The following is a 72,089-nucleotide window of genomic DNA, read 5'->3' as shown; positions in this document are numbered from 1 at the left end:
AGATCATGTTTTACTCCTGTTAAACCTTATGAGAATGTCTAATAATTCCAAATATTGGTGAATGGCCACTAATAAAAGAACTTTGGTTCAGTTGGATTTAGTGATAGGTCTTATTAAGATGAGCTCGTTATGTGAATTCTTTTCTCTAGTTATTATATAGTAGACACTTACTTTAAAGAAAGATGATCTTTGATTATGCACATAGAATGAGGAACTTGTTGATAAAAGCCACTTGTGAAAACTTCATCCAGTGGTCACTAATAACAAGGCTCTATACTCATTTCTCATGAAAATCAAATTTTTAAAGGAGTATAAAATTAACAGAAGGAACATATTTCTGACCAAATTAGATAAGACAAGGATAAGGGAACAGTTTCTTGAGTTTTACTTAGAGGGAAAAAAGGCAGCTTTTTAGTGACTCTAAACTTATCCTTTAGCATTCAATTTCTGCACAGCTGAAAGTGAAGCATGATGGGGTTTGGCCTTAAGAAAAGCTGAGCACTTGATCATGTAGACACTGAGCCCATGACAAGGCCTCACAATGCAATTGTTTAAACCTGGCTCCTCAGAACAATAATGGAGTATGTTTAGCAGCTCTTTTATTTCGTTTTAGAGTTGTTAAAAGAATATTAAAGTACAATCATGAAAATGAAGCTCATCTGTATAAGCATGTTTAAGTAGGGATTACACAGAGATGAATTATCTAGAAGTATCTCCACTTCTAAGAATTTGAATGTGGTTCTTAGTTATTGATCCCAAGACAAATTGGATTGCATTGGGATCTGGCTTTTATCCTTTATTTTCAATAACAAAAAGCATACCCAGGAGTGTGACAGCTAAGGCAGCACTTGAAATTAAACATTTTACTGAGCAGAATGGAAAGGCTCATAAGTGGCTCAGTTAAGGGTTTTTTAAGGAAATACAGAGCTTATTTTCATTTAGCATTTGGTGGTTTTAGGACTACTGGGCTATGCAGCCGAATGTACTGCAGTGGCTAATTTAAAGTTCTAAGGGAGTTTAAACCAGCATGAATTTTTCATCACAGACAGGTTAAAAGGTTTTTTAAAGTATTCTAGTTATTCATAGGCAGCTGGAATACAGTAGGATTCGTATCTGCCACGACTTCAGCAAATATCATTCCCAATTTGGCCCTGGAAAGGACAATACTAGAAAGTCTTTACACTTCTGCTACCTTGGAACCGACTGCAAATTTTATGGCAACTTTAGCTGTGAACTCTTCATTTCAGGGCTCTATATCTTTATTTTAATATGCATTGCTCTTCTGTATTTGTGTGCCCAAGGAATACTAAATTCACGGGAGGCTGTGAATGATGTAGGTCATTGTAGCTTCCTTTTAACTGGGGCTACTTATATAGTATAAGAACTCCTGACTACAAATAGCATAAGTGTAATTTTCATTACTTCCAGGTTTACATATAGGCCCTAGTATATTGATTTTATATTAAAAATACATACTTTTGGTGGTCTTGCTGCCCTGTATGATTATACATCCTATAAATGTATTGTCTAGTCAGTGCATTGCATTGATATGCATACTACCTTTTTATTCAAAATGAGCATGGTTTTACAAATTGAGGTATGTGAAGGAGAAGAAAGGGTGTCAAAAGAGAGGGATCCTCAATATATTCATTAGACACTGCTACCACCTGTTGTCTGCAGTCTCAGACCTACTGTGGATTAAATAATGGCATATTATCAAAACCACACCGTTGAGTTAAAATGGTTGATGTCAAACTAATTCTGCCTCACCAGGTATTTCTTCCCATTTATAATACTCCTTTTAAAACAAAAAAGGGTCCTCAAATTCAGATGTGTATATAATAGGGATGATATACAATTATATGTCAAACTGAATGCAAGCAATCTGTCAAAAAACAAAGCTAAATTTTGAGTAATAAAATCCACCACATGATTGATATTGTGCATTAAAGTGTGAGTTGAAAAAAGCAATTTTGTTTATGGGAAAGTCTTGGCTTGGTACATTTTTCATGTCACATAAAGATGGAAATCTTACCTTATGGTTGTAGATTACATTTGTATTTCAGCTTCGGTAATTGTAAAAGGACATGCATCCGTTTTAAAACAAGCCCCATTTTCTTCAGATAAAAATGAGCTCATTTTAATATAGTTTTCTTTTCTTTCCCAATACACATCATACTATCCTTTGTTTTCATTCCATGTTGTGATCTTTTATTTTACTAAGATTTGTTAAACATGAATCTTCTTAGAATTTTCAAATTGTTTTGTGTTTGTGGTCACTCCACAGTATAAACAATGAGTTTATGAGAATTTATTTGAGAATATAAGGAATTTACTTAACATTTCAGAATATTGCAAATTGAGTAAAACTGGGTCAGCATGTTCTCATTTTTCTGTATAGGAAAGAAATGAATGGTGATATTCAAAATCTTTTGTAATTTCTGAAGCATATTACTTACCAATATCTTTGTATTAAATACTTTTTAAATAAAGCTTTCTAAATAATGATCAGTATTTTACAGTTTACAAACTACTAACATATATCTCATTAATCTTCATCTATTCTTTTAAGTAGAAAATCATATTACTATTCTTATCCTCCTATTTCATATACCAGGAAACTGAGGTGCAAAGAGTTTAAATGAGATGTCCAAAGCTTAGAATTTAGTGGACTAAAGTCTTTTGATGTCATCAAATTCTAAATGATTTCAGTTCCATTTACCTTCTGACTAATACATGGGTAGAACTACTCTAGCCTTTAAATAAAGCTGCTTTGGCTAAATAGAGCTAAATTTAATATAATCAAACAAGTTATTTCTTTTTGCAGGATAGAACATGGATTGTATGAGAGCATGGAAATTGATACTTTCAATGGGTAAAAAAGAGTGTTTTATGTGTTACTTCTGAAATACTAAATATGTTTTTAATATATAGGTAATTAATATTTCATTAATATTGAGCAAAAGTGGAAGTACCAATGTTTTTATATTTCTGGGTAAACTTTGTAAAAGTTGAATAGTATTTTCCTCTTTGGACTGCCTTTGTGCAGCCTATAAAAGTTTCCTTCTTAGGAGGAGGAGATTCCCTAAATCTGGCTTCACACCAGCATTATTCAGGTTCACATTTCTCTTTCTAGTATCAAAACATCATGTCCTTTTCTTCCTTACTGAATCCCTATGCTGTAGGCTGCTTGTAAACCGGCCCCCAATGATTCGTGCCTCCTAGTATTCACACCCATGTGTAATTCCTTCTCTTGTGTGTGGCAGGATGGAGTGACTTGCTACTAGTGAATAGATTCTAGCAAATATGATGGGATGTCACTTCTGCGATAAGGTTATACAAGACGGTGACTTCTGTATCTTCCTCTCTCTCCCTTACTTTCCTCTCCCTCTTTGGCTCCCTTTGATGAAGCCAGTTGCCATGTTGTGAGCTGTCCTCTGAAGAGGTCATGTTGTAAAGAACTGAGGTCTCAGCTCAACAGCCCACAGGGAACTGAATCCTGCCAACAACTACCAAGTGTGCTTGGATGCAGATCTTTCACCAGATGAACCATGAAATGTTTGCTGCCACTCTGGCACCTTAATGTCAGCCTTGTGTGATGCCTTGAGCTGGTGGGCCCAGCAATTCCTGACCCAAAGAAATTGTGAGACACTAACTAATATTGTTTTAAGCTGTTAAATTTAATTATAATTTGTTATACAACAATAGATTATCAGTTCACTCTTGTATTACTATTCTTGCCATAGGTATTTGCCATTTTTGTTGCTTTCCTTGACTGCTGACCTCAATTATTCTCATGGGTTATTCTTTCTTGTCATTCAAGTTTTAGTAACAAAATACTCAGGCTGGACTTTGCTTGACCACCCTACTCTACTAGCATTCTCCTAGATATTCTTTGTCACATCATCCTATATTATTTTTGTGAAAGCTCATATAATTATCTAAAATTATCTTGCTTACTGTTTGTTTTCTTCCCAGAGTTAAAATGTAACCCCCATACAAGTTGAGGCCTTGTCTGTCTTGTTCACTTCTAGTTCCCTGGGACCTAGAAAACCACTTGGTATAGAGTTACTGGTGCTCAGTTTTATTGGTCGAATACATGGATGAATGAATGGATATGGATTTTTTTCTTTCCAGCTCTTGTTATTGTCAATCCCTAAAGTAAAGAAATGGCTTAAGGCAAGAACATTTGCTTTTTCTCTTTATATATACCTACAGAAGGAATAGTTCTCAAATATTTTTAACCTGCCACTAATCTTTCTTCAAAAAGCTGTTTCCCTATTAACTTAATATTTTCCATGTCCAAAGGTCTTCATAAACAATTTTCTCACCATTTTCCTTCTGCATAAAAAGCCAATTCTTTGACATTTATTCCTTTTTCATATTTGCTTTCCTCTGGGTACTGGACTTGTGTTCACCAGTATTTTGACAGAGCAACATATTATCTGTAGTATTAAATTTTTTTTTCTATACTGATTACCTGTGAATGGGCTTGGCTTCCTGAGTAAAGTTTTTAAAGTGAAATAATACATTAAAGATAAGATGTATGCAACACAGTAGTTGAAAAGTTATAAATATTAGACTCAAGATTCAAAAAGTAGTGGTGATTGCAGTTTAAACTTGGAACAAAAACAAATACTGGTATATGTTGATACCAACCTTGTGCCCGTTATGCCTAGAGCTTGATAAGGGACATGTAACCAATCTAACACTTTCATCTTTACTAATGACTTTTATTAGTTGTGATTATCCCACCAAAAACAAGGGTTTTCAGTTTCTAGTGAGGTTAAAAGCAATTAAAGTTTATAGTCTTAACAACATTTTTAATATAGGTACATTGCCTAATACCATATTTAACTAGTTTTGAAATTTAGAGTAAGTAACTTAAAATTGTAGCCAGTAAATTTCTCTCCTTCTCTCTTCTGAAGCTGCTGGTATCAAAGTCACCCACACTATTAAATCCAGTAGTCACTTCTCAGTTGTCACAGTTCTTAAAATTTCAGCAATATTTGCTATAATTCATCAATCTCTTCCTTGAGCCAGTTTCTTCAGGTGCCTTCCAAAATACGATACTGTCTGGTTTTCCAGCTTCCTTGTCGGCGTCTCTTTCTCACTTTTCCATTGCAGAAATTCTTTCTCTTTTCCCTGACCTCTAAATTGAGACTGTGCAGAGCTTAGTATTATGACTTCTCTTCTCTGTCTAACTCACTTCCTTGGAATTCTAAATAAGACTCTAATCTTTAACTATATGCTGATAACTACCCTGATCACCAGACTATAATAGCCACCTGCCTACTTGACCCTATCACTTAGATAACTAATATGCACCATGAATCTAATATATCCAAATGAACTCCTCATGTGTCTCATCACTCAAACCTGCGCCTCCTAGGGTGTTTTTACTCTGTACATGACAGCTCTATTCTTCAGTTTCTCAGAACAAAATCTTGGAGTCATCTTTAATTCTTTTTTTCTCCTCCCTCCCCATATCTTATACTTTGGCCCTACCTTCAAAATATATCCAGGATCCAAATTATTTTCATACTTCCAGTGCCATTCCAACCTGATGAAAGACAATTATGTCTCACCTGAAATATCTTAACTGATCTCCCTGCATCTACCTTTAACATATTGCCAGAATAAATATAGTAAAACCCAAGGCAGGCCGTGTTCAAAATTTTTCAAGTTTCCCATTCCATTCTGAGTAAAAGTGCCAGTTCTCACAATGACCTACAGGAGTCCACATTCTTTTCTCTGATTACAAATGACCTCTCTGACTTCATGATCCCTAATTTCTGCTCTCACTCTATTGAGCACATTAGTTCTTTTTCAAACATACCACTATGCTCTTCCTTCAGTATTTTTTTTTTTTTCCAAAAATGCATAAAGTCATTTATTTGGTGTCTTAGAATTGCAATTCAGGGAACACAGATTCAGGTAGCAAACCAAATCCTGTCCAGTCTTGGCATTTCTAGGCAATGGTTTTTAAAGAAAAAGAAGAAGATTAGATAAACTGTCTGTGGTTGGTGGATATTTGGGGTACTCTAATTGTCCTTCAGGTGGAATAGTTAAGGCAAGACTGAGTTCTTTATCTTGTGGTTTGTTTATAGTGTCCAGATGTCCTTAGGGTTTTTTTTTTTTAATTTATTTTTATTGAGATTGTTCACATACCATACAATCATCCAAAGATCCAAAGTGCACAATCAGTTGCCCATGGTACCATCACACAGCTATACATCCATCACCACAATTAATATTTTTTTTCAATTTTTAGAACATTTTCATTACTTCAGAAAAGAAATAAAGACAAAAAAAAAAAATCAAATCCTCTCATATTTCTACCCCTCCTCCATATTGGCTCACAGTATTAACATAGTATATATGTTACTGTTGATGAAAGAATGTTAAAATACTACTAACTGTAGTACATAGTTTGCAATAGGTATATTTTTCCCTATTTACCCCTCTATTATTAACTTCTAGTTATAGTGTCATACATTTGTTCTAGTTCATGAAAGAGATTTCTAATATTTGTACAGTTAATCATGGACATTGTCCACCACAAGATTCACTGTTTTATACATTCCCATCTTTTAACCTCCAACTATCCTTCTGGTACATATGTGACTCGAAGCTTCCCCTTTCCTTCACATTCACACACTGTTCAGCACTGTTAGTTATTCTCACTATAAAGTGCTACTGTCACCTCTGTCCATTTCCAAACACTAAAGTTATACCTAGTTAAACATTCTGCTCATAATAAGAAACCACTCTCCATTCTTTATCCTCATTCTATATCCTGGTAACTTATATTCCATGTCTATGAGTTTACAAATTCTCATTAGTTCCTGTCAGTGATACCATACATTATTTGTCCTTATGTGTTGACTTATTTCACTCAATATAGTGCCCTAAGGTTTCTTCACCAACCCCGCCCCCCTTTTTTTTAAGACAGTTTTTTTTCACATGCTATACATTCCGGCCTAAGTAAACAATTGATGGTTCCCTGTATAATCATGTATTTATGCATTTACCACCATCACCACTATCTATATAAGGACATCTCCATTTCTTCCACAAAGGAGGAGGAAGAGTCAAAGAAGGTAGAGAGACAAAAGAAAAAGAAAAAGAAAAACAAATGACAGCTAAAGAGCAACAAAAGGAAAGACAGAATTAAACTAAAGTACAATAAAAGAGACAACATCACCAATGCCAAGAGTCCCATATCCTTCTCTTATTGTCCCCCTCTTATAGGCATTTAGCTTTGGTATATTACCTTTGTTACATTAAAGGAAGCATAAAACAATGTTTCTGTTAACTACAGTTCCTAGTTTGCATTGATTATACTTTTTTCCCCAATACCACCCTATTTTTAACACCTTGCAAGGTTGACATTCATCTGTTCTCCCTCATGTAAAAACTTATTTGTACATTTTATCACAATTGTTGAGCACTCTAGGTTTCACTGAGTTATACAGTCCTAGTCTTTGTCTTTCCTCTTTCCTTCTGGTGTCTCACTTGCTCCTAAACTTCCTCTTCCAACCATACTCACAGTTATCTTTGTTCAGTGTACTTACATTTCTGTGCTACCATCACCCAAAATTGTGTTCCAAACCTCTCACTCCTGTCTTTTCCTATCTATTTGTAGTGCTCCCTTTAGTATTTCCTTGTAGAGCAGGTATCTTGATCACAAACTCTGTCATTGTCTGTCAGAGAATATTTAAACTCTCCCTCATATTTGAAGGACAATCTTGCCAGATGTAGGATTCTTGGTTGGCGTTTTTTTCTCTTTCAGTATCTTAAATGTATCACACCACTTCCTTCTTGCCTCCATGGTTTCTACTGGGAAGTCCACAAATAGTCTTATCAAGCTTTCTTTGCATGTGATGGATTGCTTTTCTCTTGCTGCTTTCAGGATTCTCTCTTTGTTTTTGATGTTTGATAATCTGATTATTAAGTGTCTTGACATAGGCCTATTCAGATCTATTCTGTTTGGGGTACGCTGCACTTCTTGGATCCATAATTTTGTCTTTCATAAGAGACAGGAAATTTTTATTGATTATTTTCTCTTATATTGCTTTGCCCCTTTTCCATTCTCTTCTCCTTCTAGGACACCGATGACATGTATATTCATGTGCTTCATGTTGTCATTCAGTTCCCTGAGATATCGCTCATATTTTTCCATTCTTTTCCCTATCTGTTCCTTTTTGTGTGGGATTTCAGGTGTTTTGTTCTCCAGTTCCTGAGTGTTTTCTTCTGCGTCTTGATATCTCCAGTTGTATGTCTCCATTATGTTTTTCATCTCTTGTGTCATACCTTTCATTTCCAAAGATTCTGCCAGTTGTTTTTTCAAACTTTCAATTTCTACCTTATTTTCACCCAGTGTTTTCTTCATATCCTTCATCTCTTTTCCCATATCTCCCCTGAACTTGTTGATTTGGTTTTTGATTTGATATAGCATATTTCTTTGAAAATCTTTAATTGATTATTTCATTAAAGTGAAGCAATATCTCAACTGTATCTTGATTGAGGTGTAAGTTTGTTCCTTTGACTGGGCCATATCTCCATGCTTCCCAGTATAGTTTGTAGTCCTCTGTTGTCTAGGCATCTGGCTTCCCTGGTTACCCCAATCAGATTTTCCCAGACCAGAATGGGTTCAGATCTCAGACTGGGGTAATATTCAGTTTCAAGTCTTCCTGAGGGTGTGTCTTAGAGATTGACAGACTTTCCTGTGAGGTCTCTAGCTGTTGTGCTTTTCCTAACCTGCCCAGCACGTGGTACCTGTCAGCCTGTTGCTCCCAACTGGTGTAAGGAGCTGAGCTATATTTGCTTACTCCGGGACTGCTGGTCTCCCCCACAGCAAGGTTTTGCAGCTCAGCCTGCCATGGGGGGATGGGGCCCCTGGCATGATTTCACAGTTTCTACTTACAGGTTTTATGCTGTGATCTCAGCCATTCCACCCAATCCAGGCTGGTGCATGATACGTGGACAGTCACAGTTGTCCCCCAGTAGTTATTCCAGATCATTTACTGGTTGTTCCTGGTTGTTTATTAGCTGTTCCAGGGGACTAAGTAACCTCTATTCCTCTCCATGCCACCATCTTGCCCCTCCTCTTCCTTCAGTTTTCTGCTTGGCTACCTCATTTGCTCTGTTCATAACAAAAGATATATGTCACCCACTAGAATATAGTGTATTATTATTACATTACATGTATTAGAATTGGAGTAATTAGATTAGAGTGTAATGTTACAACACTATTATAACAAAATAAACCCCCAAATTCAGTAGACTAGAATAATATAACTTAATTTTGGCTCATATAGAAGTTCAGTTATTTTATGACCAGTGGTTTGGGAGTGCATTCTCTTCCATATAGTCATTCAGTGACCCAGGCTGACAAAATCCTGTCATAGAACCTTGGCTTCTAAGGTCATCATGAGAGTCATTCCTATTTCTTAAAGGCCACAGTGCAGAAATTATCACTACTTCCATTCCAATTCCAATGATAAGAACCAGTAATATGGCCATACTTGGATGAAAGTGGGTTGGGAAAATGTTCCCTCATTGTGTTGTCAATCCCCAATGGCAACAAAAAGCTTGAATATTTCATGAATGCCTACCTGTCTATGCTACACTCGATAAGCGCAGTAACTTTTGATTGTTTTATTCACTGTTGTATGCCCAGCACCTAGAGCAGTTAAAAGAATAATTGAAGCAAATAAACAAACTTTAAATAAATAAACAAGCAATTTATGGACCATAACCCTGTCTAGCTACTGCCTTATCCCTTCTCAGGCTAATCGAAAGGGTTGTCCAAACTTGCTGTCTCACTTTTACTTTCTAGTCATTTCCCCATCCCATTTTCATCTGAGTTTTGCTGAATCTGAACTTCCTACTTGTTACTGAATTCAGTAGAAAATGTGGCAGGATAATATTTTCGACAGCTTATTTTTATTCCTGTGATCCTTTTTTAAGCTTGTGGTACTGTATCCATTGAGATGGAAGGAACTGTTGCTTCAGGGAGAGTGAAGAACACAGCTGAAAATAAAGTCAAGACTCAGCTTTAATGTTCAACATAAAATTTTTAAGTCTCACAGGAATGCCAAAGGTTATGAAACTTGATTTTCAGTTGCAAGAGCTAGGCACTTCTGAGTGAGAAACTTTTTCTTTTTCTTTGAATTTTTAAGAATGTTTTTACATGGCATAAAGCAAACTTGGAGATGTGGTTATGAAATTTTATTCTAAGCTATCGAGAACAGACAGTTTAACACGGGAATGGTTTCATTTCACTCTGGAAGGAGATGAAAAACCTCCCTATGCTGCAGTGGAGAGTAGTCTGGGGTAGGAAGTATGTCTTAACTTGGGTTTTCCAGGAGCAGAGGCTGTGACAAAGACTTGTTTGCAGCTTGTTTATTTGGGAGGTGATCCTCAGGGGCTGGAGAAAGAAGTGGGGGAGTGAGACAAGGAAAACCATAAAAAATGAATATGAGGATGTATTATTGAGGTTGTTACTGTTGGCAATGAGAATCTTATTTTGGAAGAACCTCCTGAGAAATACAGAGAATATCTTCTACAACTGTTCTTCCAAGGATGGATGGCAAACACATTTTTAACCATTGGCTCCCATCCTTCACTGGGCAAAAGTTACTCCTGGGAGTGTTAACTACTTTGTACTTCTGAGCTACACATGCATTCAGACTGATGAGACTACCACAGAAAGTATAAAATGGGGCAGTGTTGCCTGGTGGTGGGATGCTGATGGCATGAAGTGACTTAAAGCTCATGAAGAACTGAAATCCTGACTAAAATTAGAGGAGATGAGGTAGATCAGTGATCTGAGCTGGACACCAGAGGCATCTGATACAGGTGATGAGACAGATGTTTAGAATGAGTAAGAGATGTTTTCTCTACCACTCCCCAGATTTCGGTCTAGAAGAAATTGAGGTTTGAAGTAAGGTTGCCATATTGTGCAAATATGAGAAGTTAGGGCATAGTAAGGCCTCTGGATACGTATCAGTAAGTGAATGCCACCACGAGCAACTAAAAACCAGTCAGGACAAGCTAAATCGTAATTGGAAGCCATCAAAGTTCTGAGGACAAGACAAGGGCTAGACACTCTACTCTGATGTTAAAATTCCCCAAAACATGGAGAAAGGATGGGAAGAACAGAGAGAGCCCTCATAATCCAAAAGATCATTTTAAATTGGAAATTACACAGTACCTCTGAAATTTATCCATCACCTCTAAAAAACAAAAAAATACCAGGAGAAATAGGAGCTGATGATTAAATTAAATTCTATTATGGAGAAACAAAGGAATTTTCTATTTCTGATCACCTGAGTCATACTTTCAAAGCTACAAACCTACTAGAACCTTTTGATCCCATCAACATTCAACTAACCTGGCCACTGCTGTTTGCAATGAAGGAAACTTAACTAATACAAAAATTGCTTCCAGACAATGAATTAACTGGCTAAATATTCTCTGGGAAATGGGAATTGGTTATGAATCTGAGACAATGAGATTGTGATTCATATTCTGGGAAGGGGCACTAACAGTCCATGAGACAAAATGAAAGCTGGAACTATGTGTCACTGAGGGTGAAGCTCTGGGATCCAAGCAGCTGCTACCGGAGAATAATTTAAAAGAGAGGATGAATTTCCAGTGCTGCTGTGTATGCTGAGTGCTTCTGATAACAGTAGATAACTTAAAGCAAGAAGATGATAATCTCAGATACCTAAATTGTCACCTTGTGTCATGAAATGAAACCTAGGGGCCTTTTGACTTTGCTGAAAGATGATTCTTCTTATAGCAGAAGTGCTGAGGTTACTAACTGGTTATTGATTCTGCAAATTGCAAAATTGTAATATCAATTGAATTCATAACCCTATCAGTTCTCTTATGGGAAAAGAGTGAGCTCTTTTGGGCAAAGTTAGTGAACTGATCAAAAACTGATGGGGATGTATTAGAAAAAAAATGTCTAGAAAGGTGCAGAGGACCTGGACATGGAATGTGCCAAATTAAAAGTTGTCTAAAACTCCTGCTTGGCATGTTGTTTCCTAGAGATAATCTTCCCAGCCTAACAGGAGAAAGCTAACCATTCCCTTCCTGCCCACACTGTTGCTTGCTAGTAACCAGAATCCGCACTCTGCATTGCTAAGGCCTTGAGGTGCAGAGTCAAGAGTAGAGAATCCAAGGTTACACCCAGACAAATTGCAAGAATTTGCCTATTTGATTAATCAAAAATCTGAAAAATAAATCGAGAGGATCAATTTAGGAGGTCTAATAAATCAGGTGGGTGTAACAAAATTGTAATTATGATTTATTTATTGATATGGTTACACTTTATTGAGATTCTGAATTTAAAGGATTAGCCAGAGTTAGGGCTGTGATTCTAATGGTTTCCTGTGCTGAATAATAAAAAACCCAAATCCCAGGTTGGTCCATGCTAAAAGACGCGAAGAAGCCAGAACTCCCTGGCATCATGCAGAACAGAAGTTTCAATCTGGCATCCTGGATCAGGCCTGTCGACACGCTCTGTTTGGCCCTCTTAGTGTCGGCCTGCACAGTATTTTCAAAACAGTTGATTTATGTGCCAAGAAACCTCACATAAAAATTTTATTTCTACCCTCTTTTGAAAAGATCTGACAACTCTGGCAGTATGTGAATTCTGGAAACATATTCCTATGTGGTGATAATTTGCTGCTGTCCACTTAAAATGGGCCAGGGTGTGCTTCAAATTGCTATAGGCGCATCACTCTATAGCAACCTTATTCCAGTCCACTGCACTTATTTAAATTATTGTCCCATTCTCTGCAGGAATTTGATTGTGTGATCAAGGTTAATAAGGAAGGACTAAAAAGACTGAATAAAAGGACTCTGGATAAAATGTACCATGTATCCTACCTACCCACTCAGAGAAGTCTTGAGCAATGGAATTGATAAAGAAAACTGAAGAATCTATGAAAATACTTTTAGTTACTTACTAGGCCTGAGAAATGGTGAAAATGCCTACAATTGAAATGGCATGTTAGCGAGAATGGGAGAATGGGAGAATCCCCTGATGGGATGAAGAAGATGGTAGAAGAAAGCTTAGATGTGATTACCATAAAAGGCAGCAGGGATGTATTAGTATTTTAATCACTGAGAATAGCACCTTCAGAGATCTCTGGCTGTGTCTCTGTGAAGTGAAACAATTGGCAAACCAATAATGAATTGATGTATGCATTTTACAATTTAAAAAATTCTAGGCCTGGTAATTAGAAGCCTGTTTTAAACCAGGACATTATAGTGACACAGCCACTTACCTAGTTTCAGACTTGATTCAGTTCACAGACCAGAGCCTTTTGAACAAAGCGATGGTCACATTTCTCTAAAGAAGAAACGTTTTATCATAATACAAGAACCAAAATATCTTCTGCAAAAATATCTGTAGCTATTTTCCCAGGAAACTTTGTAGAGAAAAATAAGAAACAGCAATGCTTTTCGTGTTATACTGGATTCAGCATCTGAGCTATGACAACTTTGGGCATAGTGGTTTCCTAGTCAGATTGGAGGGAGCTATAAGGCTTAAGTAATTAATGGAATTTTAGCCTGAGTCTTTACCTTCTGCCCATCAGGATAAGTAACAAGAACCATAGACCAGAATAAAGGAGGAAAATAACAAACACCAGGAATAAATATCAGTAATAGCCTTGGGACCAATTCCAGAACTGTCAGCTGTAAACTCACACTTTTTTTCCTTAATGTGATTATACACACACACACATGCACATACATGCATTGAGCATTTTAAATAATTACTCTTCTTTTCTCCACAATTGCATATAAAGTATGTTCATCATGGTAAAGTTTACCAATTATTGTATAATACCAAGGCAGGATCCCAACAGATTTAGAGAAGGAATGGATATCCTTGAGGGATCCTATTTGGAGTCGGATATAGTAATTAAGATTTTCAGTTGCTTCCTTTAGGGACCATTTACAGTTCTATGTAGAATGCTGAAATTGCATTGGATTGGGGAAATTACATAAATGGGAAGAATTGTATAAATGTTGATGTTTGGTGGATAAGGGGTAGACTGCATAGAGGAGGTACTTTTCCCCATTGGTAGAAGTCTTTGGGGGTGAATATGAGACCATCTGGGAAGTTCCCATGCTCTCTCTTTGAAAGGGCTGTAATGTGACCCAAACAAAGCCAATTAGACTCTCCCTAGGGAATCTGAATCTTGAGTGGAGTTACCTAAGCAATGAAAATGAGTGGGAAAGATTAACTCTTAAGATAACATTGTGAAAAGATTACCAGTTATTGCTACCTAGAGTTCATTTGGCTCCTATTGTTTCTGAGGACCAGATTTTCAGCTTTTCCTTCCATTCTACTATCCAATATTCTTTGAATTCCTTCTTTCTCTTTCTTCTTTCTTCTTTCTTTCTTTCTTTCTTTCTTTCTTGCTTAAGATAGAATCTATTTCTGATTTCTTTTTCCTTTTTCAAAAAAAGGAACAGAAACAGATACATAGATTCCACAAGTCCATGTACAATTCAATCACTGTGAACCTATTCAGCATCATTCTACCTCCTACTTTTCCTTAAAATCCCAGCTAAAGGCAAATGAAAGGGAAGAGAAATAATTTCTGACCCCTCTCTTCCACCCTTCTCTCTCTCTCTCTCTCTCTCACACACACACACACACACACACACACACACACACACACACACACTAACCCCAAGACTAGATTAGCAGTCTGCATTTTATCCCCACAGAAAGATTTTAATTAAAATGAAAAATAATTATTTAGAAGGTTATTTGTCAATGTATATCACCCCACTTGACTGAAATTTATTACAGTAGGCAATATTCATGTGACAGAGGAGCCAAGGATTCGGGAGGAAAGCATCAGCTGGATGACGCCGTGATTTAGACTTTCTTTTAGCCTCAAAACCGTCAGCTATAAATTTCCATTGTTTAAGCCAATCATTTCATGGCATTTACTTGAGCAGCCTAGGAAACTAAAACAGTGGACATGGCTAGGCCTTTACCATAGTCTTGCTCAGTTGCTGGCAAAGCCACTCTGAGAAAAGCATGGCCCCTCAGCTCAAAACCTAAATTTACCTGAAGGCACTGAGGCTGGAAGTCATCAGTTAACTACACTCTTCACAACTGAGTAATGAGTCCTTCCTTCAGGAGGGGTTTGAGCAGGGCATCTCTGTGCCAGCCCAGTCTTCAAGGTGCTGTGTGATAAGGTCTTTACCCAAATGTCCAAATGCATCTCATAACACCTACCCCTCAGTCACTGCTCTCTAAGTTTCTTGTACAATTTTCTTTGTTCCTTATACACATGAAATCATTTCTCGCAGAGTCCTTGTACTTTCTATTTCCTCTGGACCATTTTTTATATGAATTACTTAATTCTAACAACTGGCCTATCTGGTGGGTACTATGATTATTCCCGTTTTGCGGACTAGAAAACCGAGGCACAACCATATTAATAGCTTTCCTAAGGCCCCGCATCTAGTAAATTGTAGAGCTGGACTTCTAATCAAACAGTCTGAAACCAAAAGCCGAGCTTTTAATGATTAAACTTTGCTCTTTATTGATATTCTCATGGCTTAGGTTTTCAGCTCAATGATTACTTTCTCAAGAAAGCATTCACTGACCCTCCTAACTTTAGTCGTACCAAACCCACACAATTTGCTATTTGTAACCCATATTATTTTTTCAGTCTTCATCACAATATAAAATTACCTGTTTGTTGTCTTTGTTGACTTGTTTTGTCTCATCATACAAGAAGGTAGGCTCCTTGTGGGAAGAAACCATAACCATCTCTGTTCACTGTGCCTGCCTTAGTGTCCATAATAGAGCTGGACTTCAGTAGAAGCTTATTGGGTTTTTTTTTTTTTTTAAATGAATTTCCAAGGCTTTAATTTTCTAGAAAAAGGGACACTATTAGACTGTATTCATCTTGAAAATGAATGTAGCTATGATATTGAATAAGTAAATATTGAAAATATAGTCCCTTTTGTTCCCTCATCCAAGAAGGTGTGGTAGTTTGGAGACTATATGTACCACAGAAGGATCATGTTCTTTAATCCATTCCTGCGGGTGTAGACCTATTGTAGGTGAGACCTTTTGATTAGTTTATTTCAATTGAAATGTGACCCATCTCATTCAAGATGGGTTTTAATCCTCTTACTGGAGTCCTTCATAAGATGATAAAACACAGAAGCTAAGAAATGAAACTAAGAGAAGCTCACAGAGAAAAGCCCTGGAGAAGCTAAGAGAGGAGCGACAGGAAACAGAGGACGCTACTGAAGCCAGATGCTGAAGGCAATGAAACCTGGGAGAGAAGGACCAGCAGATGCCGACCATGTGCTTTCCCGTGAGACAGAGCTGTCCCGGATGCCAGAAGCCTGTCTTCAGAGTCCAAGTATCATCCTGTTGATGCCTTGAGTTGGACATTTTCATAGCCTAAGGACTGTAAATTGTAAGTTAATAAATCCTCATTGTAAAAGCCAACCCATTTCTGGTATATTGCATTCTGGCAGCTTTAGCAAACCAAAAGAGAAGTGTTTCATGTTAATTCATTTCTGAAAAGCACTACCTCAAAAGGGAAACTTAGAAAATATTTGAGCTTCTAAACATGTGTGTGTACATACACACACACACACACACACTGAGAGCCTAGCAGCCAAGGGGCTGTTTCACTTAAGTAGACAGGGAAAAGTCTAGGTCTATTGTGTAGTAAGATAACTTGAAATTTATTAATGGGGATTCACAGCCTATTACTCATTCTTACTAAGCCAGTTCACTTTGTAGGGGCTCTTGATTGAGTATAGTGCCATATCCATGAGGAAGGACAATGCAATGTGACCAGAGATATATATATATACTACTGATATTCCCCCAAGCCTTAACCAAAGGAGCCTTTGGCAATTAGCCACGTTGGAGAAAGGGAAAAACCAGACCTCCCAGGGAAAACCCAAACCTTCCAGGGGGTATTACATTATGGCTCTGAGTCAATGCTGATCCTTAGAGACCACAAACTCCACGTGATTCACCAGTCATAACGGGGAGTCTTGAAGGTCTGGTGATAAGTGGAATCTTGGACAAAATCCATCCCATAGTGGGTTTAATGTTCCCACTGAACCATCCTCAGAATGTAGAGTGGGAACTGAGATTCAAAATAGTTGGTAGAATTCCAAAATTAGTTCTATGCTGCAAGTAGTCAAGTCCATTAGGTTTGGAAAATGCCAAGTAGAAATCTCTGGAATTGCCTTCTACTCTTGCCCCCTCCTCCCCACCCCCCTAGATAATGAACCACCTCTGGGAGAACTGAAGAGTTTAGATCCAACAAAAACAGACTTGAAAGATGTAAGAGGTTTAACTCATGTTTTGTGAAAAAACCAGAGAGGTCTTGTAGAATGACTATAGATTATTACAAACTTAATCAGTTGGAGATACCAATCACAGCTGGGGTTCCAGATTTGGATTTTTTTATCGAGGAAATCAAAACATTCCCCCTGGCACCTAATATGCTGCTATTGCAAATGATTCCCCCAACTTTCTCAGCAAAGATAATCAGAAACAATTTGCCTTCTCAATTCAGAGACAGTTGATTGGTTTCCCCTAGGGCTATGCCAATTCTGCTCACAATATAGTCTAGAGAAACATTGATCAACATGGTATTTTAAGGGAATGCAGAAGCTATGTTTTTATATTAAGTAATTGCTTCTGTTTGCCCTCTGTAACTCCCCCATGGTCTTATATAAAGAGCACTGGTTGTGACTTACACTTTAAGTTTCACGTGGTAGTGTGGTTGAATTGACATCACCCCATGTTGGTCAATGGCTGAAGGACTTTCTAGGTCTCCTTCATTCAGATGAAGGACAAGAACCTTGGCTATAAAGGGAAGCAGAGAAATGGGCTGGTAAGTTGGAAGGGTAAGTGGAATCATGAAGGGTATTTTTATAAGGATGAGGAAAATAACTTTGAATGTTTATGGGAATGATACAGTAAAGAAGAAAATTAAAAATGTAAACTTCATAATTACAACTGGCCCCATCCTGTATTCTCTGTCCCCTTACTCTGTTTTACTCTTTTTCTCCCCTGCCCTGCTGCCCATAGCACTGATAGCCTTCTAAGATTGTTTTATGTAATTTTTATGTTTATTATTTATTTTCTCCCTTCTAGAATATAATCTTTATGAGAACAGACACTATTAGATTCCAATCACCTTACACAGTTCCTGGCAGATGATAGGTACTCAAACTATTTGTTGAAAGATTAGTGAAAGAATCAGTGGGTGAAAGAATAAAAATGATTATATGAGAGGTGGTGACTCAAGTTAGGAGCACTTGAGTTTGTCTATGATGATATCTGGAGGGATATTGGAGTATATGGTACAGATGCTGGCAGGTAGATTGATGTGGTGGTAGGAATTTGTAAAAGTTCTCTTTAAATGAGCTAGTTCTTATTTAGAGCTCTAATGATGTATTAATATTCTGCTTCATGTAATTTTTACATAGCCCGTTATCATATCCTATTATTTTATGTAAGCCTTTTAAGTTCAGGAGAATGTTTTTATTTACATTTGTGCTATATTTTATTTATTTAATAAACACATACTATGTGTTAGGTACTTGTATTAAATATCTATATTGCTGTAAAGCAAATTACCCTACACTTAGCAGCTTAAAACAGCAAGCACTTATTACCTCATTGTTTCTGTGGGTTAAAACCCATGAGCAGCGTAGCTAGGTGGTTGTGGTTCAGGGTCTCTCATGAGGTTGCAATTGAGGTATTAGTTGGAGCTGTGGTGGTTTGAGGCTTGACCAAGTCTGGAGCATTCACTTCCAAGCTCACTCATGTGGCTGTTGTCAGGAGACTTTAGTTCTCACCACAGAAGCCTCTCCATTGGATTGCTAACAACCTGGCTTTCTCCAGAATGAGTGAGCCAAAAGAGAGCGTCCAAGACAGAAACCACAGTATTTTCTAACTGGGTCTAAGAAGCGATATGCTATCACCTCTGCCATATTCTATTGGTCCCATAGATCAACTCTGGTATAATCTTCAGAGAAAATACTGGGTTTGACTACCATGAGTTTGGGATCATTTGGGGCCATCTTGGAGGATGACTACCACAGTCCTATTTTTGATAACTTTCAACTGGTCAATTCACTAATCCTTAAAATGACCCTATGAAATATATTATAATTTTCTACTGTACAGAAGGGAAAACTGAGATGAAGATAAATGAAAGATAAATGAATTGTTTAAAGACCCATTGCTAATAAGTGATGAAATTGGGTTTCTGTACTGGATATTTTTGTTTGTCTTCCCCCCATCTATTTTCCCCATTTTGCCACCCTGTTCTACGACCCAGGAGGCTGACTGCAATGATCTTGCCACCTGACTAATATGTTGGAGCAAAGTCAATGGAGAGTGCAGAGAATGGATATTTATTTCCCCCACTCTCTCCCTGCAGGCTCACGTTAGATTGGTTCTTCCCTTGACTGAAGGCCACAGGTCCTTTCAAGCAGGTCTCTCCACACTGGTCTTTCTCAATCTCCCTTTCTCCCTCTCTCCCTCTCTCTCTCTGTCTCTTTGAATTCCAGAAACTATTCTTTTAGACCTAGGGATGTTAATGCCCCCACCCTTTGCAGCTACTAGCCTTGGGGGATGGTACTATCCATACCTCTGAAAACATCTTTGAAAAGTTGTTCCTTTTTTCAATTCTCCTCAAATTACCTGATGTAAGTATGCCATCTGCTTCCTGCCAGGACCTTGTCTGATACAGATTCCAACCTAAGCAACCTGGCTTCAGATACTGTGTTCTCAGCTCCTTTACTACACTTCCTCTTATAGCCCTTAGCATAAGGTCCTCCATGAGGAATGCACTCACCAGATAATTGTTGAATATTCATGTTTTTTGGAGACTTGGTGTTGTTTTTACTAACAATGGCATTTCTAGGCTATGTTTTGCTACCTTGCCTCTTTGTTGTTCAAGTCAATAATAGATTGGGCACTTAAGACCCAGGGCCAGGGTTTTGGGTGCTGGGGTTAACAGAAAAGACAGCCCTTGCCTTTAAAGAGTTCACAAACTTATATTTGAAGATGAGAGAGAACCAATTTATTATCTTGAAAATTGATTAAATAAAAAAGGAATTTAGCATTTATCTTGCTCTTACTATAAGAACAACACCCCCTTGCACCACATGGTAGGAGAGGGAAAGCATCTCAATATAAAATTATTACAGCTAATATAGGAAAAATGATGGAATTAGAGTATCACCATTCTGCCACCCCAATGAATTAATGAATTAAAACACTGAGCATCAACCTCCACTGACATCAAAAAAAGAAAGCAACCATATATTATATGCTTCCTGATAAAAGAACCCAAAACAAACCCTTTGTTCTTTCAAAGGGATTGAACCTGGTGGTTGGGCAAGATGGTGGCATAGAGAGGAGTAGAAGCTAAGTAGTCCCCCTGGAACAACTACAAAAAACCAGAAACAACTAGTAAATAATCAAGAATAACTGCGGGGAGACAAACGAGACTGTCCACTCATCATATACCAACCTGAATTGGGAGGAATGCACGAGAACACAGCATAAAATCTGTAAGTAAAACCTGCGGATCCAAGTTGCAAGACCCCCTCCCCCATAGCCCGAGCTGCAAAGCCTCGTGGTGCCAGAGAGAAGCTCTCTCCCAGCAAGCAAATATAGCTCAGCTGAGCTGCAGCTGGGGTTTTAAGTAGCAAGTGTGAACTGCTCACTACAGGTACGAATCCCAAAAAACAGACAGAGGCTTTAGGTGACGACTGACCTTGGAGAGCCGGAGGGTTGCCTTGGACTGGGTCTGAAGGGGACTATCTGTTTCTTTTTCAGCTCAGTGGAGAAAGCCCCAGTCATTTTCAGTTTCCAGGGCTGTGACTCGGGAAAGGGTGGAGACAGCACAAGCAGAGAGAGAGACCATTGAAATGCTAATGACCTCCACCTGGGGGGTCTGTCTTCTCTAGGAGGAAAGGGGTGGGGCCCTTTCCATTCAGAACCAGACCCCAGAGCCTGGGGGAACACGGCCATACCTCCTCACACCAGTCAAGAATTATAGGCTAACAGGCACCACCTGCTGGGCAGAAAAGCACAGTGACCTGAGGCATCACAGGGTAGAGCAATTTTCTAAGACACACCCTCAGGGAAACCAGATACTGAATATTTCTTCCCTCTGGGACCTGAGCCTGTTCTGGTCTGGGAAAACCTGATTTGGATAACCAAGGAAACCATGCCTAGACAACAGAAAATTACAACCTACACTAAGAAAAACAAAGTTATGGCCCAGTCAAAGGAACAAATGTACACTTCAACTGAGATACAGGAATTTAAACAACTAATGCTAAATCAATTCAAAAAGTTTAGAGAAGATATTGCAAAAGAGATAGAGGCTGTAAAGGAAACACTGGGCATATATAAGCAGAAATCGAAAGTTCAAAAAAACAACTAGCAGAATGTATGGAAATGAAAGGCACAACACAAGAGATGAAAGACACAATGGAAACATACAACAGCAGATCTCAAGAGGCAGAAGAAAACACTCAGGAACTGGAGGAAAAAACACCTGAAAGCCTACATGCAAAGGAGCAGATGGAGAAAAGAATGAAAAAATATGAGCAACGTCCCAGGAACTCAAGGATGAAACAAAGTACAATAATATATGTATCATTGGTGTCCCAGAACGAGAGGAGAAGGGAAAAGGGGAAGAAGCAATAATAGAGGAAATAATTAACGAAAATTTCCCATCTCTTATGAAAGACATAAAATTACAGATCCAAGAAGCGCAGCGTACTCCAAACAGAAGAGATCTGAATAGGCCTATGCCAAGACACTTAATAATCAAATTATCAAATGTCAAAGACAAAGAGAGAATCCCGAAAGCAGCAAGAGAAAAGCGATCCATTACATACAAAGGAAGCTTAATAAGACTATGTGCGGATCTCTCATCAGAAACCATGGAGGCAAGAAGGAAGTGGTGTGATATATTTAAGATACTGAAAGAGAAAAACCGCCAACCAAGAATCCTACATCCAGCAAAGCTGTCCTTCGAATATGAGGGAGAGCTCAAAATATTTTCTGACAAACAGACAATGAGAGACTTTGTGAACAAGACACCCGCCCTACAGGAAATACTAGAGGGAGCACTGCAGAGTGATAGAAGACAGGCGTGCGTGGTTTGGAACACAATTTTGGGAGATGGTAACACAGCAATGTAAGTACACTGAACAAAGATAACTATGAATACGGTTGAGAGAAGAAAGTGGGGAGCATGTGAGACACCAGAAGAAAGGAGGAAAGATAAAGACTGGGACTGTGTAACTTGGTGAAATCTAGAGTGTTCAACATTGTGATAAAATGTACAAATATGTTCTTTTACAAGGGAGAGCAAGCAAATATCAACCTTGCAAGGTGTTAAAAATGGGGAGTCATTGGGGGAGGGATGCAATCAGCATAAACTAGAGACTGTAACTAATAGAATCATTGTATTCTGCTTCCTTTAATGTAACAAAGGTGATATACCAAGGTAAATGCAGATAAGAGTTGGGGATAGGAGAGGCATGTTAGATACTTGACACTGGTGGTATTGTCTGATTGTTTATTTTACTTTGATTTAAGGTTATTTTTCCTTTTGGTGCTTCCTAGCTGTCATGTTTTTTTCTCTTTCTTTTGCCTCTCTACCTTCTTTGACTCTCCCTCCTGCCTTGTGGAAGAAATGTAGATGCCCTTATATGGATAGTGGTGAAGGTGGTGAACACATAAATGTATGACCATGCAGAGAACCATCGATTATTTACTTGGGATGGAATGTATGGTGAGTGAACAAAACCATATTAAAAAAAAAAATGGGTTGATGACAAAACCTCGCGGGCAATATACTGAGTGAAATAAGCCAGACACATAAGGACAATTATTGCAGGGTCTTACTGATAGGAACTAATTATAATATGTAAACTCGTAGACATGAAATATAAGGTACCAAGATAAAGGATGAGGCTTAAGAATGGGGAGTGGTTGTTTAGTATGAGCAGAATGTTCAATTAGGATGAACTTAAATGTTTGGAAATGAACAGGGGTGTTGGTAGCAAGATGTGAGAATAACTAACAGCGCCGAATGGTGTGTGAATGAGGTGGAAAGGGGAAGCTCAGAGTCATATATGTCACCAGAAGGAAAGTTGGAGGTCAAAAGATGGGAATGTATAAAACTGAATCCTATGGTGGGCAATGTCCATGATCAACTGTACAAGTACTAGAAATCGCTTCCATGAACCAGAACAAATGTATGACAATACAATTAGAAGTTAATAGAGGGTCATATAGAGAAGAAATATATACCTATTGCAAACTATATACTACAGTTAGTAGTATTTCAACACTTTTTCATAAACAGTAACAAATGTACTATACCAATACCACGAGTCAACAATTGAGGGGGGTTGGTTAGGAATAGGGGGTGATTAGTTTCCTTTTCTTTTTTTCTTTTTTCATCTTTCACTTTATTTCTTGTCTGGAGTAATGAAAAGTTTCTAAAAATTGAACAAAAATTAAGTGTGATGATGGATGCACAGCTGTATAAGGGTATCCAGGGGCAAGTGATTGTACACTTTGGATCTTTGGATAATTGTATGATATCTGAACAATCTCAATAAAAATGAAAAAATAAAAAATAAAAAGAAAGAAAAAAAAAAAAAGGGGATTGAACCTGAATTTGACCAAGCTCTTAATCCAGATGCCAATTTGTAGGAATTTCAGAGAATATGTGGCACTACACTACAAATATGAAATTAGCAAAATCTTGACTGTGGAAACTTTGCAGGTCAAATGACTCAAGTTCTTTAACATGAAAAGAATGGGATAGAGGGAGAACAACTGTTGTTATTGGGTTTTCCTTTAACACCATCATCCTATTTCTTCATTGCTCTATCTCATATTTGATTGGAGGTTTGACTGGAAAAAGAATCCTAGGCAGACAACAATTTTTCTCTCAATATTTTGAATGCATTACTCCATTGTCCTTTTCTGAAACCATTCTGATTTCTGTTCATTTATATCTGTAACTTTCCCCAGTTCTCTGGAAGTTCTTTTGGAGTTTAATTTGTCCCCAATATTTTTAAATTTCACACTGAGGTGTTTTAGTGTAAATCAGTTTTTCATTCCTTGAACTGAGATGTCTATGCAATTTTTAATTTGAAAAATTGTACCCTTCAGTTCCAGAAAAATTTTAAAGATATTACTTGGTGTTTTCTTCCTCTAACTTTTGTTTTTCCTGGAGAAGTCCTATTACTTTAATGTGGAAGTTCCCTGAACAATAAATGTTTTAGCAAGTAAAATCCAGTAATATGGTAAATAAATACATCATGACCAAGAAGGATTTATTCTTGGAAGGCAGATTAATTTAAATTTGATAACCAAATAGTTTACCACTGTTCTAATTTGCTAATGCTGCCAGAATGCAAAACACAAGAAATGGATTGGCTTTTATAAAGGGGGTTTATTTGGTTACACAGTTATAGTCTTAAGGCCATAAAGTGTCCAGGGTAACACATCAACAATCGGGTACTTTCACTGGAAGATGGCCAATGGTGTCCGGAAAACCTCAGTTAGCTGGGAAGGCACATGGCCAGCATCTGCTCCAAAGTTCTGGTTTCAAAATGGCTTTCTCCCAGCAGAAAGCCAGGATGTTCCTCTCTAGGCTGCAGTTCCTCAAACATGTCACTTTTAGTTGCACTTGGGGTATTTGTTCTCTCTTAGCTTCTCTGGAGCAAGAGTCTGCTTTTAATGGCTGTCTTCAAACTGTCTCTCATCTGCAGCTCCTTTGCTTTCTTCAAAGTGTCCCTCTTGGCTGTAGCTCCTCTTCAAAATGTCACTCTCAGCTGCACTGAGTTCCTTCTGTTTGTCAGCTCATTTGTATGTCTCCACTTATCAAGGCCTACCTGAATGGGTGGGGCCATGCTTCCGTGGAAATTATCCCATCAGCATCATCACCCACAGTTGGGGGGGCACATCTCCATGGAAACACTCAAAGAATCACAATCTAATCAAAACTGATACATCTGCCCACACAAGATTACATCAAAGATAATGGCATTTGGGAGACGTAATACATTCAAACTGGCACAACCACATTAACAGAATAAAGGAGGAAAGCTATATGAGCATCTGAATAGTTATAGGGAAAGTATTTGATAATTTCAACATTCATCATGATAAAAATTCCTAAATAAACTAGAAAAATGAGGGACATTTTGTAAACATCTACAAAAAACTTAGAGTTAACATCAAAGTTAATGGTAAAACATTGAATTTTTTACTGTTTTGGAAAAGGGCAAACTATCAACATATCCAGTTGTTCCTTTCTGGTATTCTGAGACAGATTTGCACGCTCTCTCTCTCTCTCTCTTTCCCCAATTCAGTTGCATAAGTATCATAAAAGGAAAACATTTATGCAATTTAGTATCTCACAGCTTTTTTGAGCAATTTGAGACTCATGCAGCATCCCATTCAGAAAGTAGAGGGAAGCTCTGCTGAGTGAGTGGAAAGGGGAAGCTAATAGAGGGTAAAGGTAGAAGTGAGGAAATATTCTGATTGGCTGACATTAAGTTTCCATTTTATATAGGGGGTCTTATAACGTGGGGAGTATATATACATTGATTAGCATAGTATGCTTGTCCATTCTGATGAGCTCTCTCTAGCAGACCAAAACTAGTTTTATCACCAGGTGTTGCTTATTAGCAACCTTGTAGGGTGTGTTCCATTTTCTCCGAAAATCCCTGCAGGTTGATGGCTAAACAATTGCATCCTCTGGAAAAGTCCTTCTCTGAAAGGGGTCTTCTCCCAGCCATGCCCAACGTGGGCATTTTATTTTACTTAACACATGTCTGCTTTCTCCAGTCAGCTAGTCATTGCTGTTTCATATAGATTCAAGCTCCCTAAAGTTTGTGTTTCTTATCAATTATTTTCTTCTTTCCTGTTATGGTTCTCTTTATTCTTGTAGTTTTTCCATACTCCCACTTTTTAAAAATCCCTTTTCTGTAATTGTAATGAGATTTCAGGTGATGTGCTAACCTGCCATGGTTTGCAGAAAAATCCGGTCAGTAGTCTTTCAGCTTTATTTGTGGGGTCTTTTGGAGTAGATATGTTTAAGACTGAATTTTCAAACTTGTTAGTCTTTTCATATAGAGCATTTAGATTTTTGGTTTGCTTAGAAAGTTCATCTCCATCTCAATATAATTAAAATATTTGACTTCTAATATTTTAATAATTATGTTAATGTTTATCCTTTTAATCAGTCTGAAGTGTGTGTGTGTGTAGGGTATGTCAGGGATCTGACATGATATTTAAATAGACAGCAGATGGTCCAATATAATTTATTAAATGGTCTACACTCTCCTTACTGGTGTCAATGCCACTTTATATATATACATTTTAATGTTTATTTATTCATTTATTATTTACACATACTCCATATCCACCAAACATATACTCCTCCTTTACCCCTCCTCCATACTCTGGTAATCTCTAATTTACATTCTATCTCTGAGAATTGGCTTTTTCCAGACATCTCTTAGGAGTGATGTCATATAGTATTTGTCCTTATGTGTCTTGCTTACTCCACTGAGCATAATGCTTTATGTCTTATGCAGCATGTCTTAGAGCTTCATTCTTTCTTATGGCTGAATAATATTCCATTGTGTATGTTCTGATTTACTAATACTGCCATTATGCAAAATATCAAAAATGGATTTGCTCTTATAAAGGGGATTTATTTGGTTACAAAGTCACAGTTCTAAGACCATAGAAGAGTCCAGACTAAGGCATCAATAAGGTGATACCTTCACTGAAGAATGGCTGATGGTGTCCGGAACACCTCTGTCAGCTGGGAAAGCACATGGCTGGTGTCTACTGTTCCTTTGCTCTAGGGTTGTGTTTCAAAATGGCTTCCTCCAAAATGTCTCTGGGCGTCTATCTCAGCTCCTCTCTCTCAGCTCCTCTGTGACCTTGCTTCATTCTCCCAGGATGTTTCTCTCTAAGCATCTGGGGGTCCTCTCTCAGCTTCTCTAGGGCAAACTCTGGGCTTCATCTCTTAGCTTAGCATCTCCAAACGTCTGCATCTCCAAGTGTCTTGAAGCATCAGCAAGCATCTGGGTCTGTGTCAGCTCTTAGCTTCTCTCTTAAAATACTCCAGTGAACTAATCAAGACCCATCCTGAATGGAAATAGGACCACACCTCCATGGAAATAGTCTAATCAAAAGTATCACCCACAGTTGGGTGTCACATCTCCATGGAAACACTCAATCAAAAGGTTCCACCCCAATGTATGCCAGTTTGTGACTTTAACATTTAATTAATTAGGTCTTTAATAAATCTGTCTAGAAAGTTAACTTTTTAATGAAGCCAAAATTCTGCCATATATCACATATTATTCTTAGGACTTTTGTTTCTATTTTTTTTTTTTAATTATCATTGACTCTTCTAATCTTTAGTTCATTATTTCATCCAAAACACTAGAGAGACTTTCTCTTTCTTTGCTCTTTGGAAATCAGTTTTGCTCTAGACTCTCCTGTATTCTCTAAGCAACTAGGAGTCAAAAACTTGAAACTACCTGGCTTTGGAGTTTGAAGTCTGGGTACTGGCTTTAAGAAAAAAAAGTACTTAATTTGGTACCTCTGACAGGCCTCTAAAGTAACGAATGGAGAAGGACTCCAAGTTTGCAACTCACTCAGTCTCTTATCTAAGACAGGGAAGCTATAGCTACAAAGATAATAAAGCAAATAAAATAAATTAGAAACAAATTACCTCCCTTGTATTATCTGATTGCTGTCGTTTAATCTTTGGGAGATGTTTACTAACTTCATATATTTTCCAAGAGAAGAGAATGTAGGTGCGTTTCCCTTCTCTGATCTAGACATTGCACATGGAATAAATACTTTGATAAAAAGCCACGAGGGAGTATGATATATTATAGTGTCAGTTCTCTGTGATGTAAATATTCTTTGGATGTATTGATTTTTAGGCTCACAGCTCCTGGTATTATATCAGACAAACACAGGAAGATCTGAGAGGCTAAGCTATGTAAATCCTTTCCATTGTATTGTTTGACAACATGTCAATTTAAATCTTTCCTACTGTTCATTTTAAAGATTGAAAATAGTTTGCTTCATGTATTTTAGGCAGACCAAATAATATCTTAATTTAACAAGCTCTTTGGTATTTAGCAGTCATTTACATACATATTTGGGAAATATGAAATAAAAATATGAAATAAAAATCAGCCTTTTCAGCTGATTAAGAAACAATTCAATAAAATTCTTTCAAATATATATTTCATTAATTTTTAAAAATAATTATGAGCTATTTTAAACTAAATTGAGATTACATTTATATGTTTTATAACCTGATTTTTTTTCACTGATTATAAATTAACATTACCTGGGCCATTAAATCTTAGAAAATTTAGTTCCTTGTTTATAGCTGCATAATAGTACATCACCTGATTCCATAATTCACTTAGCCACTCTCCTGTTACTGAATATAAAGTTTGTTTCAAATGTTTTATTATTATATTAATATAATGGGAATTCTTATGCATAATCTTTATGTACATCTCTTTTTTTTTTCCCAAGTAAAATTCATAGATAAGGAAATACTATTTATTTTGTCCAGAAATGGAATTACTGAGTCAAAAGCTATGAGAACTTTTTGTTCAGGATTTTTTTCCAGAATTTTTTGGACAAATTTGCACTGTCGTCAGTTGTATATGAGTGCCTATTTCACCACAGACTTGCCCAAACTGCATATTTACATTTTTTAAAATTGTTTGTTTTTGAAGTAAAAAGTGGCAAGTATTTTCTTGTAATTTGAATTTGTGTTTCTTGGTTATTTTTGAATTTAATAGTTTTACATATTTACAGAACACTGTAAATTTCTTCTGTGATGGATTCCTTTCATGTTCTTTGCCCATTTTTCTGATTGTGTATAATTTTAAATGGTAATAATAAAATTATTATGCTCTAATAATAACTAGAGACTCCAAAAACTTCTCTCATTTTTAATTCTTAATACATAATTGATTTGTGGCTTAAGAAAAAAAAATAACTGCATCTAAGTTACACCTCTATTAGTGATTTAAAAAGTCATTCATCTATTAATTGGTAAATATTTATTGAGTGTCTGAAACCAACATGTGCTTATATAATATCGTTTTATTTAAAATTGTATATTGTTATTCATATTGAATTTCTAAGAGCCTAAGTGCTCTGTGTATTGTGTATAAAATAGAATTGATTCCTCATTTAAATACTAAGATAGGAGAATAGTTACTAGTCTGTGTTTTCTTTGGTTAATTGTTCAGCCAATATTTTTGAGCCAGGCAATTTCCTAGACACTTCGGAATATCAGTGAACAAACAGATCCAACTTTCAACATTTCCTTATTAGGACTGCATATTTTTGCTATGCTGAAATAGTGGTGGATACTATTGCTTGAGTCAGTATGATAGAGTTGTAGCACATCTCTACCACAGCATTTCCAAACAGGGGTCCCAAACACTGCTTGAGAGATTTTAATAGCTTTCCAAAAAATATTTTCCTCTTTCAAATGGGTTTTGAAAATGCTAGACATCTTTCCCTTCTAGGAAGATCTTTCCCAGTATAAGGTATTGCAAATGCAAAGGGCTTGAAGACAATGTTTGCTTGTATTAGCATATTGAAGACTCTGAGAAGTCCAGAGTAAAGAAATCCATGCATTTTTATTTCTCTCATGAATTTTTATTGACATGCTATGGAACAGCAGTTTGTGAAACTGATTAATGGATAAATACATTGAACTTCATTTTTTTCCTCCTAGAAAGCAGACGAGTATCATATTACAAGACAAACTGCCTTCCCAAATCATAGTTTGAAAAATTATCTTTTTAGAATAGTTCTTAATAAAAAAGTTATCAAAAATTCAGAGTAAAAAAAAATCAATTTCCTATAATTAAGCAGATACTTTATTAGACAGAGTGTTTCCTTAACAAAAATGCATCCCCAATGCAAAATCCTTATTTTGTAAAGGTGAGCCTTCTTGAGTGACTTTGCTTTCTTGTGAGTGTTTTTTCCCCCCCATACAGTATCTTGTGAAGCTTTACACTTTGCCCTGAAACTAGGAATACCAGCTTTGGCCTTCTATGTAGCTAACTGGTATTTGTACTTCAGATTGAATTCTCACTCAGTTGGGTGCTGTAACTGAAGATAACCTCTTTCTCAGAATTCTGGCACCACAGCTGGTTGGGAAAGGGTGGAGAAAATGGTGACACCTCTTTCCAGGACAAAAGTTAGATGTCCTCTCCCTTGGAAAATATTCAAAGGTCCAATCTGTTCTGCCCAAGTAGAGAAGTTATCATCTAGGAAGTATGACATTCAGGTAGGTTATCTCTTTTACCACCTGTAGTCTTATGCATACAATTGCTTGTTTCAATAGATGCCTAGTGGTCATCTCAATTTGAGAAAGAAAGTCTGACTATGAAAGTTTCATTGCTCACTGCTCTTTCTTTTATTCTTCTATCTTAATTTCAAAGGTAATCTTAAAATTATATAAAACATAGTCTGGATCACCTGATTGAGGGAGAAAAAGTCATTAGAACAAATATATCACAAGGTTTAGTATATTATCCTATTCTGAAGAATAAACTTTTGTTATAGATTGCTATATTAGTGAGTGTGAAGATATTATTATATATAATAATTCAATCAGTCATTTATTCTTTCATTCAGCAGTTTGCATTGAAGGCTCAGGAGTAATAAAAGCAAGGATTTCTCTTCTCATTGTCTAGTAGGCAAAAGGAAATTAAACAAAAAGATTATTTCATATTTAATTGCATCTATCCTAGCATATTTATGGAGATTCAAACTCATTGAGATTCACTAACAGATTTTAATACTTCAGAAGACAGTCACATGATAAATGTTCATCATATTTTGTAAATAGGACCTAAATTGGTACATTTATCAGCATTTCCTTCTGGGGTTTTAGCAATCTGCCTTTAAGAAGATAATGTTACACCTCTATTTGAATTGTTTGCTTATATTCAGCTACAATTGTACTAAACTTTTGAGGCTGTAATTTTCTGGATAGGTCCGTGTGGTGTTATAAAACTGTATATAGTAATTAGTAATATGATAATAGCATCAGACAAAAGTGATAATATTTTATTTCTCTAAACATTTCTGAGTGCTAAGGAAAGAAGTCATTTGGAAATATTTCAGTTGGAAAATTGATGACTAGATGGCACTGAATAAATGATTAACAAGGAGATATGAATGATTAGTCTTGCCATACTGGAAGCATATGTAGTAGAATATTCATATTTTGTAATAAAAAATTATTTTGTCTCGTAATATATATTGTTAAAATATCCATGGGAAATAAGCATTTAGGTAGAAGAGAGGGAGAAATTTAAGTAGGCAATGATGTTTACCAATTGTAGGCATGTGTTAAATGGATTGTGTTATTAAAAATTAGTTTTTAAATCATATCATCACTACTCATGGACTATGTCTATGTAACTTCAAGAAAATCCCAGCAAATATCCAATACTGTTTTTTATTTTCCAGTATGATGTCAAGTTATTAGTTTAACTTTTTAACTAAATACATAGGGTATTTGAATGAATCCGATCAATTGCTCTTATAGCTTCTGGTAGATACCAGTTTAAGGTGCTATCTCCAGGTTTTAGTGAATTCTCCAATTTTAATATAGAAAATTATCCTGGAAAGTGAGTCTAATTCCTACCTCCTGCATGTGGCTGGAGGCTAGTGACATTTCCCTGATTTCTTCCAAAATGATTCCTTTGACATTCAAATATAATTCATCTATGACTTGGAAAAAAATCTCCAATATTAGACAGAAGTGAATGCAACTCATTCTATTCTTCAAGAAAGGTGCAAGAAACTGCTGTTGAAAGAAATTGAGAGAGAGGGAGGGAGGGAGAGAGATTCTGCTAACTGGTACTATGCAGTTTATCTTTGGTAATAAATGAGTAAACAATCTCATTCTTGAGCAGCTTGACATGAGCTGTCAAATATTTGTTTCCCCTCCCCAACCCATGCCAGACTAAGAGTCAGGAGAAAAACTGCTTCTTATCATTTTTTAATACAGACACAGGCATAGAAATTCTATCTAGAAGTACATTTTATTCTCTCATTGGGAAGGCAGTTCTCTAAGCACAGCCTCAAAAGCAAAAGACAAATTTTTGTGGACATTTGTTATGTTAAAACAAAGGGGAATGCAACTTTGGAAATTTTTCTAATGAATTATTATTTCTTAACGGGGAAAAGTTTTCAAAATGAGTTTTGTATTTTTAAGAGGATATTATGTTTTTTCCTCTAGTGTATTTATAAGATGAAGAGGTAAACCCAAAGGGCTTCATTTTTATTCTTGTTTTTCTGTTAACATTGCAATTTTAGTTGTAAAGATTTTCAGCATGTTTCACAGAAGAATATTTTGGAAATGTTTGTTCTTTGTATATGGTTTAACATAGCATGGTTTTCTAACAGATGGAATATATAAATTTTTGCCAAATGTACACTGTTAAAAATTACTGTTTTCTCTTTGGTTAAGTAGTGGTAATAAGCAGCGGGTAGTATATCTGTTATGTACCTTATAGAACAGGGGACAAGTTGAAGTCTTAATGTATGGTTCTCCTTCCTCCATTTTACAAGATAATTGCATTTATGTTGATTTATTTTCTATAGAAACCTATCTAAATAGTTATTTCCATTTATTCCTGTGCCACTGTTTTTCCTTGACAATGAATTGGCAACTTAATATCATTTTTGTGCTATATTTCCTATATAACAGGATAATAATGCTATAACAAATAATAAAATGAATACCACACAAACTACCCAGATTAGAAAATAAAAAGCCAATCCCTATTATCATGTTATTTTATTATCATCCTTCTCACCAGAGGTTAGTCCCTCTTTCCTGAAATACTGTGTCACTTTGCTTAAGGATCTCCACTTCTGCTTGGTTTCCTTCCTACCTTGCTGCTGCTCCGTCTAAGTCTCCTTGCTGATTCCTTCTTCTCTTCCAGACCACTATGCACTGAAGATACCAGGGCTTAGCCCTCAATTCTCATCTCTCCTCTGTCTACAGTCACTTTCTAGGTGGTCTAACACAGCCTCAGCTTCTTAGGATCATAAATACATTGAAGAGTCTCATATTTTAATAGCCAGTCAATAAATTTCCTTAGTACACCAGACCTCTATATCCAATTCTCTATTCAACTTCTCCATCTAGATGGAGAATAGCCACCCCACACTTTATATATTCAAAACCAAAGCCTCATTTTCTAGCCAACACTGTTCAACTTCTCCCTTTTATATTTCCCCATTCTCTTCTATTGCTTAAACCAAACAACTTGGAGTCATCTTTGACTCCTCTTTTTCTCATAATCCACATTTAATTCATGGAAAATTCTTTGATTTTAGCTTCAAAATAAAATTCAGAATCACTGCTTAAAGGCAGTGAGAGTTGATTCTAGTTCTCTTGCTTGGATTATTGCAGTTGCTTCCTAATTCATCTTCTGTTTTCCTCTTACAATTTCTTCTACATATTGCATCCAGAGTGATTCTTGAAAAACATAGAGTAGATCACATTTCCACTCAGAGTACTCCAGCAGCTTTCCATCTAACTCAGAGTAAAAGACACAGTTATAACTTTTGAGGTTATGAGATGATGACTTTGAAGTAATACTAATCCTAGGAGACCAGAAACCCAGAAACATTTCCCTGGACAGAAGGGATGCTTAGAGTATTCAAGTGATGGGTAGCATCTTGGCTTGAATTGGTCTCTTAATGGATCCAGACTTTAGATAGATGGTGAAAAGAGATAAACTCAGTATCTGGTAGAATATACAAATTGACTCAGTGCTGTCATGGTGGGCAGGCAATTAAAAGTTTCTGAAATGTACACCCATCCCTATTAACCTGATAAACCAAAATTATATGATATACTTGGGGGAATTGCTGATAAAAGTGCTGACGTCAGAGAGAGGCAAAGATGGTGATTTCTACTACATCACGATTTATCACTCCCATTTGGCCAATGCAAAAGTTAGATTGGTCAAGGAGAATAACTGTGGATCAGTGGTTCTCAAATTTTAGCATGCTTAAGAGTCACCTGGAAATCTTATTAAAAATACAGATTTCTGGGCCTCAGCTTCAGAATTTCTAGGAGAAGGCCAGTCATTTGCCTGAAAACAAGTTTCCAAGTGCTGTTGATACTACAGGTCTGGGGGCCACATTTTGAGAAATGCTGCTGTATACTATGACAAACGCAGTTAGGTAGAACTGCTAATCACTTGTATATTTCCATCTGTTGTATCTTTACCGGAGCAAAAAAGCACAGCTCTGACACCTGATAGGAAGCTGTTTATCTGGCAGAAACTTTTCATCCGTTCATGTACAGTAATTAAAGAAAATCAGAATCTATTTCCCTCTTATGGCAGCAACAGAAGTGTATATTTATTTCTTGCCTTAGGGCCTCATCAATTGTTCCAATTTGATATTGCTGCTGTTATGCAAAATACCAGAAATGGATTGGCTTTTATAAAAGGGATTTAATAGATTGCAGATAATCTAAATTCTAAGGCCATAAAAGTGACCAAACTAAGGCATCAACAAGAGGATTCCTTTACTGAAGAAAGGCCTGGAACACCTCTGTCAGCTGGGAAGGCACATGACTATCATCTGCTGATCCTTTGCTCCTGGGTTGTGTTTCAAAATGGCTTTCTCCACAATGTCTCTGGGCTTCTGTCTCTTTTAGCTTCTCTCTCTCAAATCCTGTGCAACTTCGCTCGTTCACCTAGGGCATTTCTAAGTGTAGGGGGTACTCTCTTAGCTTCTCTGAGGCAAACTCTGGGCTTCATCTCTTAGCTTAGCATCTCCAAATGTCTTTCTGTCTGCATCTCCAATTGTCTCCAAGCATCAGCATCTGTTTTGGCTCTTAAGCTCTCTTAAGTACTCCAATGAGCTAATCAAGACCCACTCTGAATGGGCAGGGCCATACCTACATGGAAATAATCAAATCAAAAGGTCTCACCTACATTTGAGTGGGTGGGTCACATCTCCATGGAAACAGCCTAATTAAGTGAACTACCCTAATCAAAAGACGATTAATTCTGCTCCCACAAGATTGCATTGAATAACATGCATTAAATAACCAGTGCATCAACTCTTCTGCTTTCTATCAATATAATCTCTAAAGTGCTTTCTATCTTAATATCATCTAGAAAAAAAACTTGATAGTGATGATATTCCAAAGAATATTTGATGATTTTATGCTAATGTGGTGGCTTGGAGTTATGTATCCCAGAAAAACATGTTCTTAGTCTTAATCCATTCCTGTGGGTGTGAACTCATTGTAAATAGGACTTTTTGATGAGGTTACTTCAGCTAATGTGTGGCCGAAATGAATCAGGATGGGTTGGAATCCTATTTTTGGAGGACTTATAGAGAAGACCACAGAGTGAAGAGTCACAGGAGAAGAAAGAAGTTGGAAGTCAACAGAATCCAAAAGAGAAAGGAGAAGCCACTGCCATGTGTATTGCCATGTGGTGGAAAAGCTAAGGAACCCAAATATTGCTGGCCAGCCAGAAGATAGTTACCCTGGGAGGAAGCAAGCCTTCTAGCCTCTGAAACTCTGGGCCAATACATTCTTGTTGTTATGCCAAACCATTGTATAGCATTTATTTTAGCAGTTAGGAAACTAAAGCTGCTAATTAGAACTTTCTCTGATTATCTGTTGCTGCATAACTAATTACCCCATACTTAGCAGCTTGAAACAATAATTTTTATTTTGTCTGAGTTTGGATATCATGAATTTAGCAAGAGCTCAGATCCTTGATTGTAGCTTGAGGTCTCTCATGTGATTGCATTCTGAGTTTGGCTGGGAATTTAGTCATTTGAAAGCTTGATTGGACTGTACATCCAAAATAGCTCATTCATATGGCTGACAGTTGATGTTGGCTATCAGCTGGAAGCTTAACTGGGGCTGTAGGTCAAGCACCTACATATGACTTTTTCATGTGGTGTGAACTTCTTATAGCGTGGCAGATAGGTTCTGAGAGGAAGTGCTCCAAGAGGAAGTGGCGAAGAGTGAACATGCCAAGAATCTAAAGCAGAAACTCTGAGATTTTAGACTTAGCATTAGAAGTCAGGTAGCACCTCTCTTTCAAACCATCTCTAAGGCTTACACAGATCCAAGGGGAAAGGAGTTAGATTTCACCCCTCAGTAGGAGGAATGTCAAAATATTTGTACTTATGTTTAGTTTGAACAGACCTAATTAGTATGAAGAACTAAGGACCCTAGTTGCCTTAAATAAGAAACATGAATACTAGGTGGTAGACATAGATCTTGTGAAAATTTAGGGACCTTCCACATGAATGAAGTTAGTGTTTTGGGGCCATGTTGAGATATCCCTTCTGTTCTGGTTTGCTAATGCTGCCATTTTGCAAAATACCAGACATGGATTAGCTTTTATAAAGGGGTTTTATTTGTCCTAAGGCCATAAAAGTCCTAAGGCCATAAAAGTGTCCAAATAAAGGCATCAACAATAGGATACTTTCACTGAAGAATACCCATGGCGTTCGGAAAATCTCTGTCATCTGGGAAGGCACAGGCATATGGCTGGTGTCTGCTCCAGAATTCTGGTTTCAAAATGGCTTTGTCCTAGGCATTTCTCTCTAGGCATCTGGGGGTGTTGTCTTAGTTTTTTCCAGGCAAACTCTAGACTAACAAAAGTCTACTTTCAATGGCCATTTCCAAAATGTCTAAGCATCAGTGTCAGCAAAGTTCTGCTTTCAACGGCCATCTCCAAAATGTCTCTCTAAGATGCAGCAGTGAGCTCCTTCTGCCTGAGATCTTACAGGGCTAAGGTAAACCAATCAAGACCCACACTGAATGGGTGGGGCCATACCTCCATGGAAATAATCAAATCAACCTACAGTTGTGTGGGTCACAACTCTATGGAAACAACCTAACCCACAGATTCCAACCTAATCAACACTAATATGTCTGCCCCCACAAGATTGCATGAAAGAACATGGCATTTTGGGGGACATAATACATCCAAACTGGCACACCTTCCAAAGTGAGAAATAAGTTGTACTTTTCACTGCCTACCAGAAAGACAGACGTACAACATTTGGTAGGCCTCATCAGCTTTGGAAAGCAACATATAACAAATTGTGATGAGCGGCTCTGATTCATTTTCCATATGAAACATAGAACTCTCAGTTTTGTGTGAATCCTAGAACAAGAACAACCTGCAGCACAAGTTCCCTTGCCACTTGAGCCTATGACGCAAAATTGGGTTTTTGGCAAACTGGGAAGTTGTATAAAGCCTTTGCTGAGCCCTTGTAGGAGAATCTAAGCTTCTTAGAGTAATGCTGTGCCCTCCTCTACTGACAACTAATCTGCATTTGAAAAGCAACTGCTGGTTTTCTGCTGGGTCCTGAAAGAGAAGTCAACAGCTGACCATGTTTCTCTAAGCCTGGATTACCTGAACTGGAAGTTGTTTGGCTCAGCAAACCATATAATCAGAGGTACACAATTGCATTGTATTGTGAAATGGAAATAGGGTATACAATACCAGGCCCAAGCAGGTCCAGAAGGTGTTAGTAAACAATGTTAAGCAGCTAGTCAAAATCCAGTGGTACCTGTTTCTACCAATTCTCCTTCAACCAACACCTATATCCTCCTGGAGAATTCTTTAACTAGCTAACAGCAGGGAAAATATATGAGCCTGGTGTGTTAATGGATCAGCACAGTAATGCTGGTGCAAACTAGAAGCATATGGATGCTGTATTTTAGCTCCTCTTGTGGCTGACCCAAGAGTGAAAGGAAAATATTCAAATGGGCAGAAATATGGGAAAAAGGATGAAGCAGATATATATCCCTGCTTCTATTCTGCTCTAATGGTCTATCCTGTTTACTCCTATGCCAACATCACATTAAAGTAATGTAACAACATGTCTTGTTATTTGGTAGAACATGATTTTCACCCCCACTCCCAACAATTTAATCCTTCATCTTCATAAGTATCTTGGCCCTTCTGTCTTTCACTCTTCCAGATGCATTTGAAAGTGGGCTTGTTACATTCCACCAAGCAAGGAAGGGAGGGAAGAAGGTAGGAAGAAAGAAAGAAAGAAAGAAAAGGAAAATACATGACGCATTTCTGAAATTTTTATTAGAATTTTCTTCAGGTTGAAGATTAATTTTTACTAATAATGTGTCCTCTTTCACTCCATCTCTCATCTCTTGCTTATTTTAAGTCCTTTATTTATCTTTGCTATTCTGCAATTTCACTATGATGTACATAGGCATTAAATTATTTTGTTTATTCTAATCAGCATATTCCCCAAGGAGTCACATCATTCTTCACTTCTAGAGAATTTGTATGTTTTACCATTTAACGTTGCCTCCCTGACTTGTTCCACAATATTTCTTGTAGCAACTTTGATTAGATGTAGTTTAGACCTTCACATTGTACATTTCATTATTTTTCAGTGCTATCTTCCAATTCATTGATCTCTCTTCATTTTTTTTTTTTTTTTTTTTTTGGCTGCTCTTTCATTCATTCACTTTCATTCTGGAGATTTTAAGTCTTATTGGGTATAGAGATTTGCATTAATCATACTCTTTAAATTCTTTATATTTTTATGCATGCTATTTGTTCTAGTTTGCTAATGCTGCTGGAACACAAAACACCAGAGATGGATTGGCTTTTATAAAAGGGGGTTTATTTGGTTACACAGTTGCAGTCTTAAGGCCATAAAATGTCCAATGTAACACATCAGCAGTCGGGTACCTTCACTGGAGGATGGCCAGTGGTGTCTGGAAAACCTCTGTTAGCTGGGAAGGCATGTGGCTGGCGTCTGCTCCAAAGTTCTGGTTTCAAAATGGCTTTCTCCCAGGACGTTCCTCTCTAGGCTGCAGTTCCTCAAAAATGTCACTCTTAGTTGCACTTGGGATATTTGTCTTCTCTCACCTTCTCCGGAGAAAGAGTCTGCTTTCCAAGGGCACCTCCAAAAGGTCTCTGTAAGCTGAAGCTCCTCTCTCAGTTCCAGTGCATTCTTTAAAGTGTCCCTCTTGGCTATAGCTCCTCTTCAAAATGTCACTCTCAGCTGCACTGAGTTCCCCCTGTCCATCAGCTCATTTATATGGCTCCAGTGACTCAACTTAGACCCACCCGGAATGGGCAGAGCAACACCTCCATGGAAATTATCCAATCAGAGTCATCACCCACAGCTGGGTGGGGCGCAGTGCCACAGAAATACTCAAAGAATTACAATCTAATCAACACTGATAACATCTGCCCACACAAGATTACATCAAAGATAATGGCTTTTGGGGGACACAATACATTCAAACTGGCACACTATTGTTAATGGCCTTTGTGGTAGGCATATTACAAAGATGGTATCCAAGATTTCCTGGATGTACATGCCCTGTATTGTGCCCTCCTCTCATGTGTGAGCAGGACCAAGGAATATGATGAGATATCACACCTGTGATTAGTTTCCAATCTGCTGAATTTGAGTTAATCAAAAGGGAAATCATCATGGGTGAACCTGACCGTTTCTAAAAATATGAAGCATCAGAGACATGATCTGGCCTTGAAGGTATAGCCTCAATGACTTCTACAGCTGCAAGAAGATTATTTCTGCCAATACCTGCATTAGCTTGGATGAGAACCTCAAGCCTCACATGAAACTCTGGCCTCAGCTGACACCTGGATTTCTGTCTTGTGAAACTCTGAGCAGAGAAACCCAGCTGAGCACTCTCTGGACTTCTGACCCAAAGGAACTGTGAGATAATGAATTTTCATTATTTAAGCTGCTAAGTTGGTGGTATTTTGTGTAGCAATAGAAAGCTAATACAGTCTTTATTTATTCATAAATTTTCTTATACCTCCCTTTCTCAACATCTTGTCTAACCCACCACAATACTGAGTAGGTAATTGCTCTAAAATATTTGCAATGTTTCCTTTTATTATTTATTTTTTCCTTGGAAAATACATGTTATTTTACAGGTCTGTATTTTTATTTCATAAGATGTTGTATTACAGGTCTTATTTTAATTCTTACAATTTTTTACACAGTTAAGCTTCTAAGAACTATTCAATAGTGTGTACATTGGTCCATTGGTTCTCATGGCTCTCTTATATTCCTTGGTGTGAATCCACTGTGTTTTTATGCCCATTCCCCAGTAGGGGCCCTCCAAATTGCCTCTAGCTCACTGTCACGACAAACAATGCTGTAATAATCATCCCTTCTGTACTCGGCAATTTCTCTAGGATAGATGCTCAAGAGCAGGCTTTCTGATTCTCAGAGAATTTGTATACTTATTCTGACCAAATACCATTAGGTTGCTTCCCAGAATAGCTGCTCATTCTACCATCCCAAGAGTACTGCATGAGCATTCATATATTTCCACACAATTGAATGGATATAAAATCACATCTCATTGTTTTACTTTGTGTTTCCCTTTTACACATGAGTTTGAACATTTCTTCATAACTTTATTAGCCATTCAGTGTATTTATTCTGTGATTATGATTTGTTTTCCAAAATTTATCAACAGCTACATTTTCTCCTTAACGGGAGTTATTTAGTATGCAGTCACATAAGTTTGGTCTTCGTGCTACTCCCATAGCATGTTGATATTGTCTGTAACTTTGGGACTTTGCTGTTATAAGTAGGACTTTACTTTCCCTGTGTGTTTGTTTTAAATATGCCTATGTGAAATAATCACAAGTATTTGACATTTTCAGGCAAAGCATATAACAAATTTGGATTTTCTTTTTAGTGTTGGACTTAAATAGTATAGACTCATAAAACCTTCCACTTTTACACAGCTCTTTGCTCTCCCAGGTACCCAATTATGTAGAAAAACTGTGCTCAAGCTTATTTTTTACATGAAATTCTCTTGGATGGTTAGTGCAATGAATTAGTGGCCTTATGCATTGCCAGGAAGGATACTCCCATGTCAGAACAGAGCTGACCAAACATGGGTGGGCAGTTGACTTGCCCTCTTTCATCCAAGCTGGGAGCTGTGGTAGAGGTGAGGAAATATCTATGAAGGTGTTTTCCTAAACAACAGAACTATCTAACCCCAATGATTATTTTAACACTCCTCTAGAAAGCAGTCATACTTATCAGTGGTCATTTATTTGTACTTTACTTAAACACTGAAAATTGACAATCTGGTAGGGAAAGTTAACTGGGTATGAATTTTAGACAGAGAAAGTAAATGACTGCTGTTACATTGTAAAAAAGCTGTCCAAAGCTAATTTCCAATATGCAGTGTCTATAATGATTTGTGACAAGAGGTCTTTGTTAAAAGCAGAATGTTTATAAATATTCTAGGTCAACAAGTGTCCAAAACATCTGGATTAAAGGCAAAAAGGAGTACATCATATGGCAAGCAACTGGGATTTTTCCAACAGCTTCAGAATAGTTTCTCTGGGTTAAATTCAATAATTTTCTTCCTATCTTTCTACTTTGTCATAGCCCACCCACATAGTTCAAACCAAATCAGCACTCCTTAACAGCAGGCACTTAAAAAAGGAAAGTAAGCCTATTTAGAGGGCACCTGGAGAAAAAAGGACACACAGAAGTGAAGTATCCAGTGTCCCAATAGCTCATTACTGGTCCTGAGTAGAAGACTTTCAAAGGTCTCCCACCCAGAATCAATGCACTAACAGTCGATGTGATGCCCATGGCTCTTCTGAACATACTGCAGCTGCATGCATTCGCGTTTTGCTGTCTGTTCTAGTTTGCTAATGCTGCCGGATTGCAAAACACCAGAAATGGATTATCAACTGTTTCAGATCTGCTGCTTCTCCTGGATTTGTGCCATGAGTGCAGAGATCACATTCTTGTTCACCATCAATTCTGCTGCTCTAGTTTGCCTGCATATTTCTGCTGAGCCTTTTTCTGAGCTAGAAATTTAATGATACTATTTGCTTACAGTTCTTCAGCATCTCCTCATCCAAAGCCAGAAATCCAAAGTCCTGGCTTGCCACAGTTTATGCTCCTTTCTCCTTTCATCCTCTGCTCTTACACTCACCATTTTGGCAGTTTGAACTAGTAAACACTTACTCTTGTCTCTGCAACATATGTCTATCATTAATTTATTATGCGTCAGCCTCTTATTTTGGACCAGCCTCTTATTCATCATATAAATCTCAATTCAAACACTGCCCTCTCTTTTGAATCTTATCTAATTCCCACACACATTTGCCTAAATAGTTATGATAATCAAAATATTTAATTATGCTATCTTAAATAATTATTGGTACAATGTTTGAGTGATATACATGTGTATATATATATATATGACTCATACATATAATATATATACATTTATCTATATATAAATTCCTATACATAGATCTTGATGTTAAATAGGAGATCAATACACATTTGATTGAGTAAATGAATAAAATGCTCTTGTCAAACACATTTTTCCTAGGCCTCAAGAGAGAAAATTTGTTACTTTGCAGTTTTTCTGAAGTAGTCAACCATGGTCAAATAGAAATTCTGCTTTTCATTTTAAATATTTCCCTTTCCAAAGTCATTAGTTTCAAGTGGGTAAACAGATACACAAAACACACGTGATTGAAACTTTCAGATCTTTATTCAAATATTCAAAGTGATTAGAAATACATTCCTGGACTATGTCTGACTCTGTCATTCATTTCCATGTGAGTAACTTGAAGTGCTGAATGATTTAGGAGAATTGATGAGCCTTAACAAAGAAGTTGGAATATATTGCTTTTCTCCATTTATATTACTTTGGGTTCCCATCAACTTTTATCTGAAATACTCCATTTTTCTCTTAAATTGTTTTCTTGCCTTTAGTCCTACCTCTTTCCAAATATGTTTTTAAGAATAATTTAAAAAAAATACAAATGTGGTCCTTTTACTCTTTAATTTAAAACTATCAGTAAGTTACCTTTTCCTATTTTTATAAGAGAACCTCCCTATCCTTCATTCTTTACGCCCATTCAATCACCGGGTTTTGTAGATTCAGCCTTTGTATCTATCATACCCATATCTCCTTTCTATCCCTAGAGCTACTGATAATTAAAACATCTATTATCTTGTGCCTGAATTACTAGAATAGTCTCAAAAATTTGTCTCTCTTCTTTGTTTTGTTTTTCTTTATACATTCTCTACTCTGCAGCCAGAGTGATTTTCCTGAAATTAAAATTAGATCATATTAGACACAGGCTAAATTCCATATTATTAGCACACAAAAGTTCTGCTTTATCTTTTAGTTTTTCATTTTTTGTGTTCATAATATTAGTCCTTCCATCTGGGAAACCACCCTGCACCATCTTCCTGGTAAACATTTCCAACACAGAGTTTGATAAACTTTTATCTGTGTGAACTTTTCTTTACCCTTCATCACCTCCTCAGCAGAGAACTGGCCATTCCATTCCTTCCTTGGTGCCCCTTTTTATCCTCTTAATATTTTGTTAATGGCCATTATAATGCCTAATTGCCACAGAATACACATCTCCACTAAGTATATTAATATATTTTCTTATTTCTTCACTACATTTCAGAAAGGAAGTATATTATTATCTTAAATATTTATTTATTCTTTAATTTTTAACATATATATATATATATATATATATATATATATATATATATATATTAGCTTCTGTGCATGTTTCCAGCTGAGGTTGAACAAGGTGATTCTCTCCCTTCTTGTTTTATCTCTCATACTGTAAGCAAGTGTCCTTTTTGTGGTATATTTAGCATGGTGTTTTTCACATTTTTATGCTTTTTTTTTTTTTTTTTTTGCAATTTCACTGCTTAAAATGATCCCCAAACATGGTTCTAAAGTTCTGTCTAGTGTTTCTAAGAGCAAGAAAGCTATGAAGTGCCCTATAGAGAAAATAAATGTTAGATAAGCTTTGTTCAGGCATGACTTCTAATGTGGTTGACTATGAGTTCAATGTTAATGAGTCAACAATATATATTAAATAAGTTGTCTTTAAACAGCAACATACATAAAACAAGGTTAAATATTGATTGGTTGACAGAAATGTGACCACAGGCTTTCAGGAACCTAACTAACCCTAGGAGCAATAATTCAGTACTCACTAACTCAGTGTTTCTGGCCACTTCTAGAATAAAACTACCATAATTAACAAGAATTGATGGCATTTTAAAATGCTTACATTAGAAAAGAAGAAAGGTATACAATAATTGATGGAAATGTCTCAATTTAAGAAGTTGAAAAAACAAAGAAAATTTACTTTAAAATAAGCAGCATGATGGAGGTAATAAAGATAAGGGAAGAATAAATGGAATAGAAAATGGAGAAAAAATTGGGAAAATCAATTAAACCAAAAGCTGCTTCTTTAGAGAATCAATACTGTTGATAAACTTTTAGGTAGACTGATAAAGATTAAAATAGAGAAGGAACAAATTGCCACTATCAGAAATGAAAGAGGAACTATCACTGCAGATTCTATAGACATTATGGAATATGTCTGGTCAAAATGTGGAATAGAGGAATCAACATTTTGACAATGCATTCTTCAGTTTAGATGAATAGGCAAATTTATCAAAAGGCAGATTATCAAAATGGACTCAAAAACACATAGAGTGTCTGAATACTCATAGAAAAATAAATTGAACTCCTTTAGAAATAAAAAAAATTGAAATCATAATTAAAATCTTTCCCACAAACAAACAACAAACAGAAAGACAAACTATAAAACTACAGGCCCAGATAGTTTCACTGGTGAATTTTAATAAATATTAAAGAAAGATATAATGCCAATACTTTGAAATTCTTTAAAATAATAGAAGGGAATACTTCCCAGCTCGTTTTACGATGCTATCATTACCATGATATCAAAACCAAATAAAGACTTTACAAAACAGAAACTATAGATCAATATCCTTTGTTTATACTAGCAAAAATTCTTAACAAATAATTAGCAAATATAATCTAACAATACATCATGACCATCTGGGGCTTATCCAAGTAATAAAAGGTTGGTTTATCATTTGAAAATCAATGTAATTCATCATCATAATAAAATAAAGTAGAAAACATATATGGTAATTTTAATACATGAGGTAAAAAATTTGACAAAATGCAGCTTCCATTTACAGTAAAAATTCTTAGCAAAATAGAAAGAGAAGAAAACTTCTCCAACCTGATAAAATGCGTCTATGAAAAACCTACAGCTAATGTCATACTTAATGGTAAAGAATGAATGTTTCCACCCTAAAAGGAAGAAAAAGACAAAATGCACACTCTTATCACTTCTAGTTGGCATTGTACTAGAGCCAGAACAATGAGGCCAAAAAAGAAATGAAAGGAATACAAATTGAGAAACACAGGAAGATGAACTGTTTTTTATTGCTGGTAATTGTGTATGTCAAAAAATCCTAAGGCATCAACAACAAAGCTACTATATTACTAAAAACAAACCCCAACCAAGTCCTCACTCCTAGCACAAAATTTAATTTAATTTAATGTGGGATATAATTCTAAATGTAACTGCCCTAAATATAAAATCTCTGGAAGGAAAATTGGGAGAAAATTTTTGAACTAGGCAAACACCTCTCAGATAGGATGCAAAATCTATGACAAAATAAGAAAAAAGAATCAATGAATTTGGCATTATCCATATTTAAAACTTTTGCCCTTCGAAAGACATTGCAAAAAAAAAAAAAAATGAAAAAAGCAAGTCACAGATTGGGGAAAATAGTGCCAATACATAATCTGACAAAGAACTTCTATATGAAATAGAGACTTCTTACAACTTCATATTGATAAAAATGGGCAAACTATTTGGAGACACCTCATAAAAGAAGAGAAATTGTCAATAATCCCATAAAAAGATGTTCAACATAATTAGTCATTAAGTAATGCAGATTAAAATCACTATTGATATCACCTCATCTATTAAATGACATATTTAAAAAGAGTGACCTTACCAAGGTCACTCCAGGCAAAGACCTGGTCACTCCAGAACACTCCAGGCAAAGACCTGGCGTGACTGGAACTTTCACACATTGCTGGTGGGAATGAAAAATGATTCAAACATTTTCGAAAACTGTTTCCTAGTTTCTTATAAACTTAAATTTACATATAACATTTGACCTAACTATTCTACTCCTAGTTATACATCTAAGAGAAATGTAAACTTACGTCCATATAAAGACTTTCTGTTATGTTTTCTTCTAGAAGTTTTGTAGTCTTAGATTTGACATCTGGCTCTATAGTCTGTTTTGAGGTAATCTGTATTTACAATGGGAAGTAACAACAATGTCCATTTTCCCTTACAATGATATCTGTTGTTGTAACACAATTTGGTGAACTGTTTTAGCACATTAGTTGAAAATCAAGTGACCAAAAAATATATATATGAATCTTTCCTGTCTATTTTATTTCATTAATCTATGGGCTTAACCTTTTGCCATTTCTTCACTATCCTCAGTGTAGCTTTTTAGCATGTCTTGAATTCTTACTTCTTCTAATTGAAGTTATTTAAGAGACAGCTCTCCCCTGCTTCTGCCTACTTTTGGATTCTTATAATGCTTTTAAGTAGATTTTTAAAAATTATTTTGTTCAGATTTTATGTTTTTTTCCATGAAAGGGTTCATGAGATTGCTTCATCACCAGTACTAGAAATTCTTCTCACTGTCTCTTTATATTATATATTCATATTTTTCAGTAGGAATTACTAATTGGAGAATTTGTATTATAGGAGTCTTTTTTTTGAGGGAAAAACAACAGGTCTATAAATTCTTAGCCTGTTCTGAACTGATTTTATATTATTTAGATGAAAATTTGCTTCTGTCATTTTAAAATACAGAATTTGTTAAAAAAATCAGAAACTTTTTGGTTTCTTTCCAGTCTGTCAAAATCTGCTTTATTTTAAAGTTCTGTTTTTCAGGTCATTAGTTTATATGGTGGATTAATGCCTTCAGGCTTTCTGAAAATGACACATTTAACAGTGGCTGAAGCACTCAATTTTAGGAGGATGATTCTGTGAATGCAAAATTACTCTCTAAACCAAAGTGAATTAGGTTCTTTCAGTATATCTATTTAGCATGCTAGCCTAGATGCCATATTAACACAATAGGAGGGAACAAGTGCTAAGATGTCATTTCAGTGTAAAGTGTCAAATTCATCAACTGTGTCCTTCAAAAAATTTTTTTCCTGGCCTAGAAAGAACTGCCACTATCCCCTGAGTTTAGAGTTCTCATACAAAGAAATGCCTAAACTGAAAATATTCATTTATATATGTTGTGTATTAATGACCTCAAATCCCAAAAACATTGTAAACACCTTGACCACAGTTACAATGTAAACAGGTTGAGAATAACATGTTTTTGTAGCAAATGATAACCAGACATTCGTGAGGATGATATGACATGGAATGGCTTCTCTTTTCCTGTTGACCTTTGTCTATGTTAGTTTTTATTTATTCCAATAAAGCGTATTCTTTAACCCATGATATGTGACATTATGAAATTTGTCCTAAACCTTGTTGATATGAGGTGGTGACCCAGAAGGGACCCACCTTGTATAAAGAAAATTTCATGTTTCCCTTCTGTTCTGCTATATCACCTCTGTCATGTATTGAGTCCACACATGTGTTAGTCTTCATCCCATCTATTCTTTTCTGTTTGTGTGTTTTCCTACATCTACACCTCATTGTTGGCAAAGTATCTAAATTCCTATATCATTATGAAAAAAAATCTCAAAGCCTATTATGGCATTTTGCTGTTCAAGAGAATATTGGCTGTTCTTGCATCTCTGTACTTCCTTAAAAATATTAGAATCAGTTTGTCAGGTTCTCCAGAAAGCTGTTGAGATCTGCTTACATTGAGATTGTATTGAATCTGTTCATTAATTAGGAATAATTAACTTGTTCACTATATTTATTTAGGTCTTAAATGTATTTTAATAAATTATATTATTTTTACAGATATTTTCAGGTTTTTTTAGATATACTTCATATTTTATTTTTTATTAATGCTATTTAAATGATACATAACATTTTAAATGTATTTTTTATTTTGCTGGAAAATAGAAATATAATTAATATTTGTACATTGATTTTTAAATCCAATAAACTTTCTAAATTCTCTTATTAATATAATAATTTATTTATTCATGATTTTTGTTTCAACATACATAATAATATTGTTTGTGAAAGATAAGGATTTTGGTTCTTCCTGTCAAATAATTATAACTTTTTTTCCTCATAATACTTCACTGATTAAAATCTCCAACAATATGTTGGTTAAAAGTGCTGATGGGAGGAAGCCTTAATTTGTTTACTAATTCAAATGGAAAGCTTTCAAACTTTCTCCACAAAATATGATGCTTGCTGTAGAATTTTTTAGACATCCTTAGTCAAATTGAAGAAGTTATTTTCCATTAATTGTTCACTAAAAACTTTTTTAAATCATTAGAACACATCAAATTTTATAAAATAATTTTCCACCTCTCTTGAAATAATTATATTATCGTCTCCTTAATCTCTGTCCACCACACTTCATAGGAAGTGTTCCCTCCTTTTCTTTACCTGTAAATGTTTGAGTAAATTTTTCAGTAAAACAGTTAATTCTAATTTGAATTAGAATTAATTCTTGCATTTTTTGTAGAACTTAGCAGTTAAATCACCCTTATTTTGATTTTCCTCAAAGAAGGAATTTTGATTATTGCGTTAAATATTTAATAGTTTTGAGTATTTTGTTTAATATCAGAAATATTTCTTACATGAATATTTAGAAGGATCACCTGTAAACAATCCATGTCTTGCTATAGTTGTAAAGGGCCCGAGATTTACGCTGCTTGTAAGCTAATAGTTAGCCTGCCACAGTTTCACAGATGCTGGCAGAAGACATGAGACTTCTGGGTCAGAGATAAAGGATTTTATTTCTGCCAGCAATAGCAGTAGTCAGAGTATCAGCACTTGCACTGGCTCCCCTAAGTTCAGTTTCTGAAAAGTGCTATTTGATTCCTGAATTGCAAGCAACTGAGTTTAGAGAACTTAAATATTTTATAATGGGCCCTAAATTTGCTTGACCTTTGCCACAGAGGGAGACATGAATTTTATTATACCAGAAAGTAAGTAAAGCTACTCCTTGCTATGAAGAGAGACTGTGTTTCTCTCTTTCAAGGCTGTTTACATACATCTTTGAAAAAAAAAAAAGGCCAGAACAAAGCCAGTCAATGCATTTGTTCATAAGACATGATGAAATACAAAAGACCCATGGAAAATTGTTCCCAACAGGACTATTAGGTGTGGAGACATTTTTGACTACTGATTCATTATTTAACAATTTAAAACTATTTAATTTTCTGTCCATCTTTGAGTCACTTTTGGTAAATTATACTCATCTAAGAATATATCTATTTCACCTAAATTTTCAAATTTGTTGACCTAAATTTATTTATATCTTCATTTTATTTCTCTGTAGAGCTATAGTTTTGCACACCTTTTAAATCCTAATTCATTTTATTTGTGTCTCATCTCTTTTTTCCTGATTAATATTGATAAAGACAACAATTTTTTTGGCCTTTCAAAGAACCAACTGTGGCAGATACTGTGGTGTTTTGTTGTCTCCTTTTTCAGTTATTCTAGAAAATGAAGCTAGATTATATTTTTCAACCTCCTTAATAAGCTGAGTTATGGTTTAAGTTTTAGCAAATCGAATATGGACAGAAGTGAAATATACCATTTCCAGACCTGACATTAAAAACCCCAGTCTTCTTGGTTATCTTCCGTGTTCTCCTGCACTCATCACTTGTCTGCTGATTGGATGAAAATACATCACCAGAGGAGATAGAGGCTCTCTGAGGGAGTGTCAAGTTCACTAAAAGGATAGAATATGAATGACTTAATAACCAGAGCTCCCTGTCCCCTTCATTTTCCTACTCTGCTGCCTCTATTGGACATGAACAACCTTCACTGTGTTAACCCATTGAGATGTTGGGGTTGTTTGTGTTAACAGTTGGCATGTCCCAACCTTTGCTTTATTTGATCTCCTCTATTGTAAGTGTGTTTTTATTGCATTAACTTCTGTTCTTTAAAAATTTCCATCTTTCTACTGTCATTTCGTTTTATATATGTATTTTAAATAACTTTTTGAATGAATGCTTATCTAATTTCTTTTCAATATTTATTTTTAATATTAGTACATAAGACTATAAATGTTCAACTAAATATTTATAGCTGCATCACATAAACTTTAAAATGCAATATTTTAATTATCATTCTGTTCTGAATATTTTCTAATTCCCCTTATGTTTTTTATTTGACCATTAGTTATTTGAAATCATCTTTCTTAGTTTCCAAACATTAGGAATTTCCTACTTATGATTATTACTTTTTATTTCCAATCATTTTCTTAGGGAAGGTGGTATAATGGTAACAAACCTTTGAAAACTGTTGAGACTTGCTTTATTGCCCAGTATGTAATTAATTTTACTAAAATTTCTGTGTTTTGGAAACTAATGTGTACTCTGTAGCTATTAGATTCTATGTCCTATAGATATGCATTAGAGCACATTATTTATCGTGTTGTCAAGTCTTCTTTATTAGTGACTTTTTGTCTTCTTACTATATCAGTTACTGAGAGACTTACATAAAAATAGTCCACAATATCTGTAGATTTATCTATTTCTCCTTATATATCTATCAGTTTTTACTTTATATGTTTTGAGGCTTTGAAGCTATTACATTAGGTGAATACAAGTTTAGAATTATTATATCCCTCTGGAGAATTTATATTTTATCATTATGTATTGAAGTGTGAACAAAGTATTGAATTGTTTATAAGTATGTATTTTAGGGTATTTTAGAGCCAGCTACATGTTCAGACTCCCAGGATCTGAATAGGATCTACTTAAAACAGTTTACCCAAGAAGACATGGTCAGGAAACACAGCTCACCAGCAGTGCAGCATCCTGCTCAGAGAAGTGGTCCTCTCATCAGTCTACGCAACAGTCTACACAGCCATACAAGAGCTATTCTCTTTGTTCTCTAGGTGACAGATCAGGTAAAAGGAGATGATGTCCATGTTAGTATCTGTGACATCCACTTTGGCTTAGAGCACTGTGCCAATAGAGCCAGTATCTCTTGTTATAGTCTAGAGAGCCCATAGGAGATAAGTTCTACAAAGATCACTGCTATCAGGTATTCAGAGTCCATTCCTACTTCTAGGTCAAATGGAATTTACCAATCAATGATCACTTTTACCAAATCAGTCTTGCCTGGTAATACAGCTTTACCTTCCCATTTTATCAGGTGTCCAGGGGAATAGAGATAGAAAGCTAACTCAAGATCAAATGTGTTCTTAGAGAAGGAGACAAGGTTTGGTTGTCCTTCACCCACAAGAGACTTATTTTCTTTAGTAATCCCTTTTGTCTTAAAGGATTTTGTGTTGTCTAATGTTACTGTATCTATACCAGACTCCTGTCAGTTAAAATTTCCTGGCATATCATTTTCTACTTTTTACTTTCAAATTTTGTGTATATGACATGATTTTTGATATGTCTCTTTTTAAGAGCATATAGCTAGATTTAAATGTTTATATAGCATGATAATATTTGTTATTTAACTGGAACTTTCTTGGCTTCTTTTCTATTACATGGTTATTTCTTATAAATTCCATTTTTTCCTTGGCCATTGCTTCTTGCTTCCTTTGCTGTTGTTTAGAAGTCAGCTGTCAACCTAATTATCTCTTGAAGGTTTTATATAATTTTCTCTCTAGCTTATTTTACTTTCAGAGTTTCAATCTGTTTTAGTGCCTGTATTTCAGTATGATATATATATATATATTTATATATATATATGTTTATATGTATGTGTGTGTGTGTGTATATATATATATATGGATTTCTTTTACTTTATTTGTGGATCCCATTTTCCTATTAAGCAGTAGGGTTAGAACAAACCATTTGGAGTGGTTGCAAGTTTCCATTTCTTGATCTGGTGCATAAAAATGTGTACTAAATAGGAGTGACTCTCATAATTTATTTGGCTAAAGATCCTAGATTTCACTGCCGCAAATAAAGAAGTATAATAGGAATGGCCAGATTTCCCTCTAAATAGGTTCCCAGTGATATGTTATTAGAGACAAGAATTTAGACTATCATCTTTAGCAGAATTTGCCAGTACACTTTTAAAGCCACTCCTTTTTCAAACAACTAAAATTTATTTACAAATACTTAAAGTTAAAAAAAATTATTTTAATACCAAGTACTAAATGGCATAAACAAGGAAAACAATGAGGCCATTCATAATTCACTGTTTATCCTTTAATTCTAAAATTCCTAAGCCATTCTTTATGCATTGACTGAAATTCCTATAAATGTGTTCACTGAACTGGGTTACCTGATTAAAATTCAAGTATAATTCTACTGATAGTTTTATTTTGTCTGTAGTAAGAACAGAACATAATTTATTAATTTTCCAATTGTTAGTACCTATTTTCAATTTATTTATGGTAGACATTATTCATTGTAAGTATACCCTTCTTCCCACATCCAGAAAGGGCCAACTCAACTCTTACTGCCATTTTCCAAATTTTTCTGTACACTTCTTCAACAACATATTCAGTGTAAAAAAGATCAAAGTTACTACTTTAAATATCCTTTAATCCAACAGCAAAGTCACTCCCTAGGATTCAGGTATGTGCTTAGAGAACAAGATATAAATTCCCTTTGGCCATCTGGGATCCATTTATAATATATTACAGCCAAAAGTAAAGCATAAATATCACTATTTTTCTGTAGTGTCAGTTGTGGATTTGTAAACATAAGAGAAAATTTAGATCAATATGAGAGTATTGATTACAACCATGTATTCTTATGTAAGGGGAGAACAAATTCCACTGATTTACTTATATAATAAAAGTTGAGAAGTGTAAGATTTATATTTTGCAAATCTCCATGATTCAATTTTATATGTTCTTTCATATCATAATGATGATACTGTAAGCTTAATGTATGTGTTTCTAGTGTCCCCAAGATAGTGTTAAACATATATTCTATATCCCTAAAATCATTCAGTTGGGCTGCAAATAGTGCACAGTATTTCCTGAAATGACCATTGTAGGTATGTTGTGTATAATATAAGGCTTGGCCAAAAGGTAATAAACTAAATTTTAAAACTTTACATTTCATGTACAATATTTTTTAAATAATAGAAGATGTAAAAAATACAAGTTAGCTAAAAAAATCTTAAATTCAATCACCCAAATTTTATGTATTTACTTTCACATTTTTTTTTTTGCTTTGGTACATTATTTTTATACTTGACTAGATTTCAAAACTATAAAGTTCAATATTCTGCATTGTATTTTATTTAATCTTTTTAAATCTTTTTTTAAACTTTATCAAAAAATTGAAAGAAACATTTCAAACAAAACGAAACAAAGGAATAAGAAAAACAAATAACCTAAAATAACTCTAGAAAGATATTTGTTTCCATGTTATTTGGAAGAATTATCACCATTCTTCTCAGTTTATAACTTTGAATTATTTTTCAGAAAAATGTTTGAATATTATGCCTACTTTGTTTATACACTATTCATATTCAAACACCATAACATGATTTTATTAATGGCATTTAGTTTTGAAGAGCATTTAATATATTGAAAAATATGTAGGACCCATGGGATAAGGGTTTTTCCTATCATTTTAATAAAACTCCAGTTTTTACATAGCAATAGATACATTTCTCATATTAACCTACATTGAGATTTAATATAGTTATCTGACTTTCATATATCCCAAGTGCTACATGAGGAAATATTAAAGAGCCTTTTTAAGTACAAATAGAATTGAATGTTGATTTTCCCTTATCTTTGTGAAAGGAAAGAACAGCATTTAATCTTTTTGTTTTTGTCTTCTTGGTTGTTACTGAGCTACTTCTTTAGTGAATAGCTAGTGATTTCATGAAATTGTAGGAAAAATGAGAGTATTATATTAATTTTATAGCAATGTATTGTATTTTCTTGCATGAAAAAGTGATGTAAGGATACCAAGTGACATAACTGTAATTCAAAATTTATTGTCTCAAAAGTGTAAAAGTGATATTTGGACAGGCAATTCATGATGAATTAATAAATGTATTACTTCTGTCCTGGTAAAATAGTTGGATGAACTTTAGGCTAATACCTATACACTTACTTTCCGCCATTAACCTATACACTGGGAGATTGATTAACTCAATCAAAAATAATAAGATATTCAGGCTATGCCTACATTCATGGACGTCTTCAGACATACTGCTAACTATCTTCTCCATATGTTGGCACATTTGAAAAGTAATTTTGACTTCTCTGTTCATTTGGATAGAGATTTTTAAAAACCTAGGTCTTTTTCAACAAAGAAATTGATAAGGAAAACAGAAAATAACATTAACTTCGGCTAGGAAACATGATAAAAGAAAATGGCATTGCAGCAAACCCGTGAGTTCAATTTATGATTTTCAACTATTTCATGTAATTCAATGTGAGGGCAGATGGAAACATTTTGGTAATGTTTTAAACATGGTGTTTAAAAAGAGTGCTCTTTAATGCCATCTTTGTAGGAAAAGATTGGGTAATATGACCAGCTAGCAGAACATATTTCCCAGATAATTATTATTATTATTAATATTATTATTATTACTGGTAGGTATGGTTATGTCTGATTTTTGTTCACTTACATGTAAGTGTAGTGTTAGTTGGGACTTTATTTAGGAAAGGGAAGGGGCTCAAACCCGTTTTCTGCCTCCTGCTTTCTCCTACTGCCTGTTTGAAACAAGAATACAATCACTGGAGTTTTAGTATATATTTTTGGCAATGAGATGACTTTGAAGATGGAAACTAGGCTCTTGGAGATAAATAGGAGCCTGAGTCTGCTGTAAAACTGCCATATTTGCTCTCAAATGCTATTTACCTGAGAGAGAAATGACATTTTATCTTGTTTAAGCAACTGACTCTTAAACTTGGCTACAAATTGGAAATACCTGGAAAATTTTGAATACTTGAGATACCTGGGTTTTGTTCCCAGAGATATTGATTTGTTATTGTATGCAACCTGGGCATTGGGTTATTTTAAAGCTCCCCAAATAATTCTAACATGCAGCAAAGTTTGATCACACTAGTTTAAAAAGGTTTTGGGGGGCTTTCTATTATAGATGAATACAATCATTAACTGATACACTGGTTTTATACAGTTGTTTTATTTAATAAACCCAAGTGAACCTACAGGGCTCAAAACACATGATGTCAAAGCTGTTATAGCTGAGCTAGAGTCTACTATTACAGTTAAAAACTTCACATTTCTATACCACTTATTTTATCAAAATATAAATCAAGGTTAAATTTATTTAAAGATTTACAGATGTTTTATCAGTAGGTCTGGCAAAATATTTCTATTGTTATAGTGACTAGAAAATTAATTTAAAAAGTTTTTGTTTTGAGTTGTAGGAATGATTATTGCCAATAATAGGAACTTAAATTTAGTAATTTGATTATTTTGATTAAATTTAAATAGGAAATTAAATAGGATTTAAAATTTTTTTTAAAAATATTAACATTTTTTCCTGAAAAATGGGCAGGACGGAAACTTATTGTCATAATAAAATCATGTACTAGTGCTTTGTTAATATTCAAACTCTGATTCCATTATTGTCCCAATTTTATTCTTTTGTAAAAGTTTTCTTTTTACTTTTGAAATTCTTAAGAACATAAGAGGTTAGGTATTATATGGGTAGAATATAGGTTAGTGGGACATTTAAGAATCACTGGGAATCCCAGATGCAAAGGGAGCCTGTATCCACTTTCTACTAGCATTTTTCCACATGCCTCTACTTGGTACTCAAGAGTCAAGGCATGAGTTATGGGATGCCCTTCCTACTGCCAGTGTTAGAGGTTTGAGCAGGAGTATCTAGAGAAGCCCATCCAAGCCCCAGACCCTACATGAATACAAGGTGGTGATTAGCTGCCACTGGGGTAGCATACAAAACCTACCTGTATTCCAGCCCTTCTTTGAAAGGAAGCAAAAGCAGTCTGTCTTAAGGAAGGGGAAAGCAACCTGCTTGTGCCTCAGACCAGACCCTGCTCTAAGACAAGACAAAAGACTTGCACTTAGTAATAAGTAAGAAGAATCTACTGGTGGGGGTGGCGGCAGGAGTTCATGGAAGGACTTCCTCTGTGATATAGGCAGGTGGGGCCTGCTGAAAACTGAGGACCAGTGACAGTGGTGGCGTTTCATGATGAGGTGGAGATGGAGGACTTCCAATATGAAGGAGGAGGACTCAGAGACATATTTCTACCCCTACCTGTGTGGGGATAACTTCTCCATGACCAAGGAAGATTTGGAGAATGAAGAAGATGTGGCAACGTATCCTAGCTGCTCTCTCATTATAAAAGTGATTTAAGTCAAAGATCAGTTTATGTGTGGAGAAACAATCCCAACACCTCCCACCAACAAAGAGTTACTGAAATGCTGAAGAAGTGTGTTAGTTTCAATGTATTATGTCCCCCAAAATGCCATTAGCTTTGATGCAATCTCATGTGGGGAGACGTATTAGTGTTGATTAGATTGTAGTTCTCTGAGTGTTTCCATGGAGATGTGACCCACCCAACTGTAGGTGATGACTCTGATTGGATAATTTCCATGGAGGTGTGGTCCTGCCCATTCAGTATGGGCCTTTATTAGTTTACTAGAGCACCATATAAGCTTAGACAAGGAGCAAGCTTGCTACAGCCAAGAGGAACACTTGGAAGAACACACAGAGCTGAGAGCAACTGAGAGTGACATTTTGAAGAGGAGCTGCAGCTAAGAGAGGATAAAATGCCCCAAGAGCAACATTTTGGAGAATGCCATTTTGAAACATAACGGGGGGGGGGGGGGCAAGCAGACGCCAGCCATGAGCCTTCCAAATTAACAGAAGTTTTCCAGCCAATGGCCATTCTTCAGGGAAGGTACCCTCTTACCTTGGACACTTTGTGGACTTAAGACTGTACCTTTGTAACCAAATAACCCCTTGGCTTTATAAAAGCCAGTCCATTTCTGGTGTTTTTTTTTTTTTTTTTTGCAAACTGGAACAAAAGTCTTTAAGAACCCAAATCTGGAACAGTTGAGAATGAGCCAAGATGGAAAAATCAAGTGCAAAGTTACAGATCACTTCACAAGGACAACCTTTTTGCGGTTTGTTGTTCTGCTACAGAGTGTGGATTCTTTCCAACAACTGCTACATTCACCTTCAATTAAAGAAGCAATACACAAAATGACATTACTGGATTTCATGCATTAAATCTTGAATTGCAAGTGTTCTTAATTTCCCACCCAAATTTTTAAAAAAGATAATTTCAAATCAGTACATTTCCCCCCACTCAGTTTCATTATTTTTATATCTTAAACCTAATGACTTAAGTGTCTGATAAAAGAATCATCTACCTCAAAGTTATTAGTATTCCTTGACAAAAAAGGGATTGTATTTTTTACTTGATTATTAAGATTATTGACATTAGCCCTTCCTTTGAAATTTAGCATAAACTTTGCTAAAAAATTTGCTAGCTAAAATTCGCTGATCTCCTCAGTCTTGTCATTGTTAGAATCAAAATATTCTGTTAAGCATGTCTTTTCTCTTATGCTTCATGCATAGAGTGCTGGTTGTAGTGGTAAAGAGAAAATACAGTGAGTTCATAATTTCTCCAGAACTAAAAGTTAGAGAATAAGAAAGAAAACTAAAAAGTGAAATGGTCAAAGAATATCGAGTTTTCTTTTCAACATTCTGTATGTTTCTTGAAAATCAGGATAAGATAAAAAGACTAGCAGCCAAGGGAAGCAAAACTGGTAGCAGAATGAGAGGAGTCAAACATGTCAACTTAGTAAATGAGATGCTTGAATGATTTTGCCAGATCAGAGCAAATAATATTTCTGTATCTTGGTTTTGTTTGTTTCTTTTTAGAAAAGGCTAATGAAATTGTACTCTAGATGGGGGTTAATGTCCAATCTTCATGGCTAGAGGCAATGCTTTCAGCATGATTGCTATATCATGCCACTATTGCTAAAAGATGAAGCCTCTACAATGGCTTCTGTTTGCTGAAGATGAGCTCAAAAACTGGAGGTGTATTCTGAATAAATATGCCCATGGGGGCATATCTAATAAGCCATCACCTGCAACCAAATCAGACATGCACTCTTACTGAGATGTTTGCCCAGGAGAAAAATAAATATATAACGATAGTCCATTAGTCTTCCTTTGCTGCAGTACTGAGAGGTAGCACAAAATTAGAATCACTTATATGGAAATTCAAAATTTCCCTTTATGTATGAAACTTTCCTGCAAATAATAAAGTTGAAAAAATGAACTGCTATCTGGCAGGTTGTTTGGGAAATGGCTCCTAAGAGAAACTGACTTGCTAGAATTTGAATATTCTATTACTTGTTGATGAAATGTGCTACACACACTCACTGGGAGGTTTAAATTAAAACAAATGTGTAACCTTTTGCCTGTTTACAGCATGGCTATGTGCAGCCAGTAGGCTGAGACATAATAAATCATCATGGTACATCATGTGAAACATTACATGGCATATGCTTGATATGCTGAGAAATTTCATTGCTATGTGCAATACTGATACCCCTGACATAATCCACAACTGCTTTCCAAAAGCTGGTCTTGGAACCAGTGACTGTTCAAATGAAAGGAGAAGGATATGTGATAACTCTGACTGGAATGAGCTGCTACAAATTCAACTTTTGATGGCTTTGTAGACATTGATACCACATTAGCTCCCTCTGCTAATGTTGAATTTCAAACAAGAACAGACACCCTTGACATAGGTCTGTTATGAGCACAGAAGAATGGGAAGAAAAGTTGCCAAAGTTGAAACATCCCGGGGGGAAAGAGGCATAAATGGCCCTGGCAATCAGTGATCAGTGATAAACTGCAAGAGTTGGAATGACTAAGTATGTTTGTGACCTACAAAAGAACCATCAGAATTCAATCCAATGTTAAGCAAAGTAAAACCAGGGTTGTTTTAGATAAGACAAGAGTTTTGTGTGATATATGTGCCTTATTTAGCCAAACAGATATTTCTGGAGCCTAAGAACTGATTTGTAGTCCAGCCTCTGCCTCTCATTAGCTTTTGTAATCTTTGACAATGTAAGTGGATTCTTATCTGTACAATTAGTTTATTGGATCAGGTGATTTCTGAACTGTCAGTTCTGTAATGTCAGGTTTGGTAGCTTGCCGGAACTGAAATAGCATCTGAAACTCTTATAACTCAAACTATCTTAATCATGAATTACAGAGAAAGAGACTCTATTCTTCAAAAAATTGATGTTACCACACTTCTGAATTTGAAAATTATAAAGAAAGCTGTTTAAATGTTTCTACTTACACTTTAGTGTAAACCTCCAGAAAGAAACATTTTCTTTGGAAAGCACCCAAATTTTTTGACAACTGTGCATATTAATTTATTAACAGGATAAACTATTTGTATGCTAAACAAAGTCAGATAATTTAGAAAAAAAACAAACTCACCTCAAACTCCTAATTGACTCACCTTCCATCTCTGCTCCTTCTACCACCACCCCTGTGAATTGTCTCAAAAAAGTAATATTTCTGACACATTATATCAGGTTTTACTGTTATTTTATGACCAATGTCTGTCTGGTGTTCAAAGAAAAAGTATGAGAAACATGAAAATATTGTCAAGAGAAAAAATTCAGATCAGGAGTAGGCCCAGAAGTTGGAATTATCAGAAAGAGAGTTAAAAAAAAAAAACTGTAATGTATATGTTAAAGGATCTAGTGGAAATTGTGGATAATACGTTCAAACAGCATGTGCAATTTCAGCAGAGAGAAGTGATATAAAAGACAACAATTAATTGGAAATTCTGAAAACGAAAAAAACACCATATCATGGATGAAGGATTCCTTTGACAGGCTTACAAGCAGACTGGACACAGATAAAATCAAATCTGTGAATTTGAAGGTAGGGCAATAAAAAGTATCCAAACTGAAACACAACGAGTAACCAGAGCAAAATAATAATAATAATGAGAATAATAATAATAATAATAAGAAGAAGAAGTAGAAGAAGAAGAAGAAAAGAACATCCAAGAGGTCAAGAGGTGTGGGAAAATATGAGTGTGGTTTAATAATATGCAATTATTTTCCAAGAAGGAAAAGAGAGAGAACCCAGCAGAATAATTATTTGAAAGCATAATGGCCAAGAGTTTTTCAAAATAATAAAAAAAAACCCACATATCCAAGAAGATCAGAATAAATACAAAGAAAAACATCAAGTCAAACTCTTGAAACCTAAGATCAAGAAGAAATCTTGAAGGCAGTCAAAGAATTAAAAAAAACTATAAATACAAAGGAAAAAAATAAGAATGGCAGCAGACATCTCATTAGAAACTATTGCAAACCAGAAACAATGGAGCAATATATTGCTCCATTTTTAATATCTCTTAAAACGTTCAATCCAGAATTCTGTATGCAGTGAAAATATCTTCCAAAAGTGTAATCAAAATGGGGACTTTTTCAGACCAAAAAAAGTTGAGCAAATTGTCAGAATGTCTGAACTACAAGAAATGTTAAAGGAAGGTCTTCAGGTAGCAGAAAATTGATACTGTGTAAAAATGTGTATCCACACAGAGGCACGTAAGGGCTGGAAATCATAATCTGTGCGTAAAGATAAATGTGAGTTTTTCCTTACTTTTGTCTCTGTAAAGGATAATTGACAGTTTAAAACAAAAAATAATAACTGCATATGTTAAGGTCTATAACATATTTAAATGTAAAAAGTACTAACACAAAGAAGGGAAGGTGGGAATGGAAGTACACTATTCTAAAGTTTTACATTACATGTGAAACTGTATTATACGAAAGTAGACTGTGATAAGATAAAGGTGTATGATGTACAGTATACATATGTTAATATTTGTATTAAATTCTGGAAAAACATAAATATATTTAATGTTTTTTATCTCTTGACTGTAGTCACTTAGGGACCTTAAATTTTCATCAAAATTTCATGGAATAGCAAATGTTACTAATAGTAAATTTTATGTTATGTGTATTTTACCACAATAAAAAAAAATACCCCCCAAAGAAGAGCAACAGAAGTATCTGAATATAAGAATGAAAATTATTAAAGAATATCACAAAGTAAGGAAAATATTCTGTAGTTTTAAAAATGTTAATTTTGCAAACTGAAATAAATAACTGCTGCTCATGGTTCATTTTTAATTCTTGTTTCATTTTACCACTAGAATTTTATAATAGGTGTTCAAATCTCTCAGAAATAGTACTCCTAATATTTTTCATTTTTATAATTTTCTTGTAAATTTTTCCAAATCAAGTTTGTTTTCAGTTTATTAATCTTTCATTTTATTTATCAAAATACATTAATGGAGCAATTGAGGAAGAATTGGCAACTGTAAAATGGAGCCTTGCATCTAGGAATAAGTATACTTTCTCATTTATTCAAATTTTTTATTTGGCTCTCAATAGTATTTTATTACTTTGTTTCCAAGCTCCTGGCATTTCTTATCATTTATTACCATGTATGTAACATTTTTTACTTCTATAAATGTCATTGAATTCCAAAATATTTTAACTGGTTATTTTTAAAATAACAGTTAAATAGCTGTTAACTGGTTTCTGGTATATTGTTTATATACCAGAAAGCTATTCATTTTATATATTAATTTAAATATTTTATATAATTAATTTAAAAACTGAGCATACTGGAATCTTTTGTTGTTATATTTAAAAATTATTCCCTTGGGATTTCTAGACATGCAATCCTATCTAAATATAATGGCAGTGTTTTTGCTCCTGTTTTAGTCTGCTAGGCTCCTGAAATACAGATAACATGAAATGGGTTGGCTTTTAGCAATGGGCATTTATGAACTTACAAGCTCACAGTTTTGAATCTGAGAAAAATATCCAAATCAAGGCATCATAAGGTGATGCTTTCTTCCTGAGGACCAGCTGCCAGAGATCCTGGACTCCTCTGTCACATGGCAAGTCACATGGTGGTGTCTGCTGGTCTCTCCCTTTTCTTCCAGGTTTCATTGCTTCCAGCTTCTTGCTTCAGTGGCTGTTTCTCTCTTTGTCTGAATTTCATTCTCTTATAAAAGTTTCCAGTAGGAGTATTAAGACCCACCCTGAATGAGGTGGGTCACATCTTAAGATCCTACTCACCAAAAGATCCTACTTTTAATGGTCCCTCACCCACGGGAATGGATTAACTTTAAAAGAACATACTTTTTGGGGGTCCATACAGTCCAAACCATCACACCTCATTTCCAAAACTTTTCCCAAACTTTTGACTTTCTTGAATTGTTCTAGACTTTAAAGGGAAGGCTTCTGATGTTTCAAGTGAATTGTGGTGCTTGATTTTGGTTTACGCTTCATATTTATTATTGTGACAAGGATTTTTAAGAGGCATTGATAATGATTTTTGTCAGCATCTATGATTTGATCATATGATTTTATTCATAAAATGAGCAACAATTTCCCAATATTAAACATCCTTCCCTGAACAACCCTACTTGTCATACAGTGTTGTCCTTATAAGGTATAATAGAATTCCGTTCAATAATGTTTTATTAAATATTTCTGCATCAGTATTCATATTTTTAATTGTTCTGTGATTTTCTCTGTGTGTTTTCTTTGTCAGACTTTCATATTGGCATTATATACTTTGTTAAAATAATTCAAAGCAAACTTCTAATTAACATGATGGCAACTCATGCTTTGTGGAACTGCCATAGGCATCAAACAGATAGCTAGACCCAGATGCAAGATAAATGTCTTCATGGACCATAAATAATCTAAAGGCAGAATTATGAATGTGGCTAATGCCATGGGTTGCTCTTGCTTCAGATTTTCTAAAATTTACATTTAAGGCAATAAATTGTCTTCTGTGGTATGTAGTACTCTGTCTTCATTGCTAAATAATTCATAACTTTAGTTTTCATTTCCGTTTTATCTGGATCTACTTACAAGAAATTTATAAGATCCCAAGTGAATGAATTTATTCTAGCCATTTTTTTTAATATTCATTTTATTGAGATATATTCACATACCATGCAGTCATACAAAACAGATCGTACATTCGATTGTTCACAGTACCATTACATAGTTGTACGTTCATCACCAAAATCAATCCCAGACACCTTCATACCACACGCACAAAAATAACAAGAATAATAATTAAAGTGAAAAAGAGCAATTAAAGTAAAAAAGAACACTGGGTGCCTTTGTCTGTTTGTTTGTTTGTTTGTTTCCTTCCCCTATTTTTCTGCTCATCCATCCATAAACTAGACAAAGTGGAGTGTGGTCCTTATGGCTTTCCCATCCCATTGTCACCCCACATAAGCTACATTTTTATACAATTGTCTTCAAGATTCATGGGTTCTGGCTTGTAGTTTGATAGTTCCAGGTATCTACCACCAGCTACCTCAATTCATTAGAACCTAAAAAGGGTTGTCTATATTGTGCTTAAGAGTGCCCACCAGAGTGACCTCTCGGTTCCTTTTGGAATCTCTCTGCCACTGAAGTTTATTTCATTTCCATTCACATCCCCCTTTTGGTCAAGAAGATGTTCTCCATCCCACGATGCCAGGTCTGAATTCCTCCGGGAGTCATATTCCACATTGCCAGGAAGATTCAGTCCCCTGGGTGTCTGATCCCACGTAGGGGGGAGGGCAGTGATTTCACCTGCCAAGTTGGCTTAGCTAGAGAGAGGGCCACATCTGAGCAACAAAGAGGCATTCGGAAGGAGGCTCTTAGGCACAATTATAGGGAGGCCTAGCCTCTCCTTTGCAGCAACAGTCTTCCCAAGGACAAATCCTGTGGTAGAGGGCTCAGCCCATCAAACCACCAGTCCCCTGTATCTGTGGGCATGTTAGCAACCATTGCGATGGGGCAGGCCAATACCCCTGCATTCTCCACCAGCTCCTCAAGTGGACTCTGCATATTTTTGTTTTTAAACTTTTTTTTTAATCAACTGTATGAAAAATAAAAAAAATTTAAAAATTTAAAAAAACATGCAATAAAAGAACATTTCAGAGAGACCATAACAAGGGAGAAAGAAAAAGACAACTAACCTAAGCTAACTACTTTACTTCCAACATGTTCCTACTCTACCCCAAGAAAGTAACCTAATATAGCAGCATTTCTGTGAACTTGTTCCTACTATACCCATCAGAAATTAGCAGACCATAGTCATTCCTGGGCCTTCCCAGAATGTTAAATTTACCCACAATAGCTTATCTGTTCTTATTGGATTATTGTTCCCCCTTCCTTAATTACTCCCTATTGCCAGTTCCCCTACATTCTACATTATAAACCATTTGTTTTACATTTTTCAAAGTTCACATTAGTGGTAGCATATAATATTTGTCTTTTTGTGTCTGGCTTCTTTCGCTCAGCATTATGTCTTCAAAGTTCATCCATGTTGTCTTATGTTTCACGAGATCGTTCCTTCTTACTGCCGTGTAGTATTCCATCGTGTGTATATACCACATTTTATTGATCCACTCATCTGTTGAAGGACATTTGTGTTGTTTCCATCTCTTGGCAATTGTGAGTAATGCTGCTGTGAACATTGGCATGCAGATATCTGTTTGTGTCACTGCTTTCCGATCTTCTGGGTATATACCGAGAAGTGCAATCACTGGATCTAACACTAACTCTATATCTAGTTTTCTAAGGAACTGCCAGACTGACTTCCAGAGTGGCTGAACCATTATACAGTCCCACCAACAATGAATAAGAGTTCCAATTTCTCCACAACCCCTCCAGCATTTGTAGTTTCCTGTTTGTTTAATGGCAGCCATTCTAATTGGTGTGAGATGGTATCTCATTGTGGTCTTAATTTGCATCTCTCTAATAGCTAGTGAAGCTGAACATTTTTTCATGTGTTTCTTGGCCATTTGTATTTCCTCTTCAGAGAACTGTCTTTTCATATCTTTTGCCCATTTTATAATTGGACTGAACTATAGCCATTGAGTTGTAGGATTTCTTTATATATGCAAGATATCAGTCTTTTGTCAGATACGTGGTTTCCAAAAATTTTTTCCCATTGAGTTGGCTGCCTCTTTAACTTTTTGAGAAATTCCTTTGAGGTACAGAAACTTCTAAGCTTGAGGAGTTCCCATTTATCCATTTTTTCTTTTGTTGCTTGTGCTTTGGGTGTAAAGTCTAGGAAGTGGCTGCCTAATACAAGGTCTTGAAGATATTTCCTACATTATCTTCTAGGAGTTTTATGGTACTTTCTTTTATATTGAGATCTTTGGTCCATTTTGAGTTAATTTTTGTGTAGGGTGTGAGGTAGGGGTCCTCTTTCATTCTTTTGGATATGGATATCCAACTCTCCCAGCCCCATTTGTTGAAAAGACCCTTATGACCCAGTTCAGTGACTTTGGGGGCCTTATCAAAGATCAGTCGGCCATAGATCTGAAGGTCTATCTCTGAATTTTCAATTCGATTCCATTGATCTATATGTCTATCTTTGTGCCAGTACCATGCTGTTTTGAAAACTGTGGCTTTATAATAAGCTTCAAAGTCAGGGAGTGTAAGTCCTCCCACTTGGTTTTTCTTTTTTAGAGTGTCTTTAGCAATTCGAAGCATCTTCCCTTTCCAAATAAATTTGATAACTAGCTTTTCCAAGTCTGCAAAGTAGGTTGTTGGAATTTTGATTGGGATTGCATTAAATCTGTAGATGAGTTTGGGTAGAATTGACATCTTAATGACATTTAGCCTTCCTATCCATGAACATGAAATATTTTTCCATCTTTTAAGGTCCCCTTTTATTTCTTTTAGTAGAATTGTGTAGTTTTCTTTGTATAGGTCTTTTATATCTTTTGTTAAGTTTATTCCTAGGTACTTGATTTTTTTAGTTGCTATTGAAAATGGTATCTTTTTCTTGAGTGTCTCTTCAGTTTGTTCATTTCTAACATATAGAAACATTACTGACTTATGCGCATTAATCTTGTATCGTGCTACTTTGCTAATTTTTTTTGTTAGCTCTAGTAGCTGTATCGTCGATTTCTCGGGGTTTTCCAGGTATAAGATCATATCATCTGCAAACAATGACAGTTTTACTTCTTCCTTTCCAATTTGGATGCCTTTTATTTCTTTGTCTTGACAGATTGCCCTGGCAAGCACTTCCAGCACAATTTTGAATAACAGTGGTGATAGTGGGCATCCTTGTCTTGTTCCTGATCTTAGAGGGAAGGCTTTCAGTCTCTCACCATTGAGTACTGTGCTGGCTGTGGATTTTTCATATATGCTCTTTATCATATTGAGGAAGTTTCCTTCAATTCCTACCTTTTGAAGTGTTTTTATCAAAAAGGGATGTTGGATTTTGTCAAATGCTTTTTCAGGATCTATTGAGATGATCATTTGATTTTTCCCTTTTGATTTGTTAATGTGTTGTAATACATTGATTGAATTTCTTATGTTGAACCATCCTTGCATGCCTGGAATGAACCCCACTTGATCATGGTGTATGATGTTTTTAATGTGTCTTCACATTCGATTTGCAAGTATTTTGTTGAGGATTTTTGCATCTATATTCATTAGGGAGATTGGCCGGTAGTTTTCCTTTTTTGTAGCATCTTTGCCTGGTTTTGGTATTAGATTGATGTTAGCTTCATAAAATGAGTTAGGTAGTGTTCCATTTTCTTCAATGTTTTGAAAGAGTTTGAGTAAGATTGGTGTCAGTTCTTTCTGGAAAGTTTGGTAGAATTCCCCTGTGAACCCATCTGGCCCTGGGCATTTATTTGTGGGAAGCTTTTTGATGACTGATTGGATCTCTTTGCTTGTGATGTGTTGGTTGAGGTCTTCTATTTCTTCTCTGGTCAGTCTATGTTGTTCATATGTTTCCAGGAAATTGTCCATTTCCTCTACATTATCCAGTTTGTTGGCATACAGTTGTTCATAGCATCCTCTTATAATTTTTTTAATTTCTTCAGGATCTGCAGTAATGTCACCTTTTTCATTCATTATTTTGTTTATATGGGTCTTCTCTCTTTTTGATTTTGTCAGTCTAGCTAGGAGCTTGTCAATCTTGTTGGTCTTCTCAAAGAACCAAGTTTTGGTGATATTTATCTTCTCTATTGTTTTTTTGTTCTCTATGTCATTTATTTCTGCTTTAATCCTTGTTATTTCTTTTCTTCTACTTGGTTTAGGATTGGTTTGCTGTTCATTTTCTAGCTTCTTCAGTTGATCCATTAGTTCTTTGATTTTCGCTCTTTCTTCCTTTTTAATATATGCGTTTAGTGCTATAAATTTCCCCCTCAGTACTGCTTTTGCTGCATCCCATAGTCTTTGGTATGTTGTGTTCTCATTTTCATTTGTCTCTATATATTTAGCAATTTCTCTTGCTATTTCTTCTTTAACCCACTGATTGTTTAGGAGTGTGTGTTGTTTAACCTCCAGGTATTTGTGAATTTTCTAAGTCTCTGATGGTTATTGACTTCTAATTGTATTCCATTTGTGGTCAGAGAATGTGCTTTGAATAATTTCAATCTTTTAAATTTATGAGGCTTGTTTTATATCCCAGCATATGATCTATTCTGGAGAAAGTTCCGTGAGCACTAGAGAAGAATGTGTATTCTGGTGATTTGGGATGTAATGTTCTATATATGTCTGTTAAATCCAATTCATTTATCAGATTGTTTAGGTTTTCAGTTTCCTTATTGGTCTTCTGTCTGGTTGATCTATCTATAGGAGAGAGTGATGTGTTAAAGTCTCCCACAATTATTGTGGAAACATCAATTGCTTCCTTTAGTTCTGCCAGTGTTTCTCTCGTGTATTTTGTGGCAGCTTGATTGGGTGCATAAACATTTATGATTGTTATTTCTTCTTGTTGAATTGTCCCATTTATTAGTATGTAGTGGCCTTCTTTGTCTCTCAAAACATCCCTGCATTTAAAGTCTATTTTATCTGGGATTAATATTGCTACACCTGCTTTCTTTTGGCTGTAGCTAGCATGAAATATTTTTTTCCATCCTTTCACTTTCCATTTCTTTGTGTCCCTGTGTCTAAGATGAGTCTCTTGTTTGCAGCATATTGATGGTTCATTTTTTTTGATCCATTCTGTGAATCTATATCTTTTAATTGTGGAGTTTAATCCATTTACATTCAGCGTTATAACCGTGAAGGCATTTCTTGAATCAGCCATCTTATCCTTTGGTTTATGTTTGTCGTATATATTTTTCACTCTCTCTATTAATATCCTTTAATGTACCCACACCGAATCTCTTTAGTACTGAATCTTTCTCCATGTCTCTCTCTCCTTTCTTTGTTTCTCTGTCTGTAGGGCTCCCTTGAGTATCTCCAGTAGGGCAGGTCTCTTGTTAGCAAATTCTCTCAGCATTTGTTTGTCTGTGAAAAATTTAAGCTCTCCCTCAAATTTGAAGGAGAGCTTTGCTGGATAAAGTATTCTTGGTTGGAAACTTTTCTCACTCAGAATTTTAAATATGTCATACCACTGCCTTCTCACCTCCATGGTGGCTGCTGAGTAGTCACTACTTAGTCTTACGCTGTTTCCTTTGTATGTGGTGAATTGCTTTTCTCTTGCTGCTTTCAGAACTTGTTCCTTCTCTTCTGTATTTGACAGTGTGATCAGAATATGTCTCGGAGTGGGTTTATTTGGATTTATTCTATCTGGAGTTCTCTGGGTATTTATGGTTTGTGTATTTATGGTGTTTAGAAGATTTGGGAAGTTTTCCCCAAGAATTTCTTTGAATACTCTTCCTAGACCTTTACCCTTTTCTTCCCCTTCTGGAAAACCAATGAGTCTTATATTTGGATGTTTTATATTATCTATCATATCCCTGAGGTCTGTTTCGATTTTTTAGATTTTTTTCCCCATTCTTTCTTTTGTGCTTCATTTCCGTTCCGTCTTCTCCAGGTAACTGATTGCATTTTTCACTTCTAGTCTTGTACTATGAGTATCCAGAATCTTTTTAATTTGGTCAACGGTTTCTTTAATTTCCATAAGATCATCTATTTTTTAATTTAGTCTTGCAATGCCTTCTTTATGCTCTTCTAGGGTGTTGTTGATGTCCTTTATATCCTGTGCCATGCTCTTCTTCATGTCCTTTGTATCCTGTGCCATGAGCTCATCATTCATCTTTATTTCTTTGATTAGTTGCTCTAGGTACTGTGTCTCCTCTGATCTTTTGATTCGGGTGCTTGGGCTTGGGTTATCCATATCATCTGGTTTTTTCATATGCTTTAAAATCTTCTGTTGTTTTTGGCCTCTTGGCATTTGCTGAACTTGTAGGGTTCTTTTAGGATTTGTAGACCAATTGAAATCCTTATCTCTAATTTGTCTGATCTACAGCTTCATGGAGTACACTTTCTCTAACTAACCAGCAGGTGGCGTCCACGAGCCACCTGTTCCCCTCAAGCCAGTTCTCTCCTGCTTTGCCTTTGTGGTGAGTGGGGGAGTGAGTCTTGTGGGTCCAGTTGGTGTACCAAGCTTGCGTGTGTAGTTGGTATTGCCCGCCCTGTATATGGGGCATGTGTCTGGGCGGTCAGGGAGGGGGGGTGGCTCTAACAATCAAATCTCCCTGGTGTTCCTGGAGTTTTAAAGCTGCTGCAATAGTATTATCTTTCAGTTTAGTCCTGCCACAGTTTGTCTCTGCACTGACCCACAAGTCCTTGGTATAGCCCCCTGGAGACTTGCGAGTGGTCCCTCTTCCAGGCTGTGCACCCCCTGGTCCTCTGTTGAGGGATGACTGTGCTATGTCACAGGTGAGTGCCGTCCCCCCAGGGCAGTTCTGCGCTTCAGGGCTGTGTAGGGAGGCTCCCAGTCTGCTGAGTGGACACCACCCTTTTCTTGGGAAGTTGTGGTGTTTAGTGAATTTTCTCAGCCACTGGATTATTGCCTTTTGTCTCAAAGCTCTCTTAGTTTCTGCCTTGTCTTGACCTGCCCAAATTGCAAGTTTTGAGGCTTTCTGTATTGGGCTTCTTACAGTAATTGTTTTAGAAAAAGAAAAAAAAAAAGATAAGGAAAAAAAAGGGCCGTCCTGGCAGATCTAATGGGTTATGGAAATGCTAAGAGACAAAGCAACTAGGGCCATTAAGGAAAAGTCCAGGGGGCAGAGAGATCAGTTTTTCTTTGGGATTTGCATATGAGCCTCAGGGCCTGAGCTCTGCCCTTCCCCCTTCTATGTTCAGTACAACTCCAAAAAACCTCCACTTTTCTTTTTGCGCTTTGCTTGCTGTTTCTTGCTATCCCTATCTCCTCTCTGCTGGGGTGGCTGCTCTCAGATTATCTGGTGTCTGGTCTCAGTCTATGTATGATTGGAGTTTGGATCAGTATAATGAGTTTCCAATAAGAGCCACCACTGCAGTTCTCCCTTCTTGTTCCCAGCGCTGACAGCCCCTCCTCCCACAGGACTGAGCCTGGCAGGGAGGGGCGCGGGTCCCCTGGCCACAGAAACTTACAGATTTCGCTGATCTCAGCAGTTCGACATGTTCATGAGTGTTGTATGAAGTATGCCCAAAGTCAGATTGCTCTGCGGTGTCCAGTCCACGCAGTTCTTGGCTTTCTACCCACTTACCTGGAGGAGTAACTAAAACATACACCTCAGCAATCTGCCATCTTGCCCCGCCCCCCTATTCTAGCCATTTTGAAGCTTTTATTTCTAACTTTATTACATTGTGCTAAGACAATTTGGATTCTCTAATTTCAGCTTTTGCAATTATTTTTTGAGATTTCCTTTTCTTTTGTTGCATATTTCATTAATTATTACAGTAAATAATTTTTACTGCTTTGCATGTGTTTGAGAAGAATATCAGGTGGTCCAAAGTTGTATGCATTGTGAATATCTTTGTGCTTCATTAAGCTTGTTAATTATGTTATTAAAATTTCTATATCCATACTCATTTCACCTATGGAATAATTTGACTTCTGAAGGACACATGTTAAAATCCCCTGCAATGACTGTATCATTTCTCCTGGAAAATTTTTAACTATGTTGTCAGTATATAAAGTGTTTTCACTTATGTATATTCTTTTTGGTTATTTCCCTCTGATCTTTTTATTTGCTCTTTGCCTTAAATTTAAAATTTAATATTGTCTGATACTACACATCATTTTCTTTAATGAGATATGTTTAGTCTCTTTCCTTGGCTTCCCCCTTCCCTCTCCTCTTCCCAACCTTTTTTTTTTTTTCAGAATTTAAAAAGTGACAGGTTTGCTTTATTATTCCCATTTTTTCCCACCTTCTTTTCCTTGTTTCTTTGTTTCTCCCTCTCTCCTTCCATTTCCCCTTCCTTTCTTTCCTTTCTGTTTGTGTCTTATTTCTGAATTTACAAAGTGACAAACATTTTATTAAATTCATCGGACTTTTAAAAAGTTATTTTAAATTTTATGAAAATAATATATGTAAGTAGTTTAAGAAGTCAAATAGTTCCAAATGGCATATTCCAAAAGCAATATTGCTATGCTCCATATTTCTAATCTCTAATTCCTACATTCTAGTTTCAAGTGCTTTCATTTATTTGTACATTCCTTCTGGCATTTACATCCATATTTCCAAACAATGTTTAAATGTTGATCTGGTTTTTTAAATTGAATTTTAGATATTGTCATTTCAGTTCTAATAAGAAAGTTTCATAGTTTTCATCTATAAAAATAATTTTTGTAGGATTGTACTAGGCACTCAGAGTGTTTTTTTATCCTTAGTATTAACAAACTAAAAAAAAAAAACTTTATAATAATTTCATTCGCTTTTCCCCACTGTGTTCCTCATTTTTAGAATTCTTATTTGGACTTAGACCCCTGGGTCTTATCTTCCAACTGTTCTATTCAATGTTAAGTCTATTACATTTTTTATTTCAAAACTTTCTTCTCTGAATACTCCTTTTAGAGTATCCTATTATTTCATGGACTCTCTTTCTTTTCTTAATTCCCTTTAATGTCTTTGTTTCTCCACTCTC

General features: G+C 35.8%; 1 pseudogene; it reads left to right on the top strand.

The window, feature by feature from the left end:
• The first annotated feature begins 54,555 nt into the window (after positions 1-54,555).
• On the top strand, positions 54,556-56,604 carry LOC119533025 (annotated as a pseudogene).
• Positions 56,605-72,089: the final 15,485 nt, after the last annotated feature.

Source organism: Choloepus didactylus, chromosome 4, assembly GCF_015220235.1.
Source record: "Choloepus didactylus isolate mChoDid1 chromosome 4, mChoDid1.pri, whole genome shotgun sequence".
In the NCBI taxonomy this organism is placed as follows: Eukaryota; Metazoa; Chordata; class Mammalia; order Pilosa; family Megalonychidae; genus Choloepus; species Choloepus didactylus.
This window is presented reverse-complemented; position numbering and strand designations above follow the sequence as displayed.